Genomic DNA, 72,089 nt, shown 5'->3' with positions numbered 1-72,089 from the left:
TCGGCATGATCGGGTCATCTGTTCCTGAGCCGGACATCTCCCCCGACATCGTCGAGCCGGCCAGGTACGTTCATCCAGTCATAACATGGAATCTGACCCACCCGGTCTTTGTGGGGTTCACGCAGGGGTCGGAGGAGCCAGAGCACGCGGCAGCTCAGGAGGTTACCCCCATCAACTCTGACGACGAATCATCCATGGGCGATTCAGACTCCATCCAGTCCCTCCACGGAGACGGTCTCGGAGGCTTGTCATTGGCCATGGATCCGGAAATCCTCGATCGAACCCGCCGCCAGATCGCCATCTACATGGCCGGGGCGACTCAACCCGCACAGAACCCCGCCGGAGGCGATGGGACCGGCGGGACATCTAGAAGTGCGTCAGCAGTCCTGGTGGATTTAGCGGCGGAAATCACGAGACTAATGTCAACCCCCCTCACGCCAGAGAACCAAGAAGAGATAAACGCGGAGTTAGCAAAGCTGAGGGAGGCGATGGCAAAGGCCCATCAGGATGCTGAGACGGAGTCCGCCAGGATGGAAACTCGACAAGCCCAGATTACGGCCGAAAGGATGCGATTGAACACCGACAACTGGCGGCTTGAAAGACAGCAGCGCGCGTCCGACGCCGTCCATCAGAGGAGACACCAGGGTCGCCTGCCCCATGATCTCAATCCGACTCGCCTGTTCGACACTCCCCAAACACCCGGGATGGGAGCCGCCCCAGCAGGAGGACCGGGCCGCCCTCCTAACCCGCCGATTCAGCCGACTGAGGGTCAAATTCCTCGTTTCCGGACCCCTCGAGGCCACTTCTCTAACCCGGTGGATAACGTGCTTGCCGCAACTCGCCATCTGGAGTCTCTTCCGATCCACGGCAACAGCCCAGCTGAGATCGAAGCAAGGAACGCCATCGAGATGTTGAAAACGGCGGTGGTCCAAAATGCGCAGTTCTCGCACAGCCCTGAGCGATTGCACTCCACCCCCCAGGCGAGCTATACCAGGAGTAGGCCGGAGGATCAGCCAGCCGTAAACAGTGCCCCGCGACACTTCCCGCAGGACAACCCGCCCGAGCGGAACCCGCCGGGTAGAGGTCCACCCAACATTCAAGAGGCTCAGACTCCTCCCGCGGGGACCGGAGGGCGAGTTGGGGTGCCCTGCTTGTCCCTGGCCCTTCGAAACGAAAGAATGCCCAAGGATTTCAAAGGACCGAGAAAGGTGCCTAATTACACACCAGATCTCGAACCAACATCTTTGATCGAGGGCTATGAGATCGCCATGGACATGCTCGACGTAAACGAGGCGGTTTGCGCCAGATATTTCACAATGATGCTCGAGGGATCAGCGCGCACTTGGTTGAAAAACTTACCCCCCAATTCTATCCAGTCCTGGGCCGAGCTGAAGGAGCGTTTCATCAAAAACTTCCGGGGAACCTGTAAACGGCTGATGACGATCGTCGACTTGCAACACTGCGTAGAACTCCCGGATGAGTCGGCGCACCATTGGTCGCGGCGAGTCGCGGAAATTATCCATTCATCGGATGGCATCACGGCAGCGCAAGCTGTGCTTATCCTCGAGCACAACTGCCACTATGAACCGCTGGTCCAGAAATTGGGGTGACTCAAACGGAAAGTTCAGGATATGGGCGAGCTGATGGATACCCTCACTAGGTACGCCGAGGCCGTTGATACCAAGGATCCCGGCGAGGATGGTAAGGGTAACTCGCCCAAGAAGGGCGATTCAACCAAAAACCACACCCGCCTCCAAGGCCGCAACCGTCACAACCAGGGGACCAACGGCAAGCGTAGGCCACAGGAGGAGCCCTCGGATCTGGTTGCCAATACCAACGCCAATGACGGAAAAAAGAAGAATCGAGGCTTCAGTGGGAAAAGGCCGCGTAATTACGAAGAGCTACTCAAAGGCCCTTGCCCGCACCACGCCACGGCCGACGGCCCGGCGAGCCACTCTTGGGAGAACTGTTTCGTGATGCGAGAATTTCGGGCCGAGGCAATCAAGAAGAGCCAAAGCGAAGATCCGAACCGTCGCCAGGACCAACTCGCCGCGCCCAACCAAAGGCACAACCCCTTCGGCGGTTTTCCCGAACAAGAGGCATAGGGGGGCCCGCAGCCAGGCGGCGGCCAGTACCCGGTGCACCACCAACGGCGGTACAACCCGCCGGGAGTTTTCCAGCAGCCACCCCCACAGGGGGCTCCGCAGGACCAGGATGACCACGGGGGCTTCCGCAACAATCCTAAACAGCTAAGTAATGGGCAGTACCATGTTTTCACCACTAATGCTTGCAGGCGTGATAAAAAGGTAAATCACCGGGCGTACAGCGTAATTGAGCCGGCAATTCCCAGATATCTCCACTGGTCCGAACAGACCATAACATGGAGCAGAGAGGATCACCCGCCGAGAATAGATAACCCGGGCGACCTGGCATTAGTCGTGGCTCCCCAAGTGGGGGGCTACACTCTGTCGAAAGTACTAATGGATGGCGGCAGCAGCATTAATATCCTATACTTCGACACCTTCCGGAGGATGAATCTATTGGAGAAAGACTTGATGCCTTCAACCACGGTCTTCCACGGCATCGTCCCGGGCAAATCGGCTTATCTCAGTAGCGTTTGGAACTGCGCAGTATTACAGGTCGGAGTCTCTGGTCTTCGAGGTGGTCAAACTGAAAAGCCCGTACCATGCGTTGTTCGAGCGACCTGCTTACGCTCGCTTCATGGCCCGCCCGTGCTACGTCTACCCCAAGCTCAAAATGCCTGGCCCTAAAGGACCCATCACGATTGACGGAGATAGAAGAATCGCAAAGGAGTGTGAGGAAGGAGACGCGGCCTATGCGGAAGTCGCCTGCGCGGCGGAAGAGCTCAAAAACCATCGGGCAAATGTTGACCCGGCAGACATGTCACCACTAAAGAAGCCGACTACAGATTTCGAGTCGCCCCTCAAGTTCAAACCAACGGATGACACGAAGACAGTCGACTTCATCCCTGGCGATTCATCCAAGCAGTTTACCATTGGGACGGGTCTGGACCCCAAATAGGAAAGCGCGCTCATCGAATTCATCCGTGAGAATCGGGACATCTTCGCATGGAAGCCCTCTGACATGCCGGGTGTACCGAGAGAATTCGCTGAGCACCATCTTAATATTGACCCAAAATGCAAACCTGTCCAACAATACCTTCGCAGGTTTAACGAGGAGCGACGGAAGGCGGTTGGAGAGGAAGTCGCCCGTCTTTTAGCCGCCGGGTTCATCGTGGAAGTCTTTCACCCCAAATGGCTAGCTAACCCGGTGTTAGTGCTCAAGAAGAATGGCACGTTCCGTATGTGTATTGACTATACGGACCTCAATAGAGCTTGTCCCAAGGATCCTTTCGCTCTTCCTCGCATCGACCAAATCATTGACTCGGTGGTGGGATGCGAACGATTGTGCTTTTTGGACGCCTATTCAGGTTATCATCAGATCAAAATGGCTGTGGAAGACCAGGAGAAGACGGCCTTCATAACCCCCTTCGGGGCCTTTTGCTATGTGTCCATGCCGTTCGGGCTCAAGAGCGCAGGGGCGACTTACCAACGCTGCATCCAGAATTGTCTTCATAACCAAATTGGCCGCAACGTCCATGCCTATGTTGACGACATTGTGATCAAGACCCGCCAGGAGGAGACCCTTCTGGAAGACCTTAAGGAAACCTTTGATAATTTACGGGTATATCAGATGAAGCTAAATCCTACCAAGTGCGTTTTCAGCGTACCTGCGGGAAAACTACTAGGTTTCTTGGTATCGGAGCGCGGCATCGAGGCTAACCCAGAGAAAATTGAAGCGGTTACTTCCCTCGGCAAGCCGATGAACGTTAATCAAGTTCAGCGATTGGCGGGTCGCATTGCGGCTCTCAGTCGTTTCGTGAGCCGCCTCGGAGAAAAGGCGATTCCTCTTTATCAATTGTTGAGAAAGTCCGACCGATTCGTATGGACAGAGGAGGCAGACGAGGCATTTCAGGCCTTCAAACATCAATTGGTTAACCCGCCGGTCCTGGCGGCCCCGACTGAAAAGGAGCCTATGCTCATGTATATCGCCGCGAATTCCAAAGCGATCAATGTGGCTGTGGTCGTCGAAAGAAAGGAGGAAGGAAAGGAATACCCGGTGCAACGCCGGTGTACTTTATCAGTGAGGTGTTAACTCTTTCCAAACAGCGATACCCACATTGGCAGAAACTGGTCTATGGGGTGTTCATGGCGAGTCGAAAGCTTAAACATTATTTCCAGGAACACCCGATCACCGTAGTCAGTTCCGCGCCCCTTGGTGACGTCATCCAAAACCGGGAGGCAACAGGGCGAATCGCCAAATGGGCAATAGAGCTTGGGTCGCATCACATACAATATACCCCCCTCACGGCCATCAAGTCCCAAGCACTAGTTGATTTCGTTAATGATTGGACGGAGCTTCAGGCTCCGGAAGATTGGCCTGACCTTACCTATTGGACTATTTATTTTGATGGATCCAGGCACTTGGAGGGCTCGGGGGCAGGTGTGGTGTTGATATCCCCTCAAGGAGATAAGTTCTGCTACGTTCTCCGGCTCATGTTCCCTTGCACAAATAATGCGGCAGAATATGAAGCTCTGCTTCACGGTTTGCGACTGGCAAAAGAGATGAACCTAACCCGAGTCAGATGCTTTGGGGATTCAGATTTGGTGGCGCAACAGGTTTCGGGCACCTGGGACTCTCGAGATCCTATGATGGCGGCTTACAGGCGAGCTGTATCTGACGTGGCGGGCTATTTTCATGGGTACCAGGTTGATCATGTTGATCGGCGACTCAACGAAGCAGCTGATGCCCTCTCGCGACTCGGCTCACAGAGAAAACCGGTCCCCCCTAATGTTTTCTTGGATGTCTTGCATAAACCGTCTGTGACTGTACCCACGGAGGAGGAATTGGCGATACCAGATCCCGAGTCTCAGCTTGTGGCGGCTCTCCATGTCACTCCGGATTGGGCTCTTCCTTATCTGGCTTATCTCGCTCGTGGCGAGTTACCCACTGACGAAGTTTTGGCTTGCCAGATCGTTCGACGTAGCAAGTCCATGGTCATCATTAATGGCGAGCTATATAAACGAAGTGCTTCAGGGGTCTTTCAGCGGTGCGTTTCTTCCGAGGAAGGATGCGTAATCCTAAATGACATCCATTCTGGAGACTGCGGGCATCACGCCGGGTCACGTTCTTTGGTATCAAAAGCTTTTCGACATGGTTTCTTCTGGTTGACGGCTCACACAGATGCAGAAGATATAGTACGACGGTGTGAGGGGTGCCAACGATATGGGAGACAGGCTCATGTGCCGGCTCAAGAATTGAGGATGATTCCCATTACTTGGCCTTTCGCGGTCTGGGGGCTGGACATGGTCGGTCCCTTTAAGATGTCCTCCAACAAGAAAACTCACTTATTGGTGGCGGTTGATAAGTTCACTAAATGGGTTGAGGCGGAACCTGTTGGGGCTTGCGATGCGGAGACTGCGGTCGAATTTCTGAAAAAGCTGATTTTTCGTTTTGGATATCCACACAGTATTATCACGGACAATGGTACTAACTTGTCCCAAGGAGCGATGCTGGATTTCTGTCGCCGTGAACATATCCGGCTTGATATTTCTGCAGTTGCTCACCCGCAGTCAAACGGGCAAGCAGAGCGGGCGAATCAGGAAGTCCTACGAGGGATTAAACCTCGCCTCATGGTTCCCCTGGAAAGAACTCCAGGGTGTTGGATTGAGGAACTACCTTCGGTATTATGGAGCATCCGGACCACCCCGAATCGATCCACGGGGTTCACCCCTTTCTTTTTGGTCTATGGAGCAGAAGCTGTCCTTCCTACCGACATAAGACATGATTCTCTTAGAGTCGCCGCATATGTGGAGCAAGATAATGAGTTGGCGCGTCAGGATTCCTTGGATGCCTTGGAAGAGGCGCGTGACTTAGCGGCGGCTCGTTCAGCTATCTATCAGCAAGATCTGCGGCGTTATCATAGTCGCCGGGTTAAGAGTCGAGCTTTCCAGGAGGGCGACTTGGTACTTCGTCTGATACAAGATCGGGCAGGCATGCACAAGCTCTCGCCCCCTTGGGAAGGGCCTTTCGTCGTCAGCAAGAACCTCCGCAATGGCTCTTACTACTTGATGGATCTTCGGCCTGATCGACCGACTACGGAGGCTGAGTCAACTCGCCCTTGGAATATTGCCCATTTGCGACCTTACTACACTTGAGTTCTTGAAAACTCCATGCTTTGTAAGTTTTTAAGCTTCATTATGAAGTAATAAAATGTTCCCCGACTTGGGGGCTTCTTCCTTAAAAAGAGCAATTTGTGTCATCCTGTTGCGACCTTATGAGCCGACAGAACCTGCATTTAGGGTGGGTGCACGAGCTTTCTGACTCGCCTCCCCCTGTCGCGACCGTATGAGCCGGCGAAACCTGCATTTAGGGTGGGTGCATGAGCTTTCTGACTCGCCTCCCCCTGTCGCGACCGTATGAGCCGACGAAACCTGCATTTAGGGTGGGTGCACGAGCTTTCTGACTCGCCTCCCCCTGTCGCGACCGTATGAGCCGACGAAACCTGCATTTAGGGTGGGTGCACGAGCTTTCTGACTCGCCTCCCCCTGTCGCGACCGTATGAGCCGACAAAACCTACATTTAGGGTGGGTGCACGAGCTTTCTGACTCGCCTCCCCTTGTCGCGACCGTATGAGCCGACGAAACTTGCATTTAGGGTGGGTGCACGAGCTTTCTGACTCGCCTCCCCCTGTCGCGACCGTATGAGCCGACGAAACCTGCATTTAGGGTGGGTGCACGAGCTTTCTGACTCGGCTCCCCCTGTCGCGACCGTATGAGCCGACGAAACCTGCATTTAGGGTGGGTGCACGAGCCTTCTGACTCGCCTCCCCCTGTCGCGACCGTATGAGCCGACGAAACTTGCATTTAGGGCGGGTGCACGAGCTTTCTGACTCGCCTCCCCCTGTCGCGACCGTATGAGCCGACAAAATTACTCGTGTTATGATTTAATCTTGGAGATTTTTATCCTTACTGCATGTTCGCTGAAACTATTTGTAGTTCTTTTGTTTTCACAGATAATGTGTTCAAGGTTTCATCCTTGGCGGATTAAGCATTGCAGAAGATTCTTATAAGGACTAACAAAATATTTCAAACCGCCTCAAAAGCGGTATAAGGGTTTTTTCTTGCAGAAGATGTCATCGAAAGATAGTACTGACTATTACATGGCTCTTGGGCCAAACTCAAGAAAAGTCTACTCCGCTAAGTCCTCGCGTGAGCTCTGACCAACTTCGATTTGTAAATCGCCCAAGACCCAATTGCACCTGGACAAAGAAGCAAAATCGTCTTCATCGGTCAAGATTGATGCCAGGTCTGTTTCCCAGTCGAAGGGATTCTTGGGTCGCCGAGGAATTAGGTTGGTCACCACGAAGGTTGGCGGGCTGATTTTCTTATTCTTACTATCATAAGCCGCCTGATACTTCGTTAAATCAAGACTGGCGGCGAGTTGAGTTGCAGCCAACCGAGAATCCTTGACAACTTTCTGGTAATCCTCTTCCACGAATTCCGAGCCATCGTCTTTGAGCTGAGGGAAGCCGGCGGCTACTTCTTCCAAATTAATATCCGGAGCATACGCTAAGCAGCGACTCAGGGCCGTCAGGACGCCTTTCCGGGCGGCTGACCGAGTTAACTCGCCAATTTGGGGAGGAAGTGTGGACAGACATCCAAGTACTTTCTTGATGGAAGTAATCGGCTCTTTTGCGCCCATTACAGCTTTGACGGTCAACACACTGCCTGTGTACAGTTGCTCTGTCAGTGTATAGATCGCCTTCAGCATCAACACACAGTCTTCTTGCAGGTTGGCGACTCTTGGACCTGGAATTTGATAAACCGGTAACTTAACGTCAGAAATTTGGCCCAAAGGAGGGGATAAGGTTGGAGATTTAGGTAAGGCTTAGCGAAGATGGCTTGCGTCATGTTAGTGATATGACGCTTTAAGCCGGACAACTCCCGTTGGATAGTCACCAGCTTTGCTTCAGCTTTTTCTGCTCTCTTCAAAGCTGCGTTTTGGTCAGCTTGAGTTTTTTCTAACTCGACTTTGAGCTTTTCCAGTTCAACCAGAGCCAATTTGTATTTATCTTCCAATTGAGTTCGGGCATCTTGTTGATCAGCCAAATTTTTCCTTAAGTCACCCAGCGCTAGTTCGGTCTGGGCAAGGTTTTCCTATTTAAAAAATAAAGTTTAAAACAATGACAAGTCTCAGAATTATTGCAAGGCAATACCCCTGACACTTGGGGGCTAATGTATAATTTCTCAAGGGAAATTATACAGAAATCGAGACCCGGCTCATCATTTTACTAATGACCCGGCCCTTGGGGGTTACTGGTCGCGAAGCTTTTTAAAGACCCGGCTCATCTTTTACTGATGACCCGGCCCTTGGGGTTACTGGGAATAATATAGAGTATAAAGTTTACCTCATGTTTGTCGTTTAACATCTTCAACAGATTTTTCTCCATCTCATAGCTCGCTTCCAGGCGACTTGCGAAGCCAGAACAGAGTTCTTTAAACTCCAGATTTGCATAGTCAGAAAGCTTCGCCTTGGAGAGCCCAGACTCGGGGATTTCTTGAGAGGAGGATGCTACGTGTTTGGACAGAACTATCGCCGCCGGCTTGGAAAAGCCAGAACCAGTAATGACTACAGCATCTGGGTCATCCGCTGTTGCCAATATGTTTGGCGATTCAGGGGCGTCCGTTGTTCCTTTCGGCGACTCAGGAAGATCCACTTGAATTGCCGGCTCAGCGTGACCCGGATCCTCCTGAGTCGGAGTTGATTTCCTTGGAAGTTCGGAAGTTGCGTCAGGGATTGATCCACTGGTTTTCCTTTTTTTGGCTTGTGCCCTAACCAAAGGAGATAAACGTGTTAAGGAATTGAAAAAGATCATTACTCTCAAAAATTCAAGGCAAAAGACTTACCCCGGAACTCGAATCATTGGTGGAAGTGTTGACATTGCTGAGTCGCCGGAAGAAGGGGGAGAGTTCTGCAGGAATTATACATTAATAATGCAGGCGGGTTGCAGATGTAATCCAAAGCAGCACGAACAAGGTTGCTCTTATATAAAGAAGGTACCTCGCTTATTTTTCTTTTGTTTGTTGCTGGCAAGCCAGATATTAGATCGCCGGAGTGACTTCGTGTCTTCCGGTTTGAGGCGTGTTGTGTTCTCTTCAATAAGAAATTTGGGTCCAAATGGGCATCTGGATGTGAGAAGGGGACTTTCCCACATATTCGTCGGGCCGGCTTAGGCGGGGAAGGAGATGAATCGGAGGAAACGGAAATTACCTCAACGGAGTCCTCTTGGCTTTCGTTATCTTCATTCTGTTACAAGAAGAATGGGAGATATGAATAATAGGTCAAAAGTAATAGGTGGCGAGTGAAAAGGGGACGGATTTGTACCTCTGAAAGTGCGTCGCCGGCTTGAGATTCGTCGACTTCAGATGGCTCGGCTGCAGCAGATTTACCTTTGCCCTTGTTTTTCTTGGAGGGCGGCTTAGCAGTCTTCATGGCTTGCTTTTTAGGTCTCCTAGACCAGAACTTGTCGCCTTTCTGAAAAGATATATGGCATGAAGTTATAATGACAATAAAACAGAAGGAATAAAGATCAAGGGCGGCTCAGCTTTGGTTACCTTGGGCGCCGGGTTGATCTTGCCGAAGGGCTTAAGGCCGACCTGGCCGCACTTTCCTGCGGGCTCGCCGGTCAGTTTTTTGATGATGGCGACGATGTCTTTCTCCGTTAATGCTGTGTGAAAGTAGCATTGGGGATGATCCAGAGTGCCGTCAAATTCACACATTAGACCATCTCGGCGGCTCAGAGGAAGAATCCGCCATTCGACCCAGCAGCGGATCAGGTCAACCCCGGTAAGACCATTGTTCGTCAAGGATCTCAGTTCAGACAAAATTGGGATGAACTCCGACTCTTCTTCCTCGGTGAGCTTGTCGGCGAGCTTGAAGTTAACCGGAAGGCGGGTTGGCCTGTAGCCCAGAAGTTTGTTTTCACCAGCAGGGGACGTTTCTTTACAATAAAACCAAGATTCACCCCAGCCCTTGGGATGGCTAGGCATGGTGAGTGAAGGAAACGGACTGTCCCTACGGCGCTGGACGTTGACACCGCCGAGTTCCAAACTGGGGCCGTTGTGGAATTCCGTCTGGCGATTCAGATGGAAAAAGTGCAAGAATAGGGGAACGGAAGGCTCGATCCGCAGATAAGCTTCACAAAGGACTTGGAACTGACTCAAGTTGCTTATGGAATTGGGTCCCAAATCCTGGAGTCGGACATTCATGAAGGTCAAAGCGTCCCTAAGAAATTTGGATCCGGGCGGCTTAAAACCCCGTTCCAAGTGTTCCACAAAGACTACTATTTCCCCTTCTTTGGGGTTGGGGAGGTCTTCTCCCAACCCGGTGCGCCATCCAATGACATCTTGAGGCAAACAGCCGGCTTTCACGTAATTAGCTAGAACAACATCATCAACTTTGGTAGGAAGCCAATCGCTCTTGAAAACGGCACCCATGCTACAAGTAGGTAGAAGTATGGTATTACATGTCTCGAACATCTACTATGTGAATCGGGATCAGTTCATATTAACCCGCCAGACTAAGAGGCCGGGTTAGGTTGATGTGGCGACTTATCGAAGCAGGGCTATTTCCAAAGGCAATATTACAGTGGGTGGTAAGGTCTATTCGTTCCGAAGCACTAAGGGGGGGATGAAGGTTACAAACAGTTTTTTACAAATAGTGAATGAGGAATGGATCTGCCGAACAGATATAAGACCTACGAATATGGCTGAGCATGAACAATATATTATCAGGTAATGCCCCTCGTTTGGAGAAGGTATTGTATTCGGAAAATCGCAAGAACAGCGAATGGTTAAAATTATTCGAAGCACTGGTTACCCTAGCGGCGCTCGGACTCATGGATTCGAGGGAGATAAACGACTACGAGCGGAAAGCTTCTAAGCTACGGCAATGGCGAAGATGCGAGCAAAGAATAAACCTACTCCTAAGAGGGGGAACGAGGACCTAACCTGATGCTCTCGGTCGAAGAAGACCGGCGGTGACGAAGATTGCCGGGGAAGCGTGGGGGTCCCGACGAACGAAGAGGCCTTCGGGCGGCGGAGCTCGGGGCAAACGGCGAGGTTGTCGATGATGGTGCGATGGACAATAACGGCAGACGGATTGACCAAGGTGCGAAGCCTGACGATGGCGATGGCTTGCAGGCGGCACTGGAGCTCCTCGAACGGGGGCGGAGGTTGCGGCCGGCGGCGAAACCCTCGGGAAGCGGTGCGGTTTTCTGTCGCGATAATGGGGGGGGGACTGACGAGACTGGTAGGTGGCCAGTGTCAGCCCTGTCCCTTCCGCCTATTTATCAGGACGGGCGTTGGGATCGAGGCGCCGTGAGCGGGAACCGTTTGGGAATAAAAGATTCGCCATGATGACGTCCGAAAATTTTGGGATAATGATGCGCTAAAAGATCCGTTGGGATTGTGTTAAATTTCCCGAAAATCGAGGGCTAAGGAAGGTGCTGACGGGAAATGCGTTGGCGGCTCAAAGATTTTTCCGGTACCGGTTGGCGAGTTAAAATTTCTAGCGTATGAAGGAACACGAAGGAGTGAATCACCTTCAACTAAAACAGAAGCATTGGCATGAAGATTCAAGTCAATTTGGGGCCTAATGTTGGGGATATTGCTTATTAAGTGACCCGCCCAATATGGGCCGGGTTACTAGTAAGGCGATTCATCCTTTGGGGGGAGTTGCGCCTCAGCCTGGGTGGTTCAAGGCCGCAGGATGGTTATGATTTATGGAAGGTCTCTGGGTTTTGCAAGATGGCGACTTAGAGACCGCGGTGGTCACGATTTGTAAAGAGGAAGGGACTCTTGTAAAACCCTAAAGCCTCGACCTCTATATAAAGGCGAGTTTGGAGGGGCATAGATAGGTTAGAAATCATCGAGTGCTAGGTAAGGCGAGTTACTCCTTTCTTGTAATCGAATCCACATCAATACACGCCAAGCAGGACGTAGGCTATTACCTCCACGCGAGGGGCCGAACCTGGGTAACCCGCCGCGTTCCTCCTGTTCAACCCCTTTGAGTCGCCACCAAAGTGCGATGGTTCCCATACTAAGTCCTTTCACGAGGACATCTGTCGTGACAAAACCACGACAGGCGCCCCTCTAGCAGTTCTTCGACCCAGTATTTTTTATAAATCCCAAAAAAAATCCACGTTGATTTTCACGGATTTTGGAGTTGCGCAGAATAGGCATCTCAAACTTGCTCCTTTTTCATGCCAGAATTCCAACTGCCGGCATTCTCCCTCATCATGTAAACCTTGCAAAATAAGAGAGAAAAGGCATAAGTATTGTACCGTGAAGTGAAATAACTGCCCAAGAAGCGATAAATATCAACATGAAAGCATGATGCAAGATGGACGTATCAACTCCCCCAAGCTTAGACCTCGCTAAAGTGACAATTCCTTCACAAACTAAAGTATGGATCAAGAACCTTACCGAGAATTAACAACCGATAGCCTTTAGTCATTGAAGTAATTGCAATTTATCACAACATCAGAAAGAGTCAAATAAGAGCTTGTAAAGCAAATCCACATACTCAATCATCTTTTCGTTCTCTACAATTGCTACAACTCACGTGGTACTCATGAGATCAAAGTTTCAATCGGACACAGAGAAAGATAGGGGCTTATAGTTTTGCCTCAAGGGTAATGTCGGGACCCCGATCCTAAGCCATAGGAATCCAGCCTGTAACACATCGCATCCCTTTGCGGTCTCACGCACGGTTAACTCCACGGCTGCAGCCTTACCTTAGCCGGGACCGTTTGCGTCTTTTGACTCACGTATGCAATAGTGTCGCTAGCATTCCAATGTCAAAGAACCCGGATCGACATGTTTAGTCATAAACTAAAGTGGCAGTACCGCACAAGGACAGGCATACATGACCCAACAAAGCAGGTGTCGGTTACCAGCGAGTGTAGACGAGTGGTAGTAAGCTACAAGGACTCCATTACATCGCGAGACATTTCCCCAAAGGGGACAGACACAGCAGCTAAGAAGGACACATGCCGGTCAACCAATGTGTGCGGAGCAGTAGCGAGCTACCAGGGCTCGTTGGATCACAAAGGGGCATTTCCTTGTAAGGAGTGCTACTAAAGTTCACGACTAGGTAATCAAACCCCATACATATCAAGTACGACACACGTACGCATGGCATACCGATATGTATAGATACATCGATGGCATCACAACATAACCATAAACATACAAGCTTTATTTAAGAGGCTCGGAAGAGCCACACACATAATATTACACATTAAAGATCTCACGACCCATAATAGCAGTCATTCAGTTACAAGCCAGCTGAAGAGTTTAAAACTGTCTGAGTACAGACAGGTGCAACTAGAAGGCACATGGCCTGACTATACTACAGATCCAAACCTAGGGCCAGATCGTAGCTGGGACACCAGCTACTCGTCGTCGTCGATGTCTACGAAGAACCCTCCATTAGGGTCATTAGCAACCTCTGCAACATTTATTAAGCAAACATGAGTACGAAGGTACTCAGCAAGACTTTAGGATATCTAACTACTCATGCAAGGTATCAAAAGGGGTATTGTGGGGTTTCATGCGGAAAGCCAGCATCTGACTCGTGGCTAGACAACTTGCATTTTTAAATAATTTTGACAACTTGATTTCTCGCACACGAGTCCACTAACACCACAACAATACACTATCGTGGAATCATTCCGTCTCCATACGGAAATGCCGTCCACGACACTCACGCTTATCTTGGCAATTTTATGAGTAGCCGTTGAAGTTATCTATGAACGACATATGTTTCCAAGTAGTCCATATCCGCAGACGCGGCTATTCGAATAGATCATAACCCTGCAGGGGTGTACTTCGTCACACACGCTCTCGCCACTTATCGCCATGTGCACGTCATGCACCTCGGCAACCTTCGAGCGGGAGCCCAGCGAGGGAGTCGGCCACGACCGTTAACCACACTAGTACCTAGTCCAGGTTTATCGCCTATCTGAGAGTAACCCGTACGGAAGTCCGGCTGAGGTTTCCGCCACGGCCTCAAACGATGTGCGCAGGTTTCCCAAGCCCACCATCCGGGTGCCACTTGGTACACCGTGCCACTGCCTACCGCATCACGGCCCACCTCTCGGGTTAGCACCATGCACGGCCTCCAGCATTACTATAAACACCAGAAACTACTTGCAACTCCTGGACCGAGTACTAAGCGATTAATAAGTCGAGAGGGTCAATTAAGTATCCCAACGTGTGGTAGTATCTAGTCTTGGATTACATACACGGAACTCAGTTCCTATGGACGGTTCCAATGAAACAACCCGCCATGTACTCCTACACAGCCTTTCACCGGTACCTTTACCAAGTCAGGTTAAACACACAACCTTTGCTTACCGAACACATTCTCACAATTCTGTTCATCTCCCAGATGACAGACCATACACAACTCTAAGCATAGCATGCATAGCAGGATAAGGCACAACATAGCTCAAGCAACTACCAGGTATGCTAGGTTGCAAGGTTCGGCTATTTACTGTGACAACGTTAGTTCATGCAAAGGAAGTGGGTTCAACTAACGTGGCAAAAGCAGTTGAAGCATTTGATCCTAATGCAATAAATAAGTGCAGGAGCAAGAACATGGGAATTATCGGGATGATCAAAAGGGTTGCTTGCCTTGTTGCTCAGAGGAGGGACAATATCCGTCAGACGGATATTCGGTGGAATCCGGGGGTGTGGAGCCCACCGAAATGAATGGCAACAATCAATAACAATCATATGCAAACAAGATGATGCACGAGCATGGCATGAGAATGCAAGGTGATAAGCTATTATAATCAACATGTATTAGGTTTAGAGTTGAGTTGAATCACATTCGAATATCAATTCAAACGAGGTATTCTTGGATACCGATTTAATTGATTCGACCTGATGCTCAGATCAACTTGATGTTAGCATGCATGAGATGTCATGTTAAGGTACTGATTTGTAATTAGGATAGTGTGTGATCATGTCATTCATAATGAAATTTGAATATTTTCCAAATTCCATTTATAAAGTAATTATAAGAACTGACTTATTCATTAATCTACATGTTTGGGTTCTGTAACTTTTTCAAACATGCATGAAAGTGCCATAATCAGATTTCTTGGATTTTTCTGATACTTCTTCATATATAAATTATTTTCATCCGAGTTATATTTTAATTTCTATGATTTTTACAAGTTTTATCAATTTCCTGGATTTATTTTATAAACAGAAATACTAATATTGCATCACTACTGACGTCAGCAGGTCAACTGCTCCTGGGCCAGGTCAAACCTGACCAGTGGGGTCCACTGGTCAGTGACCCAGGGGCTAACCCCGCGCTGACCAGCCCCTAATTGGGGTTTGACCAGGCATGGGGCCCTCTGGCAGTGACTGAGGGAAGGATAATTACGCCCTAATGGTCGGCCACGTCGACGCCCACCGGAGGGTGGTCGCCGGCGACCAAGCCCGCGGCGGAGGGCTCGCCGGAGACGACCTAAACGGCGCTACACGGCACCGAAACGAGCGCGGTTTGTAGCTACGGGACGCTGGCGAAGCAGCCGATCTGGCAGGGGCATCAGGAGAAGCTAGGGTCGCCAGGAGAGGCGCCGGCGACGAGCGGAAGCGGCGGCCGAAGCTCGGCCTTCCGCGGGTGATGGCTCCAGGGCACGGGGAGGGCAGCTGATGGGCTCATCACATTCCTGGCAGCTCCAGGAGCTCGATCCCTAGCTCGAGCGCGTGGAAGAGACACCACAGCGATGGCGACGACATGACCGGCGGCGAGGAGCTCTCGGCCTTGGTGGGGAAAGGGTCTACGGTGCGCGGAAGAGCGTGGGGTGAGAGGGGAAATGATGACGAGCTCACGACGGTTCCGATGGTGTTGTTGTAGGGCTCGGGGGTGCGCCGGAGGGAGCGAATCGACGGAAGAGGTCCGGCGGCCGGAGGTGGAGAAGATGGCGGCGAGGCGATGACAGGGGGCCTCCGGGCTTGATTCCTTCTTCCAGGGGACGAGGAGGAGCACGGCGGGGCTTTGGGGCACAGCAGCTGGGCTGGAAGGGGCTCGTGGCCACGGCTACGACGATCGGCGGCGACAAGCAGGCTCGGCCATGGTGGGAGAGGGCGAGAGAGAGATGGAGGGGAGCCAGAGATGGGTGGAGAAGGAAGAGACGTGCACGGGGTACTCATCCCCGCCGTCTGCGTGGTTCGGGCAAGCAGGAGGTGGCCAGGGGACGTGGTCGCGCTCGCCGGTGCGTCGGCACGCAGCTGCTTCTCCTCCTGGCGGGAGGAAGACGACAGCCGTGCCCCTGGTGGGCTGGGCCTGCACGGGCGACAGGTAAGAGTTTTCCATTTTTTTCTGTTTTTGTTTCTGTTTTAGCTACTTCATTAATTTTCTATTTATTTCAGCTCCCAAATAATTTGTAAAATTTATTTGAGGCACCCTAGAATATTTGTTGGAATATTTCCAACCATTCCTAAAGTTTTCAACATTTTTGAAAGTTTAAAGTTTCTGATTTCAAATTTAAAATTTGAAACCAGTTGCTTTTTGTATTAATTTAAAAGCTTGAAGTGTCAAGAAAAATGTTTTCTTCATTGCTCATTTACTTTCATGATTTATCAGAAAGTTTGAACTTTTCTTGAGGCCATTTTGGATTCATTGATTTTAATTAGTTTGAGATTTCCTTTATTTAAAGTAGTGGCTAGGGTTCTGAGTTTTTCCTTTGCCACTTTCTTGTTCTTGTTGGAGAATTTCTTAGATGCAATGCAAAGAAGACATGAGCACAAGACTAACTTGCTTAAGGTTTCAGGGATGTGACAGGTAATGTCAACAATAATAATTCATGAATACTTATTTCCAAGTTGACATAAGAATATAGATCTTTCCCTAGCATATGACGTTAGCCAAGATAAAGGCGAAACAAGGAATTAGTGAAGATCACCATGACTCTTTCAAGGGAAAAAGGTAAAGGTACAAGATAGGCCCTTCGCAGAGGGAAGCAGAGGTTGTCATGCACTTTCGAGGTTTGGATGCGTGTCCTCTTAGTGCGGAGGAACGTCACTTTATATTGCCTCTTGTGACAAAAAAACTTTATTATGCAGTCTGTCGCTTTTATGTCTTCCTCATCACAGGTTCGTACAAAGCTTATTTTCCCCACACTAATAGATCATACATATTAGGGAGCAATTTTTATTGCTTGAACCGATGACAACTTACTTGAGGTATCTTATTCAATCGATAGGTAGGTATGGTGGACTCTCATGGCAAAACTGGGTTGAAGGTTTGTGGATGCACAAGTAGTATCTCTACTTAGTGCGGGAGGTTTTGGCTAATATGAGGTGGAAGCAATCGTCACATGTTAAGGGATCTCTAATCATATAACATTGTTCGGAACCAAGCAAACACAATTCATTGTGTTGTCTTCGTTGTCCAACATCCACTTCTAAGCATGCAATAGTTTAGTGAGTGTTCACAATCATAGATGGTGTCAAAGATGATATATTTATATGTGAACCACTCCTTCTTTATCACTTCCTATTAATTGCAACAATTACCAAGGTCTACGTTTGTCTACCCTCAACAAGTTTCAATCATCAATCTTTTTATATGTGAAGCCATCAATTCCCATAAGATCATTACATGATCTTTCATGCTTTCGTTCTTTCTCAATCTTTTGATCATGGCGTGAGGCAAAGCCCTTCAACTAAGACACTCTTTATTATATGGGTCACGAGCTCGAATACATCGAGGGTGACACAAAGCAAAACTCAATCCTAAAACACTAAGACCTTTATTCTACTAGAGAAAGAGAAAACTGAAAACGAACAAACTAAAACAAAGGTAAAGGCAAAAGATGTGATGGTGATACGATACCGGGGCAACTCCCCCAAGCTTGGCACAAGCCAAGGGGATTGCCCATACCCATGCTCACGTGTCTTCCTTTGGAGTTGATGGTGGTGGAGTTGTTGCAACATGGGTTTGATCCTCCGTCTTCCAAGGCATAGGTGCTCCATCATGGAAAGATGAACAAGTCTCCGGAATCCTCAAATCTGCAGCCAACTGTATTGATTTAAATCTATACTCATACTCACAGTTTTGGTTCTGCAAGTCATAGATATGGGCCTGGAGGTGATCAATCCTATCATAGAGCCTAGAGAGGTGCTTTCCAATGTTATTGGCATCTATCCTGTGCTTGCTGGTGAACTCCGTGATCATCATGTGGTTGGTGTTGAGTCTGCGCTCCACTGCTTGAAGACTTGTTGCTCCATTGCTTCGAGCCTTGCCTCAACGCTTCCGGTCTTCTTGGGCCCCTCAACATCACGGATGTGCAACATCCCCTCACACATCTCGATAGATTGAGGGTGTTACAGCACTCCCGAGAGGTAGGGATTTATGACCTTCTCGAAGATCTTGTCCTTCGGGGCTTTTGGGGACGTCATAGTGATCTAGATCTGCAACAGAAACAGGCTTGAAACGAAAACATAGAAAATTTGCGTGATACAAGGGTCAGACCTTTTACGAGAATATATAATGATTTTTCCAGACCAGAAGGAGTACTCCGCACGAAAACGGAGTCCGGGAGGCACACGAGGTGGCCACAAGCACCCGAGGCGCGGCCAGGGGGTGGGCCCGCGCCTGGCAGGCTTGTCGCCTCCTCGCGCGCTCTCCGGACTACTTTCAATTTTTTTATTTTTTCAAATATTCCAAAACGGAGAAAAATCCCTACTGGAAAAGTATTGGAGTCTGTTTTCTTATCCAATCACATACCTTTTTGTTTTCGGAGTCTGAAACAGGCTGATAAATTTTCCTTGGGTATTCTTCCGGAGTTATGGTATTGATAATATTGCTTTCAACATTTATGGGAGTACCTGATCTATAATTCTTGATTCTCTGCCCATTTACCACTCTCGGACAATTACCTTCCGTGTTGTTGATCTTGATAGCACCGGAACGATATACTTCCTCAACAATATAGGGACCATCCCATTTAGAGAGAAGCTTGCCTCCAAAAAATCTTAAACGGGAATTATATAGCAAGACATAATCACGTACATTGAACTCAAGCTTTTTTATCCTCTTATCATGCCACCTCTTAACCTTTTCTTTGAACAACTTGGCATTCTCATATGCTTGAGTTCTCCATTCATCAAGCGAGCTAATATCAAATAACCTCTTCTCACCAGCAAGTTTGAAATCAAAGTTGAGCTCTTTGATTGCTCAATAAGCTTTATGCTCTAGCTCAAGAGGTAAATGACACTCTTTACCGTACACCATTTTGTATGGAGACATGCCCATGGGATTCTTATAGGAAGTTCTATAAGCCCACAGTGCATCATCGAGCTTCTTAGACCAATTATTTCTAGACTTGTTGACAGTCTTTTGCAGAATCAGTTTAATCTCTCTATTGCTTAGCTCTACTTGACCACTGGACTGAGGGTGATAGGGAGACGCAATTCTATGGTTGACATCGTACTTAGCAAGCGTTTTACGGAAAGCACCATGAATGAAATGTGAACCACCATCGGTCATTAGATATCTAGGGACTCCAAATCTAGGGAAAATAACTTCTTTAAGCATCCTGATAGAGGTGTTGTGATCAGCACTACTAGTGGGGATAGCTTCTACCCACTTAGTGATGTAATCAACAGCAACTAGGATATGAGTATACCCGTTGGATTTTGGAAAGGGTCCCATATAATCAAAGCCCGGACATCAAATGGTTCAATGACAAGTGAATAGTTCATAGGCATTTCCTGACGTTTACTGATATTACCTATTCTTCGATATGCATCACAAGACAAGAAAAACTTACGGTCATCCTTGAAGAGAGTGGGCCAATAGAAACCTGATTGCAATACCTTGTGTGCAGTTCTGTCTCCCGCATGGTGTCCTCCGTAGGCCTCGGAGTGACACTTTTGTAGGATTTGTCCCTATTCATGTTCAGGTACACAACGACTAATAACACCATCTACTCTTTCCTTATAAAGGCGAGGATCATCCCAAAAGTAATGTCTCAAGTCAAAGAAGAATTTCTTCTTTTGCTGGTATGTGAAACTAGGTGGTATATATTTGGCAACGATATAGTTTGCATAATCAGCATACCACGGTGTACTACGAGAAGCATTGATGACATTCAATTGCTCATCAGGAAAGCTATCATCAATAAGTTGTGGGTCATCAAGAACGTTCTCCAACCTAGACAAGTTATCTGCTACGGGGTTATCAGCACCCTTCCTGTCGACAACGTGCAAATGAAATTCTTGTAGCAAGAGAACTCATCTGATAAGTCTAGGTCTAGCGTCTTTCTTCTCCATGAGGTACTTAATAGCAGCGTGATCAGTGTGAATAGTGACTTTGGAATCAACTATGTAAGACCTGAACTTTTCACATGCAAACACGACTGCTAAAAATTCCTTTTCCATAGTAGCATAGTTTATTTGGGCACTGTCTAGAGTTTTACTAGCATAGTGAATAACATTCAACTTCTTATAAACTCTTTGCCCTAGGACAACACCAACAGCATAATCACTAGCATCACACATGATTTCAAAAGGTAAGTTCCAATTAGGTGGTTGAACAATAGGTGCAGTTATCAAAGCCTTCTTAAGTATTTCGAAGGCTTCCTCACAATCATCGTCAAAAACAAAAGGAATATCCTTTTACAAGAGATTGGTAAGAGGCCTAGAAATCTTAGAGAAGTCTTTAGTGAACCTTCTATAGAAACCAACATGACCAAGGAAACTTCTTATACCTTTGATATCCGTGGGGAATGGCATTTTCTCGATTGCATGAACCTTAGCCTTATCGACTTCAATACCTCTTTCAGAAATTTTATGTCCTAAGATGATGCCTTCATTAACCATAAAGTGGCACTTCTCCCAATTCAAGACAAGATTGGTGTCTTTACATCTCTGGAAGACCCGATCAAGGTTGCTTAGGAAATCATCAAAAGAAGACCGGTAAACGGAGAAGTCACCCATGAAAACCTCAACAATCTTTTCACGATAGTCAGAGAATATAGCCATCATACATCTATGAAAGGTGGCAGGTGCATTACATAAGCCAAAAGGCATATGCCTATTAGCAAAGGTTCCGAAAGGGCAGGTGAAAGTGGTTTTCTCCTGATCTGATTGTGCAACTGGTATTTGGGAGAAACCAGAATAACCGTCTAGAAATCAGAAGTGTGTGTGTTTAGACAGTCTTTCTAGCATTTGGTCTATAAAAGGCAAAGGGTAATGATCTTTCCTAGTGGCTTTATCAATTTCCTAAAATCAATCACCATCCTATAGCCAGTGATAATTCTTTGTGGGATCAATTCATCTTTATCATTAGGGACAACGGTAATACCTCCCTTCTTAGGGACGCAATGCACCAGACTCACCCAATCACAATGAGCAACAGGATAGATAATACCCGTTTCCAGGAGCTTTAGTATTTCTTTTCTTACTACCTATTTCATCTTAGGATTTAATCTCCTTTGATGATCAGCAACTGGTTTGGAATCAGGATCAGTTTTAATCTTGTGCTGGTATAGAGTCGGACTAATGCCTTTAAGATCATCAAGAGTATATCCAATAGGAGCACGGTGCTTCCTCGGAATTTTTAGTAACTTCTTTTCTTCATGCTCTGAGAGGCTAGCACTAATTATAATAGGATATATCTCTTTTTCATCAAGATAAGCATACTTAAGAGTATCTGGCAACTGTTTAAGCTCGAACACAGGATCACCCTTTGTTTAAGCTCGAACAGGAAAATTATTCTTAAGGATAGGATATTGTTCTAAAACAACTCTATCTATTTCATCCCTTTCATCCATATGCTTATCATTTTCATGCTCAAGCAAGTATTGCTCTAAGGGATCAGTAGGAGGCATGGCAATAGAAGCTAGGGCAATAGTTTCATCCTTACTAGGCAACTCTTTATCATGAGGTTGTCTACCAAACTTGGAGAAATTGAACTCATGTGACACACCTTCAAAGCCAACAGTGACAGTTTGCTTCTCACAGTCAATATGAGCATTGACGATATTGAGGAAGGGTCTGCCAAATATGATGGAACAAAAGCTATCTTGTGCGGTAGCAAGAATGAGGAAATCAGCATGATACTTCGTTTTACCACACAAGACTTAAACATCCCTAACAATTCCAACAGGGCATATAGTATCTCTATTGGCAATGCTGAATAGTGACATCAATAGGCTCTATCTCAATAGGTGCAATCTCATCTTTGATTTCATCATATAAGGATTCAGGTATTGCACTAACACTAGCACCCACGTCACATAAACCATGATAACAATAATCTCCTATCTTCACAGAAACAACAGGCGTGCCAACAACAGGCCTATGTTTGTCTCTTGCGTGTGGCTTAGCAATTCTAGCAGCATCTTCACAGAAGTGAATATCATGGCCATCAACATTGTCGGACAGGAGAACTTTGATAATAGCAATGCTAGGTTCAACTCTAATTTTCTCAGGGGGTGTAGGTGTTCTAATGTAGCCTCTACGTATCACAGTTGAAGCTTTAGAATGATCCTTTATCCTAACAGGGAAAGGTGGTTTCTCAATGTAAGCACTGGGAACAATAGGATCATTATAGGCAATGACTTTCTTTTCAACTGGATTGGGTTTAAATACATTGACTTCTAAGGGACGATGATATTTAAACCACTTCTCTTTGGGGAGATCAATATGAGCAGCAAATGATTCACACAATGAAGCTACTATCTCAGAGTCAAGTCCATACTTAGCGCTAAAATCACAAAAAGTATTTGTTTCAACAAAGAATTTAACGCAATCAAACTTGAAATTCATACCTGACTCCTTACCTTCATCAAGCTCCCAATCTTCAGAGTTGCATTTAATTCTTTCCAATAAATTCCATCTGAATTCAATATCTCTCTTCATAAAAGAACCGGTACAAGAAGTGTCAAGCATGGTGCGATCATCATGAGAAAGCCGAGCATAGAAGTTCTGAATGACAATTTCTCTCGAGAGCTCATGATTGGGGCATGAATATAACATTGATTTAAGCCTCCCCCAAGCTTGAGCGATGCTTTCTCTGTCACGAGGCCAAAAATTATAAATATAATTCCGATCACGATGTACTAGATGCATAGGGTAAAACTTTTGATGAAATTCCAATTTCAACCGATTGTAGTTCCATGATCCAGTATCATCACATAGCCTATACCATGTCAACGCGTTATCCCTCAAAGATAAGGGAAAGACCTTCTTCTTGACCTCATCCTCGGGCAAACCTGCAAGCTTAGATAAACCATACACTTCATCTACATAGATTAGATGAAAGTCTGGATGTAATGTTCCATCTCCTGTAAAAGGATTAGCCAGCAGTTTCTCAAGCATACCCGAAGGAAATTCAAAGCAAATATTTGCAGTAGGTGCAGCAGATTGAGGAGCAACTCTTTGTGCTTCCGTTCGAGGTAAAGATACCCCGAACAAGCCCCTCAAAGGATTAGTTTCCATAGTGACAAGTGACAATAAATTTCAGCACACTATATGAATGTTTCCTTACCAAAGGCGCTTCAGTCCCCAGCAACGGCGCCAGAAAAGAGTCTTGATGACCCACAAGTATAGGGGATCTATCATAATCCTTTCGGTAAGTAAGAGTATCGAACCCAACGAGGAGCAGAAGGATCTGACAACTGGTTTTAAGCAAGGTAATATCTGCAAGCACTGAAGTTATCGGTAACAAGTAGTTGTGTGGTGAGAAGATTCGTAGCAAGTAGCAAGTAACAAAAGTAAAAACGGTGCAGAAAAGTGGCCCAATCCCTTTTGTAGCAAGGGACAAGACTGGACAAAGTCTTATAGGAGGAAAAACGCTCCCGAGGACACACGGGAATTTCTGTCATGCTAGTTTTCATCATGTTCATATGATTCGCGTTCGTTACTTTGATAGTTTGATATGTGGGTGGACCGGTGCTTGGGTACTTCCCTTACTTGGACAAGCATCCGACTTACGATTAACCCCTCTCGTAAGCATCCACAACTACGAAAGAAGAATTAAGACAAGGTCTAACCATAGCATTAAACTAGTGGATCCAAATCAGCCTCTTACGAAGCAACGCATAAACTAGGGTTTAAGCTTATGTCACTCTAGCAACCCATCATCTACTTACTACTTCCCAATGACTTCCTCTAGGACCAAATAATGGTGAAGTGTTATGTAGTCGACGTTCACATAACACCACTAGAGGAAAAACAACATACAACACATCGAAATATCGAACGAATACCAAATTCACATGACTACTTATAGCATGACTTATCCCATGTCCTCGGGAACAAAAGTAACTACTCACAAAGCATAATCATATTCATGACCAGAGAGGTAATGAATAGCATCCAAGATCTGAACATAAACTCTTCCACCAAGTAATCCAACTAGCATCAACTACAAAGAGTAATTAACACTACTAGCAACCTTACAAGTACCAATCAGAGTCGCGAGACGGAGATTGGTTACAAGTGATGAACTAGGGCTTGGAGATGAGATGGTGCTGATGAAGATGTTGATGGTGATGAGTCCCCTCCGATGAGAGGAGTGTTGGTGATGACGATGGCGAGATTTCCCCCTCCGGGAGGGAAGTTTCCCCGACATGATCGTCTTGCCGGAGCTCTAGATTGGTTCTGCTCAAGTTCCGCCTCGTGGCGGCGGCAAATCCTCCGAAAAGCCTCATCTTGATTTTTTCCAGACCGAAACCCTTCTTGTAGCAAAAGAGGGGGGCCAGTGGGCCAGCAGGGAGCCCACAAGCCCCCCAGGCGCGGCCAGGGGGGTTGCCGTGCCTAGCAGGCTTGTGGCCACCTGCTGGCGCCCCTCTGGACCTTCTTCGGCCCAGTATTTTTTAAAAATCCCAAAAAAAATCCACATTGATTTTCACGGCTTTTGGAGTTGCGCAGAATAGGCATCTCAAACTTGCTCCTTTTTCAGGCCAGAATTCCAGTTTCCGACATTCTCCCTCTTCATGTAAACCTTGCAAAATAAGAGAGAAAAGGCACAAATATCAACATGAAAGCATGATGCAAAATGGATGTATCAATCTGCATGATAGAGAGTCTCCTATGATGTCACTTTCATATACTAGCGGGAAATTTTCATTATAGAACTTGGCTTGTATATTCCAATGATGGGCTTCCTCAAATTGCCCTAGGTCTTCGTTAGCAAGCGAGTTGGATGCACACCCACTAGTTTCTATTTGAACTTTCATACACTTATAGCTCTTGTGCATCTGTTGCATGGCAATCCCTACTCACTCACATTGATATCTATTGATGGGCATCTCCATAGCCTATTGATATGCATAGTTGATGTGAGACTATCTCCTCCTTTTTGCCTTCTCCACAACCACCATCTTCTATTCCACCTATAGTGCTATGTCCATGGCTCACGCTCATGTATTGCGTGAAAGTTGAAAAAGTTTGAGAACACTAAAGTATGAAACAATTTCTTGGCAAATTCTGGGGTTGTGCATGATTTACATTAGTTGTGTGATGATGATGGAGCATAGCCAGACTATATGATTTTGTAGGGATAACTTTCTTTGGCCACGATATTTTGAGAAGACATGATTGCTTTGATATATGCTTGAAATATTATTGTGTTTATGTCAAATGATAGACTATTGCTTCGAATCACTCGTGTTTTAGTATTCATGCCATGATTAGATTATACGATCAAGATTATGCTAGGTAGCATTCCACATCAAAAATTATCTTTTTTATCATTTACCTACTCGACGACGAGCAGGAATTAAGCTTGGGGATGCTGATAAGTCCCCATCGTATCTATAATTTTTGATTGTTTCTTGCCAATATTCTACACTTTCATATACTTTTGGCAACTTTTTATACTATTTTTGGGACTAACCTATTGATCCAGTACCCAGTGCCAGTTCCTGTTTGTTGCAAGTTTTTTGTTTCGTAGAATATCAAACGAAACGAAGTCCAAACGCAATAAAAAAAACTACAGTGATTTTTTATGGAATATTTATGATTTTTGGGAAGAAGAATCAATGCAAAACGATGCCCGAGGGGGTCACAAGCCCAGGAGGCGCGACCCCCACCCTAGGGCTCGGCTAGCAGGCTTGTGACCAAACCCTAAGGCTATTCGGGCCCTTCTTTCGCTGCAAGAAATATAATATCCAGAGTAAAATCGTGTTAAATTTTAAGCCCAATCGGAGTTACGGATCTCCGGGAATTTAAGAAACGGTGAAAGCCATAATCTGGGAGCGCAGAAACAGAAGGACACAGAGAGAGAGATCCAATCTCGGAGGGGCTCTCGCCCCTCCGCCGCCATGGAGACCATGGACCAGAGGGGAAACCCTTCTCCCATCTAGGAGGAGGTCAAGTAATAAGAAGAAGAAGAAGAAGAAGGGGGGCTCTCTCCCCCTCTCTCCCGGTGGCGCCGGAACGCCGCCCGGGACATCATCGTGTGACGGCGATCTACACTAACACCTTCGTCATCTTCACCAACACCTCCATCCCCTTCCCCCATCTATATTCAGCGGTCCACTCTCCCGCAACCCGCTGTACCCTCTACTTGAACATGGTGCTTTATGCTTCATATTATTATCCAATGATGTGTTGCCATCCTATGATGTCCGAGTAGATTTTCGTTGTCCTATCGGTGATTGATGAATTGCTATGATTGGTTTAATTTGCTTGTGGTTATGTTGCTGTCCTTTGGTGCCGATCATATGAGCACGCGTGTGGATCACACCATAGGGTTAGTAGTATGTTGATAGGACTATGTATTGGAGGGCAAGGGTGACAGAAGCTTTAGCCTAGCATAGAAATTGATGCATACGGGATTGAAAGGGGACCAATATATCTTATTGCTATGGTTGGGTTTTACCTTAATGAACGTTAGTAGTTGCGGATGCTTGCTAATAGTTCCAATCCAAAGTGCATAGAATTCCAAGTAAGGGATGACATGCTAGAAGTGGCCTCTCCCACATAAAACTTGCTATCGGTCGAGTAACGTAGTCAATTTCTTAGGGACAATTCCGCAACTCCTACCACCACTTTTCCACACTCGTCAAACTAACATAATTGTTTATTTATCTAACCAGCCCCTAATTTTTATCACTCCTACAAAGTACTTCCAGTTTCATACTTGTTCTAGGTAAATCAAACATAAAGTATGCGTAGAGTTGTATCGGTGGTCGATAGAACTTGAGGGAATATTTGTCCTACCTTTAGCTCCTCGTTGGGTTCGACACTCTTACTTATCGAGAAAGGCTACAATTGATCCCCTATACTTGTGGGTTATCAGTCCTCCTATTTCGGTAACCCTTACAGTTCTTGTGTGAGGGAAAACTTGCTGCTTACTACATCTCAACCTTCCACTTGGGGTAACCAACGGGGTGCGAGAAGTATATACATCATCTCATCATCAAGCAAAGTTTTCTGGCGCCGTTGTCGGGGACTCCAGTCTTCAAGATAGGGGAGTTGCACACTATCATTTACCTTTTCTTTTTAGTCTTGTTAGTTTGCTTTCTAGTTTTTTATTTAGAGTCTTATACCAAAAACCACAAAAAAATTAGTTGCTTTGTTCTTGCTCGTTGCCGTTGCTACGGGTTCCACTGAGAACACCATGTTGGGTGAATCCACTAGTCACAAGAACAATGATTATACCTTCTCCTCTATTGCTCCAGTTACCACTAAGGGTCTTTTTACAAGTAAACCATGTGACTATACTAGTCATTATGGAGAATTGTGCCCTTTGCATGGTTGCGTCGGGAAGCCACAAGATCTTTGGTTTGAAGTTTCTCCTAAACGTCCCCAAACTTGGGAAGACATCCAAACTCTTATAATATAGAGGAAATCAAATGAAGAGGATGACACTACAATTTTACTTGATAGCAACATTATTGATTTTGACAATTGTAGTCTCTTTAAGATATCACCTTTTTGCAAAGAATGGCTAGAGACCCCCACACTAGTGCACTCAATATTACCTTCACCGAGCATATTACCAATGCTCTTATCAAAGCTATGGAGGAGAAGCTCAAGCTAGAGACTTCTATTCCTAGAAAACTAGAAGATGGTTGGGATTCTGTGGTGAAAATTAGATTGAATAATATCTCTTGCTTTGAATTGTGTGATGTTGGAGGTAGTGCTTCCGTTATGCCCAAAAGAATGTATGATATGCTTGATTGGAAACCTTATGATCCATGTTCTTTTGGTGTTCATCTTGTTGATTCTTCCATAAAGAAACCTTTAGGGAGAATTGATGATGTGCTTATTATTGTCATTGATAATTGTGTGCCCGTTGATTTTCTTATTATGGACATTGAATGTGACCCTTCATGTGCAATTATTTTGGGACGTCCTTTTCTCCGCATCGTTGGTGCTATCATTGACATGAAAGGGGGAATTATTAAATTCCAATTTCCTCTTAAAAAGGGAATGGAACACTTCCCTAGAAAGAAGATTAAGTTACCTTATGAGTCCATTACTCGGGCAAGTTATTCTTTTGGAGTTGATAACACTTGATCTTCTTGCATTATACCTAGCTTAAAGGTACAAAAGAAAGCGCTTGTTAGGAGGAAACCCAATTTGTTTTTACTTTCTACTTTAGTGGTCTTGATGCTTCTTACTAGTGTAGCAACATCATTGTATATTTATTTTTAAGCTTTGTGCCAAGTTATAGCTTCCGATTGCAAGAAAGTTAAAAAATTGTGACATGTTGTCCAGAATCATATTCTTTCTGCTTGACGGAAAAATTCGCCAAAAATCACCAGATCATCTTTTTGATCTAATTTGTTTTGATAGGATTCTCTATATAATTGCCTTTCTCGCATCTGTTCTGAGTTTTTTGATTTGAGTTGCAGAAGTACCGTGAATAAATTATTTACTACCTGCTATTCTGTTTTTCACATATTCTCCCATGTTTTGCGTTTTCATTTTTTTGTGAATCCAAACTTACTTTTTATTTGTACAAACCTTTTGGAAATCATGAGAAGCAGTAGCTTTTCATGAAAATCTTTATTTCCAGTAGGTAATGAATTATTTTATTAAGGGTACTAACCACTCTAATCAGCTTATGATGAGTTTCGTATGAAGGGAGTTTTCAAGTATGTGATGGGAGATGATGAAATAAGATACATGAGTGTTAAGCGCTCAAGCTTGGGGATGCCCCCATGCACCCCAAAAATATTCGAGGAGACTCAAGCGTCTAAGCTTGGGGATGCCCAAGTGCATCCCCTTCTCTATCAAGAATCATCAGTTCGTCCATCTCCATGCTATATTTTTATCACTTCATATGATATGTGCTATGCTTGGAGCATCCCACTCTTTGCTTTTTAGTATGTTTTAGTTTTTGTTGCTGGTCATAACAAGTCGGAACTTAGCCTACCTTGTTTGGGAGAGAAACACGCTCCATTCCACTCTAGAACACAACATAGGTTTTCATGCTTATCTTTTTGTGTGTTCTCTATCTTTTCGTAGCTACAGTCATGCTTAGCTCTTAGTTTTCATGCTTATATTTTTAAGAGCTTTTATTTAGGTTGCTTTTGGAACTCTCTTGAGTTATCATGATTATCTTGTTTAGAGAGTTGGCTCGTTGCACTGAGTTTTGTGTCTTGCATGAGTAGGTAATTGAGGTTTCTATTTAAGTATAGTAGTAACTTGCAATAGTTTTGAGGTATTGATTTTAGTAATGTTTGGAGTATTGGTGCCAAGAGCTTGAGCCTATTAGTGATTGGTGTCGTATTTTGGGAAATCCGTGTGTTTTTCAAAAACTAAAAATTAGTTGAGAACTCTAGCTACTAAATTGATTGCTAACCTCTGGATGGGTTGGAATATATAGAGTACCCTCACGTTACCATGAGTCGAGGATGTGCAAGGATAACCAAACCCCCAAACACTCCTCCTTGGGGTACTTGTCTCTTAGTGAATTTCCTAACTAGATAGAGAGTTACCGATAATAAATGTATGAGTTCTTCGGACTAATGTGAGTATTCGATTGTTGGCACTTCCACCATCCATATTTTGCTAGCGTCTTCGGTACCGTGCATTGCCCTTTCTCACAGTGAGAGTTGGTGCAAACTTCGCTGGTGCATCCAAACCCATGACATGATACACTCTGTCATACATAAGCCTCATTATATCTTTCCTCAAAACAGCCACCATACCTACCTATTAAGGCATTTCCATAGCCTTTCTGATATACATTGCCATGCAACATCCACCATCTCATGACTTGATCTTCATGTCATACATGCTTTTGCTTGATCATAGTGCCGCATGATAGTTGAGCCTAGCTCCAATTATTGCTACATGACGCGCTAGTATCATTGCATATCCTGCTACACTGGCACAGGCATACATTTTCATACATCATGATAGTTTTCACTTGTCTTTATGTTGAGTACTTCTTATAAAGTGTGATGATTTTTCTTTTTATTCATGTAAAACATAGAGTGTTGCCCTTAAGAGAGGAAAAGATCCCAACGAGGACAAAACAAAAGATCATGAAGAGGACAAATGAGGGATAAAAAGAAAGATCCAAAGAGGCCACACAAAAAAAAAGAGAGAAGGGGGAAAACTACTATTCCTTTTGAAAGATCCACACTCGTACTCCATTGCTATATTGGTAGTACATAGAGATTAACATTCATGCATAACTATATGGGGACCCTTACACTATAGAACTTGGTTTGCATATTCCAATGATGAGCCTCCTCAAATGAGCTATAGGTCTTAATGAACAAACAAGTTGGATGCACCCCCACTAGTTCCATTGGAGAACTTACCTTAGCCATATCTGCATCCTTTACATGGCAATCCCTACTCCTCACATCATATCTATCATTTGGCTTTCTCTTGCCTATGGTTGTCCTCATTGATGTGAGCCCTTCACACCTTTTTGTCTTCCTTCCCCATCATTATTCTATTTGACATCCTAAGTGCCAACATAGCTTGCTTACGCTCATCCATTGCATGAGTGCTCAAGTCAAAAGGGAGAGGATCATTTTGATTTGTGCCTTACTAGTGGTGTGGGGATGAGTCAAAATAAGATCCCAAAGGAGACCAAGTGTGAAATTTTAGTAGATTGAGTTCTCAATTAAAAATATATATATTCTATGATCTCAACCCACCTCCCAATTCTTGCATGCAAACACCATTAGGAGACATTCGAGTCACGGACAGCGAGAGCTCTTGCACCTTTATGTTCTTACCTTGGTAAACTCAATACTAGATATAGACTCTTGCTTGTTATTGTCTTGACTTGAAATGCATATCTCACTTGCTTTACTTTGAAGTTCTTATATGTGTGTTAGCTTGTAACCACATAAACTATTGTGTTATCATTTATCTACTTGAGGACGAGCAGAAATTAAGATTGGGGATGTTGATACGTCCCAAATGTATCTACAATTTCTGCTTGTTCCATGATCTTTTGGGTGACATTGTTATATGTTTTGCTACACTTTTATATCATTTTACACATATTTGGACTAACCTACTAACTCAGTGCACCCAGTACCAGTTTCTGTCTCCTGATGTGTATTTTGCAGGGGCTTTTACCCAATTTTCTGAAGCCCGAAAAATTCCAGAAAAATATAAAAAAAATCAGCGAAACAGAAGCTTCCGGATCACCAAAGATGGGCTAGAGGGGGGCCAGGGGCTGCCCAGGCGACCTGGTGGCGCGGCCACGCCCTAGGCCACGCCAAGAGACCGCCTGGGTGGGCCACACCTACTCTGGTGCCCTCCTTTGGCCTATATTAAGAATCCCGAGAGGAAACACTTCCAGAATTTACAGAATCGCGAATTTCTCCATCGTTCCTCCGCCGCAGCGCTTCCGAGATTGGGAGCGTCAGGAGACCTCTTCCCCGCACCCTGCCGGAGGGAGGATTGACCTCCGGGAGCTTCTCCACCGCCATGGGCGCTTCCCAGACGTGTCGTGAGCAGTCCTCCTTGGACCATGAGTCCATGACCAGAAGCTATGTGATGTCTTCTCTCCAATCTTGTGTTTCAATGGTTAGTCCTTGTGACCTGCCCTACATGATCAAAGCCATCTATGTAATTCTCTTGCTATTACTATGCTTGGTTTGTTGGGATCCGATGGATTATGAGATTATGTTCAGATTGTTATGAGTTATATATTTTATTATACTTTTATATTATGTTCCTTAGTGATTCATGCATGTTCTCCCTTGCTATGTATTGCTTTGGCCGAGTAGTAGATTGTAACTCCAAGAGGGAGCGTTATGCATGATTGTGGGTTCATGCCCCTCGATGTCTAGCTTGAGTGACAGAAACATGAGACTAGGGGATGTTCTTGTTGCCACCAGGGAGAAAACAACGGTGCTTGTGACCATGGTTGCAAGGATTGTTTACCTTACGCATAGTTCGTTAATGCAGTTGTCCGTTGCTTTGAGTTTACACTTTGGGTGGGGCTCGCAACTTAATACTGGCGAGATGTTCTGGATAGATATCTCAAGGTGGATGGTTAGTAAGTAGATGCCGATGAATAAACGATGTACTTGTCTTGGCGTACTGCCCATCACTCTTGAACCTCTAGCTATCAAGTAGCTTAATTAGCATTGCGGTGCGTTCATAATTCTATCAATTACCCAACTGTGATTTGTTTACCCAAGCATAGTTTTTTATCATCTTTTGGGAGAGACATCACTAGTGAACATCATCTGACTCCGGTCCATATCACCATCATTGTTTACAGCTCCATCATTTACCGCTTTCATTTACTTTTCCGTTGCTATCACCGTTACTATTCCCGCTTGTGTTTTGATACTTTGCAAACTACAAAGCTAGAGAGATTGACAACCTATCTGTACTCACTGGGAGCAAAGTTATTTGTTGTGTGTGCAGGTCCACGTATTCTGCTAGCGCCAGGGTGGGAGACACCTACTTGTTGATCTTAGGAGTCCTCCTGGTTCGATAAACCTTACAGTTCCCGTGTGAGGGAAAACTTGCTGCTGACTACATCTCAACCTTCCACTTGGGGTAACCAACGGGGTGCGAGAAGTATATACATCATGTCGTCATCAGGGACCAAGAAAAATAAATACCTCCTGGTTATGGTGGACAAATTTACCAAACGGATTGAAGCAAATCATGTTAGCTCCGCCAAAGCCGGGCCAGTAGTCGAATTCATCTCCGGTGTCGTACATCGTTATGGTGTCCCGCATAGCATAATAACAGACAACAGATCCAATTTCACTGCCCAGGAAATAAAATATTTGTGTGCAAACTTGGGCATCAAGCTCGACTATGCCTCCGTATACCACTCATAGACCAATGGACAAGTCGAAAGAGCCAATGGGCTCAACATGTGTGGTATTAAACCTCGGTTGGTCCGATCTCTTCAAGAATCCGACAGCCAATGGGTTGAGCAGCTCGACTCCATACTATAGGGCTCGCGCACCACCCCAAATCGTTCCACAGGGAACACACCATTTTTATGGTGTACAGGGCTGAAGCGGTCCTCCCCAGCGACATTATACACGACGCACCTCGGGTGCGTTTGTACGAGGAAAAAGAGGTCGAGTTGGATCGGCAAGACGACTTAGATGTACTGAAAGGCGAGCGTGACATAGATCTGGCCTGATCTGCTTTCTATCAATAGCAAGCTCGGTGCTATCAGAGTAGGGAAGTTCGGTCAAAGGCATACAACATGGGAGAAGTCGTCCGACGCCTCCTCTAGAAGCAGAAGCATAAACTTCACCCAAAGTGGGAGGGCCCTTTTATTATTGATGAAGTCTTAACACGAGGAGCTTATCGGTTGTGCAACTCCGAGGACAACCGCCTCGAGCCGAATCCATAGAATGCAGCTCGTCTTCAGCGTTTTTACGGCTAGACCAACATCATTACCTTTTTTCCATCATTGTTTTTTCCTTCTTTGCCCAAAAATTTTCATTTTCCTTTGTGGGGCTTAGTAGTTTGTCCCTGGGCGTGTTCGACTTAACCAAACTGCCTCGAGCATTTATCAACACATATGTGTTAAATGGAATGATCCAATAGCACCTGGGGGCTTCGTTAAGCAGTCGTTCAATGTATTCGATATACCTACTTGATTATATATACACTTCGATTCAAACATCGATTACTGCCATTTTATGTGTCAATTGGACATCAGAGTTTTACAATCACTACTGGAATCCAGTTCTTTGTCGTCAGCCAGTTCTTTGCCGTCTGCTGGCTGATGGCAAAGAACCTCTTTGCCATCAGTTGACACAAGGCAGACGGCAAAGGGCTGACACATGGCAAAAATAGTATTTTCCATGTGTCGGCCCTTTGCCGTCTGCCAGCGGACGGCAAAGAGACCCAGGGCAGACGACAAAGAGGATGGGTGGGTCCCATGCGTGCTGTGTCCGACATCCGGGGGCCTTTGCCGTCCGGGGGCCTTTGTCGTCTGCCATGGGGCCCATTGCCGTCGGGGGCGGACGGCAAAGGGGCCGCCCTATAACGGCCGTTAACCCCCTCCTCGCCACTGTCTCTCTCCCCCTGGCCACTGTCTCTGTCCCCTCACCCCACGGCAACCCCCTCCCCACGAGAGCCCCTCCCCGCGGCGAGCCCCCCCTCCCGCGGCGAGCCCCTCCCCGCGGCGACCCACCCCCGCGGCGACCCCCTAACCGCGAGAGCCCCTCCCCGCGGCGACCCCCTCCCCGCGCCGACCCCTCCTCGCGGACCTCCCGTCAAGGCGGCCCTCCTCCCCCACCACCACACAGTGAGTTCATTTTCTTTCATTTTTTTCTTTTTCTCATTTCATTGCATCTGTTAGTTTAGGTTACTGTCGGTGTTAATTAGGTTAATGTTAGTTTAGATTAATTAGTTTAGGTTAATTAGTTTACGTTAATTAGGTTAATGTTAGTTTAGGTTAATTAGGAGGAGAAAAAAATAATAAGTATTTTAGGTTAATTAGTTTAGGTTAATTAGGTTAACGTTAGTTTAGATTAATTAGGTTAGGTTAAATAGTTTAGGTTAATTAGGTTAATGTTAGTTTACGTTAATTAGGAGGAGAAAAAAGAATAATAATGATAATAGTAATAAGATGATAAAGAAGTAGAAGAAGAAGAAGAAAAAAAAAGAGAGGAGAAGAAGAAAGAAGAGGACCCCGACCCCCCGCCACGACCCCCGACGCCCGACGCCGCCAACCCCCCACCCTCGACCCCCGACCCCCGACGCCACTGACACCCGACTCCCGACCCCCGACGCCCGACACCACTGACCCTCGACCGCCGACACCCGACTCCCGACCCCTGACGCCCGACGCCACCATCCCCCGACGGCCGACACCACCAACCCCCGACCATCGACCCCCTACTCCCGACGCCACTGACACCCGACTCCCGACCCCCGATGCCCGACACCACTGACCCCCGACCCCCGACTCCCGGCGCCCGACCCCCAACCCCCGACTCCCGACCCCCGACACCCGACACCACTAACCCCCGACCCCCGAAGCCACTGACCCTCGACCCCTGACCCCCGACCCCCGACCCCCGACGCCACTAACCTCCAACCCCGGGCCCTAGACACCTCTTTGGCCTCTTGTTGATCGAAAAGACCCCAAGCCCCGACGCTAGTGACCCTTGACCCCCGACGACACTGACCCCCGACCATCGACTCATTTAACCCGACTCCCGACCACCGACACCCGACACCACCGACCCTCGACGCCAATAAGCCCCGACCCTCGACACCTCTTCTACTTACTATTGAACGAGAAGGTGCTTTTCGGCCTTCTAGAGGCCCACGGGGTCATAGTTTTGTAAATTATTAGTTAGGTCACATATTTTCCGATTATGTTAATTATAAAAACATCATATTTGTGTTGATCGTGTGAATTTCAATGTGCGGTTGTTCGACGACCTCCACGTGCGTTGGACGAGCTCTGCCCTTGCGTTTGTTGGTGAGCACAAATGACTTCTCCTCCTACCCCCTTAATTTGCTCTGTCCCGGTCTTCATGCCGATGAAACTTGCTAGTTATAGGTTTCTTCAATCATGAGTATGCGTGACCAGTATGCGTCTCCCGTTCGAAAGGGCGACATCTATAAATATGCATTTCTTTGCATATTTATAACCGCCATCCTTTCGAATTGTCCAACATTATCCATGTACAGCCCGAGTATGTGTAGATTGGGTTTTTTTCCCATATGCTGTGCTTCGGATCCAATGCGGAATTTCGTCAGTGCCTCCCCTGTTGTTCTCCGGGTACACATCCTCTCTGCTTATTGCCGAGACGTGTATCAGGAGAACAGCGGGGAGGTGCTGCCGAAATTCTGCGTCGCATCTAGAGCAGAGCATGGGAAAATGAACCCAATCTACACATACTCGGGTGGGATTAGGACCTATCTTTACCTATTAGCGTGTAGGTTGCATGGACGTAATAAAACTGACAAACTTGATTAGCGTATGAATATAGATGATGAATTATATATTTATTTCTTGTGCCCCCATAGGTAGCTAGGCAACATGAGTGATCGTGCTTGGATGTACACTGGTCACCCTAGTCAGAAAGACATGACCCATGAGTGGTTAACAAAAACCAGGGGATTTGTGAAAGCCGCATTTGCAAATGGCCAGCAAAAAACATGGTGCCCCTGTCCCAACTGCGACAACTGGAAAAAGAAGACAGAGTTTGAAATGGGTAAACACCTGCAGAAGTGGGGTTTTACGCCTAATTATACGGTGTGGACTTTTCATGATGAGTCTGACCAACGTGCCAGAGCTGAGGTGATTCGTCGTCGCACCGACGAGCATGGTACCGGGATTGAAGACATGGTGCAAGACTTTGATGATGCTCGGGATTCGGACGATGAGATGGAGGAATCTGCAAAGGCCTTCTATGAAATGTTGGAGTCTTCAAAACGTCCTCTCCACGAGCAGACTGAGCTTTGTCAGCTGGATACCATCGCGCAAGTAATGGCTCTGAAGGCTCAAGTCAACCTAGGCAGAGAATGCTACGACGCGATGATGACGATATTTGGACGCTTTCTACCCAAAGGCCATGTATTGCCTGCAAACCTGTACCAGTCATAGAAAATCCTCCGTGTACTTAAGATGCCCTATGAGAAGATACATGCCTGTGAGAATGGATGTGCCTTATTTAGGCTTGAGTATGCGGCCTTGAACTATTGCCCCATTTGCAATTCTTCCAGGTATATTGTGGTAGACAACGGTATGGGTGAGAAGAATCAGACCAAAATCCCCATTAGTGTTCTTCGGTATCTGCCAATCGTACCAAGACTTCAACGTCTTTTCATGTTCGAAGAGATGGCCACACAGATGACATGGCACAAATTGGGTAATAGAACCGAACTAGATGCGGATGGGAACAAGATGCTGGTACACACTTCAGATGGTTTTGCGTGGAGGCACTTCGATGCATTATATAAGGATAAATCGGAAGATCCAAGGCAACCTAGAGTTGCCATCTGCACGGATGGGTTCAATGTGTATGGTATGACGGCAGCACAATACAGTTGTTGTCCTGTATTTGTCATTCCACTAAATTTCCCACCCGGAGAGATTATGAAAAGAAAGAACATTTTCCTGACGTTGATAATTCCAAGGCCCAACTATCCGGGGAAGAATATGAATGTGTACATGCAGCCGCTTAAGGATGAGTTGCAAGAAGCCTGGGATAATGGGATCAAGATCTATGACGCGGCTACCAAAACAAATTACAAAATGCATGTGTGGTACATGTACTCGACGCAGATTATCCGGCGTTTGCGCTATTCGCTGGCTGGTGTGTGCATGGAAGGTTCCCGTGCACCACATGCAAGGCAGCTCTTCAGTTCTGTTGGCTGCAGGCTGGTCGCAAGTATTCTTGCTTTGACATGCATAGACAATTCCTGGATCCTGACCATAAGTTCAGAAAAGACAAGAAGAATTTCATCAAAGGTAGAGTTGTAAAAAACACTGCACCAGCTGCGTTGACAGGCCAATAGACCCTTGATTAGTTAAACGCTCTCGAGCCTGATCCTTTGCGTCCAGGATACTTCAAAGGGTATAATACAGAACACGCCTGGACTCACAGGTCATGCTTATGGGATCTGACTTACTTCAAAGACCTCCTTTACCCACACAACATTCACGTGATGCAACGGGAGGCCCCATGGCTCGATCGCCATTGGAGACGGCCTTATACGTTCTCCTAGCACTCTCCGGCAGATAAAAGCACGCCAAACGATCTCTTGTCCAGAGATACACGTCGTCCACGGCCAGTCGAGCCGCCATCGAGGTTAGTTTAATGGACTCAACTATCTTTCCGCATTATGTTATGCGTTGGAACCAATATGATTACATTGCTAACAATGAGTTGTGTTGCAGGCTCCTATTCACAAAGAGAGAGAGGCAATGCAGGCGGCTATGGCGGAGAACGATAAGGAGATTAGGGAGCTGGAGGAGAGGACGACTGCATTGGTGGAGGCGGAGAGGGCACGGAATGATGCGTCTAACAGGGCCATATACAAGCTCTTCATGGTAACTTTCTTCTTCATGTTATTTCAAATCTTGCATTTGAATGTCCGTTTCATTAACAAATAAAAAGTTTGACTTGTCGAAACCAAATGTACAGTCTATGTGCGAGAAGAGCGGCCAAGTCCCTCCGCCGATGCTAATCATTAACGTGGCGGGGACGGTGAGTTTCATTTCAGTGAAGTGATCTTAAGAGTGTACTCATGCTAACGACACAATGAAAACGATGTTTGGTGCAGAATATCTCCCGAAACGCATCGCACGACCCTTCTATAGTGGAGCCTTCTCCAGGGCAGCCTTGTCTAGGTGAAACAAGCCACAACCACCGTGCTTCACCGCCGTGATGACGATAATGGTATGTTATTAATAGTGTTTTAATAAATTACATAATTATCTTAGTTAGCTCCAAAATGGCTAAATTGGCTAATTATCCTACAAAATGACATATAGTTAGCTAGGGTTCCACCTAAATGACATAATTAGCTTAGTTAGCTCCAAAATGGTCTATTTAATAAAACATGACCTATACGTAGAAGAAGAAGAAGAGAAGGAGGAGGATAAGAAGAAGGAGAAGAAGGAGGAGAAGAAGGAGAAGGAGCTCCTCCTTCTCCATCTTCTTCCTCCTTCTTCCTCCTTCTCCTTCTCCTTCTTTTCTTCTTCTTCTCCTCTTCCTTCTCCTTCTCCTCCTCCTCCTCCTCCTTTTACTTCTTCTTCTCTTTCTCTTCTTCTACGTAGCTTAGACTCATCTAAGAAAGGCTAAATTGGCTAATGATACTACAAAATGACGTAATTAGCTTAGTTAGCTCCAAAATGACCTATTTAATAAAAAATGACCTATAGTTAGCTAAGTTCTCTCCTAAATGACATAATAAGGCTTACGTAGCTGCAAGATGACCTATTCCCCCTAACTTAGGTATTAAATGGCCTATAATTAGCCTAGCTAGATCCAATATGGCTTAATAAGCATATTTTGCTCCGGAATGACCTATTTTACCCAAGTTAGCTCCGAAACGACCTATAGTTAGCTAGGGTTCCACCTAATGATATAATTAGCTTAGTTAGCTCCAAAATGGTCTATTTAATAAAACATGACCTATACTTAGCTAATTATCCTTGAAATGACATAATTAGCTCCAAAAAGGCATTCTTAGCTAATTTAGCCCGAACAAGGGGACAAGAGGAGAAGAAACAGGAAAATGAAAGGAAGGAAGAAGAAGAAGAAGAGAAGAACAAGAAGGAGGAGGATAAGAAGAAGGAGAAGAAGGAGGAGAAGAAGGAGAAGGAGCTCCTCCTTCTCCTTATACTTCCTCCTTCTTCCTCCTTCTCCTTCTCCTTCTTCTTTTCTTCTTCTTCTCCTCTTCCTTCTCCTTCTCCTCCTCCTCCTCTTTCTTCTTTTACTTCTTCTTCTCTTTCTCTTATTCTACATAGCTTAGATTCATCCAAGAAAGGCTAAATTGGCTAATTATCCTACAAAATGACATAATTAGCTTAGTTAGATCGAAAATGACCTATTTAATAAAAAATGACCTATAGTTAGCTAAGTTCTCTCCTAAATGCCATAAGAAGGCTTATGTAGCTGCAAGATCACCTATTCCCCCTAACTTAGGTATTAAATGGCCTATAATTAGCCTACCTAGATCCAAAATGGCTTAATAAGCATAGTTTGCTCCGGAATGACCTATTTTAACCAAGTTAGCTCCGAATCGACCTATAGTTAGCTAGGGTTCCACCTAAATGACATAATTAGCTTAGTGAGCTCCAAAATGGTCTATTTAATAAAACATGACCTATACTTAGCTAATTATCCTCGAAATGACATAATTAGCACCAAAAATGCATTCTTAGCTAATTTAGCCCGAAGAAAGGAACAAGAGGAGAAGAAAGAGGAAAATGAAAGGAAGGATGAAGAAGAAGAAGAGAAGAAGAAGAAGGAGAAGGAGGAGGATAAGAAGAAGGAGAAGGAGGAGAAGAATGAGAAGGAGCTCCTCCTTCTCTATATTCTTCCTCCTTCTTCCTCCTTCTCCTTCTCCTTCTTCTTTTCTTCTTCTCCTCTTCCTTCTCCTTCTCCTCCTCCTCCTCCTCATCCTCCTTCTTTTACTTCTTCTTCTCTTTCTCTTCTTCTACGTAGCTAAGACTCATCCAAGAAAGGCTAAATTGGGTAATTATCCTACAAAATGACAAAATTAGCTTAGTTAGCTCCAAAATGACATATTTAATAAAAAATGACCTATAGTTAGCTAAGTTCTCTCCTAAATGCCATAATAAGGCTTATGTAGCTGCAAGATGACCTATCTATACTTATACTAATTTGTGGCTCTCTAAAAAATCCCACGTTAATTAGATTTTATGAACCGTTAATTTGGTGGGACCGAATTATTACGGTGTAGATCGATTCTTGATCTGTTAGATAATAATGATTTAAATAATAACAATATACTAATTAGGCACTCCCTACAAATTCACACATTAATTAGAAATTACCGGCCGTTAATTTGGTGGGATCCACCCAAGTAATTGTTGCAATCCATAGCTTAAAAAAACCAACCCAGGTCCTATTAGTCATTAAGAGTTATCTGAATATGACAAAAAACAATATCTCACATAAAAACCCTAGCACTGTTAAGAAACAACCGTCCTCACCATGCCATCCTATAGTATGAAGATCTACAGCCTTGAGTAGATGGCCTCCCATATGCAAGACTGCATGATGTCTCTCCCATCATGAGCTAGAGCGGCTAGATAATGTTGTTGTCTGATTTGAAGGCCTGCGATTGGGACTACATGCACGGCAGCGCTGCCGGTGCAATGGTAGGTACATGCTTGACTCGATTTGTTTGGACACAGAAGTATAAGATCTGGTTTTCTGGCAGGATGTACATGCTTGACTTGATTTGTTGGGACACACACGTAGTATACACTTTGACGCAGGTCGGTTGATCTATTCTACGAACAGCTCGACCTTTGATTTTGTCCAGACGCAAATTAAACAGAAGCCATCATGCGGGAAGTATACACTTTGACGCAAGTCGGTTGATCGATTCTATGGGACAACTCGCATTTGATTTTGTCCGGCCGCAAACTAAACATATGCCATCACGCGGGACGACGTACGAAATCGTCAGGCTGCGTACCTTCATTAGCCAGGACCATATGCACTATAGAATATCTCCCATAGAAATCTTCCACCGATGAGATGCGAAGTCTGTTGCGGACGTGTTCATGGTGCACAGCAATCAGCCGAGAAAATTTAAGATACGGTCTATATTATCTCATGTTCTATTCCTTTGTTTCGTGCGCATTGCCACGTATATTGCTAATTGCACATATACGCTAGATATCTACAATATGATGGAAAATAATTACTAATAGACTTCCAAATAGGTAAGATGTTAATGATGTGGTCATGTTATCATCTATCTGTAGTAGTTTTACTTTTTCCCAGATGCTTGCGAAGTACTGTTCATCATTTAGGATTAGAACAAAATTTTTTTTTTTTTGTGGCTGCTTGATTTCTTCATTATAAAAAAGGAATAATACATGTCTTTTACACTTTATATGGTAGACGAATAAACTCGCATAATATAAATGAAATTACACAATAAAGTGCTTCATCACCACATACCTTATCTGCTTTTTGTTGTTTGTATATTAGTTATGTGGAAGATCTTTTGTTCTGATAGAATAGAAAAAAGGATAAGTGACTACAACATCAAATTCGGCCAACCATGTCACATATTCATGTGTTTTGTTTCGAAAACATTAAGTTTGATGAGAACTATCAGCCATATTAATTCGGTGCCTACTCTTTGTTTTATCACTTAACAACTTAGGTCCATTGTGATTCTTTGTTATTCTTCTTTAATTTCAGGAAGCAATTGCGGAGGTTTTTGTGTCACATCTGCCTCGGAAACGGGGAACAATACAATATGTAAAATCCCTTAGATGTGCTCATGGTGCACTACAAGCAGCCGAGCAAATTCAAGATATGGTCTTTATTTTATCATGTTCTACTCCTTTGTTTCACCTGCATTGCCAAATATAATTGCAACTGCATGTATAGGATAGATATCATGCATTATGATGCAAAAGAATTACAAATAATCTTCCAAATGGGAAGACGTTAATGATGTGGTTTTGTTATCATGGATTTGTCGTAGCTACTACATTTTTCAAAACCATTCTAAGTATCTTTTGTGGCAGCTTGATTTCTTCGTCGTAAGAAAAAGGAAGCATACACGTTTTTACATAAATGGAATTACACAATAAAGTGTTTCTTGACCATGTACCTTATCTGCATTTTTTGTTTGTGCATTGATCATGCGGAAGATCTTTTGTTCAAATAGAATAGAAAAAGGTATAAGTGACTACAATATCAAATTCGGCTAACCATGTCACACATTCATGTGTTTGGTTTCAGACACGTAAAGTTTCATCAGAAGCATCAACCATTAATCCGGTCATTACTCTTTGTTTTATCATGGAACAACTTCAGTACATTTTGATGCTTGACTCTTCTTCTTTAATATCAGGGAGGAATTTTGGTTTCGTGTCAACTCCGCCTTGGAAACGGGGAAGTATACTATATGTAAAATCTTTCAATATGATGTTGATGTGTTCTACTTTTACAATTATGTATTTCTATAATTAGTTTGTGTGACAATGCAACTATGTAATTCGATCTTCTATAGATAGTGTATGTTGTCAATTCAATTTCTAAATTACATTTATGTTTTCCCATAAACTGTTACATATGAATCGTAGTTATGTATAATGCTAGCCCGTGCTGATGCACGGGTTGACGACTAGTTCCCCCTAACTTAGGTATTAAATGGCCTATAATTAGCCTAGGTAGATCCAAAATGGCTTAATAAGCATAGTTTGCTCCGGAATGACCTATTTTACCCAAGTTAGCTCCGAAACGACCTATATTTAGCTAGGGTTCCACCTAAATGACATAATTAGCTTAGTTAGCTCCAAAATGGTCTATTTAATAAAACATGTCCTATACTTAGCTAATTATCCTCGAAATGACATAATTAGCTCCAAAAAGGCATTCTTAGCTAATTTAGCCCGAAGAAGGGGACACGAGGAGAAGAAAGAGGAAAAATTAAAGGAAGGAAGAAGAAGAAGAAGAGAAGAAGAAGAAGAGAAGGAGGAGGATAATAAGAAGGAGAAGAAGGAGGAGAAGGAGCTCCTCGTTCTCCTTCTTCTTCCTGCTTCTTCCTCCTTCTCCTTCTTCTTTTCTTCTTCTTCTCCTCTTTCGTCTCCTTCTCCTCCTCCTCCTCCTTCTTCTTCTTCTTCTTTTACTTCTTCTCTTTCTCTTCTTCTACGTAGCTTAGAGTCATCCAAGAAAGGCTAAATTGGCTAATTATCCTACAAAATGACATAATTAGCTTTGTTAGCTCCAAAATGACCTATTTAATAAAAAATGACCAATAGTTAGCTAAGTTCTCTCCTAAATTACATAATAAGGCTTACGTAGCTGCAAGATGACCTATTCCCCCTAACTTAGGAATTAAATGGCCTATAATTAGCCTAGTTAGATCCAAAATGGCTTAATAAGCATAGTTTGCTCCGGAATGACCTATTTAACCCAGGTTAGCTTCGAAACGACCTATAGTTAGCTAGGTTTCCACCTAAATGACATAATTAGCTTAGTTACCTCCAAAATGGTCTATTTAATAAAACATGACCTATACTTAGCTATTTATCCTCGAAATGACATAATTAGCTCCAAAAAGGCATTCTTAGCTAATTTAGCCCGAAGAAGGGGACAAGAGGAGAAGAAAGAGGAAAAATGAAAGGAAGGAAGAAGAAGAAGAAGAGAAGAAGAAGAAGGAGAAGGAGGAGGATAAGAAGAAGGAGAAGAAGGAGGAGAAGAAGGAGAAGGAGCTCCTCCTTCTCCTTCTTCTTCCTCCTTCTTCCTCCTTCTCCTTCTCCTTCTTCTTTTCTTCTTCTTATCCTCTTCCTTCTCCTTCTCCTCCTCCTCCTCCTCCTTCTTTTACTTCTTCTTCTCTTTCTATTCTTCTATGTAGCTTAGACTCATCCAAGAAAGGCTAAATTGGCTAATTATCCTACAAAATGACATAATTAGCTTAGTTAGCTCCAAAATGACCTATTTAATAAAAAATGACCTATAGTTAGCTAAGTTCTCTCCTAAATGACATAATAAGGCTTATGTAGCTGCAAGATGACCTATCTATACTTATACTAATTTGTGGCTCTCTAAAAAATCCCACGTTAATTAGATTTTATGAACCGTTAATCTGGTGGGACCGAATTATTACGGTGTAGATCGATTCTTGATCTGTTAGATAAAATGATTTAAATAATAATAATATACTAATTAGGCACTCCCTACAAATTCACTCATTAATTAGAAATTACCGGCCGTTAATTTGGTGGGATCCACCCAAGTAATTGTTGCAATCCATAGATAAAAAAATCAACCCACGTCCTATTAGTCATTAAGAGTTACCGGAATATGACAAAAAATAATATCTCACATAAAAATCCTAGCACTGTCAAGAAACAACCGTCCTCACCATGCCATCCTATAGTATGAAGATCTACAGCCTTGAGTAGATGGGCTCCCAAATGCAAGACTGCATGCTGTCTCTCCCATCGTGAGCTAGAGCGGCTAGATAATGTTGTCGTCTGATTTGAAGGCCTGCGATTGGGACTACATGAACGGCAGCCCTGCCGGTGCAATGGTAGGTACATGCTTGACTTGATTTGTTTGGACACAGAAGTATAAGATCTGATTTTCAGGCAGGATGTACATGCTTGACTTGATTTGTTGGGACACACACGTAGTATACACTTTGACGTAGGTTGGTTGATCTATTCTACGAACAGCTCGACCTTTGATTTTGTCCGGCCGCAAATTAAACAGAAGCCATCATGCGGGAAGTATACACTTTGACGCAAGTCGGTTGATCGATTCTATGGGACAGCTCGCCTTTGATTTTGTTCGGCCGCAAGCTAAACATATGCCATCATGCGGGACGACGTACGAAATCGTCAGGCTGCGTACCTTCATTAGCCAGGACCATATGCACTGTAGAATATCTCCCATAGAAATCTTCCACCGATGAGATGCGAAGTCTGTCATGGACGTGTTCATGGTGCACAGCAATCAGCCGAGAAAATTTAAGATACGGTCTATATTATCTCATGTTCTATTCCTTTGTTTCGTGCGCATTGCCACGTATATTGCTAATTGCACGTATACGCTAGATATCTACAATATGATGGAAAATAATTACTAATAGAGTTCCATATAGGTAAGACGTTAATGATGTGGTCATGTTCTCATCTATCTGTAGTAGTTTTACTTTTTTCCAGATGCTTGCGAAGTACTGTTCATCATTTAGGATTAGAACAAAATTTATTTGTTTTTGTGGCTTCTTGATTTCTTCATCATAAAAAAGGAATAATACATGTCTTTTACACTTTAGATGGTAGACGAATAAACTCGCATAATATAAATGAAATTACACAATAAAGTGCTTCATCACCACATACCTTATCTGCTTTTTTTTGTCTGTATATTAGTTATGTGGAAGATCTTTTGTTCTGATAGAATAGAAAAAAGGATAAGTGACTACAACATCAAATTCGGCCAACCATGTCACATATTCATGTGTTTTGTTTCGAAAACATTAAGTTTGATGAGAACTATCAGCCATATTAATTCGGTGCCTACTCTTTGTTTTATCACTTAACAACTTAGGTCCATTGTGATTTTTTGTTATTCTTCTTTAATTTCAGGAAGCAATTGCGGAGGTTTTTGTGTCACATCTGCCTCGGAAACGGGGAACAATACAATATGTAAAATCCCTTAGATGTGCTCATGGTGCACTACAAGCAGCCGAGCAAATTCAAGATATGGTCTTTATTTTATCATGTTCTACTCCTTTGTTTCACCTGCATTGCCAAATATAATTGCAACTGCATGTATAGGATATATATCATGCATTATGATGCAAAAGAATTACAAATAATCTTCCAAATGGGAAGACGTTAATGATGTGGTTTTGTTATCATGGATTTGTCGTAGCTACTACATTTTTCAAAACCATTCTAAGTAGCTTTTGTGACAGCTTGATTTCTTCGTCGTAAGAAAAAGGAAGCATGCACGTTTTTACATAAATGGAATTACACAATAAAGTGTTTCGTGACCATGTACCTTATCTGCATTTTTTGTTTGTACATTGATCATGCGGAAGATCTTTTGTTCAAATAGAATAGAAAAAGGTATAAGTGACTACAATATCAAATTCGGCTAACCATGTCACACATTCATGTGATTGGTTTCGGACACGTAAAGTTTCATCAGAAGCATCAACCATTAATCCGATCATTACTCTTTGTTTTATCATGGAACAACTTCAGTACATTTTGATGCTTGACTCTTCTTCTTTAATATCAGGGAGGATTTGTGGTTTCGTGTCAACTCCGCCTTGGAAACGGGGAAGTATATTATATGTAAAATCTTTCAATATGATGTTGATGTGTTCTACTTTTAGAATTATGTATTTTTATAATTAGTTTGTGTGACAATGCAACTATGTAATTCGATCTTCTATAGATAGTGTATGTTGTCAATTCAATTTCTAAATTATATTTATGTTTTCCCATAAACTGTTACATATGAATCGTAGTTATGTATAATGCTAGCCCGTGCTGATGCACGGGTTGACGACTAGTTCCCCCTAACTTAGGTATTAAATGGCCTATAATTAGCCTAGGTAGATCCAAAATGGCTTAATAAGCATAGTTTGCTCCGGAATGACCTATTTTACCCAAGTTATCTATGAAACGACCTATAGTTAACTAGGGTTCCACCTAAATGACATAATTAGCTTAGTTAGCTCCAAAATGGTCTATTTAATAAAACATGACCTATACTTAGCTAATTATCCTCGAAATGACATAATTAGCTCGAAAAAGGCATTCTTAGCTAATTTAGCCCGAAGAAGGGAACAAGAGGAGAAGAAAGAGGAAAAATGAAAGGAAGGAAGAAGAAGAAGAAGAGAAGAAGAAGAAGGAGAAGGAGGAGGATAAGAAGAAGGAGAAGGAGGAGAAGAAAGAGAAGGAGCTCCTCCTTCTCCTTCTTCTTCCACCTTCTTCCTCCTTCTCCTTCTCCTTCTTCTTTTCTTCTTCTTCTCCTCTTCCTTCTCCTTCTCCTCCTCCTCCTCTTCCTTCGTTTACTTCTTCTTCTCTTTCTCTTCTTCTACCTAGCTTAGACTCATCCAAGAAAGGCTAAATTGGCTAATTATCCTACAAAATGACATAATTAGCTTAGTTAGCTCCAAAATGACCTATTTCATAAAAAATGACCAATAGTTAGCTAAGTTCTCTCCTAAATGACATAATAAGGCTTACGTAGCTGCAAGATGACCTATTCCCCCTAACTTAGGTATTAAATGGCCTATAATTAGCATAGCTAGATCCAAAATGGCTTAATAAGCATAGTTTGCACCGGAATGACCTATTTTACCCAAGTTAGCTCCGAAACGACCTATAGTTAGCTAGGGGTCCACCTAAATGACATAATTAGCTTAGTTTGCTCCAAAATGTTCTATTTAATAAAACATGACCTATACTTAGCTAATTATCCTCGAAACAACATAATTAGCTCCAAAAAGGCATGCTTGGCTAATTTAGCCCGAAGAAGGGAACAAGAGGAGAAGAAAGAGGAAAAATGAAAGGGAGGAAGAAGAAGAAGAGAAGAAGAATAAGGAGAAGGAGGAGGATAAGAAGAAGGAGAAGAAGGAGGAGGAGAATGAGAAGGAGCTCCTCCTTCTCCTTCTTCTTCCTCCTTGTTCCTCCTTCTTCCTCCTTCTCCTTCTCCTTCTTCTGTTCTTCTTCTCCTCCTCTTCCTTCTCCTTCTCCTCCTCCTCCTCCCCCTCCTCCTTATTTTAGTTCTTCTTCTCTTTCTCTTCTTCTACGTAGCTTAGACTCATCCAAGAAAGGCTAAATTGGCTAATTATCCTACAAAATGACAAAATTAGCTTAGTTAGCTCCAAAGTGACCTATTTAATAAAAAATGGCCTATAGTTAGCTAAGTTCTCTCCTAAATGCCATAATAAGGCTTATGTAGCTGCAAGATTAACTATTCCCCCTAACTTAGGTATTAAATGGCCTATAATTAGCCTAGCTAGATCCAAAATGGCTTAATAAGCATAGTTTGCTCCGGAATGACCTATTTTACCCAAGTTAGCTCCGAAACGACCTATAATTAGCTAGGGTTCCACCTAAATGACATAATTAGCTTAGTTAGCTCCCAAATGGTCTATTTAATAAAACATGACCTATACTTAGCTAATTATCCTCGAAATGACATAATTAGCTCCAAAAAGGCATTCTTAGCTAATTTAGCCCGAAGAAGGGGACAAAAGGAGAAGAAAGAGGAAAAATGAAAGGAAGGAAGAAGAAGAAGAAGAGAAGGAGGAGGATAAGAAGAAGGAGAAGAAGGAGGAGAAGGAGCTCCTCGTTCTCCTTCTTCTTCCTCCTTCTTCCTCCTTCTCCTTCTCCTTCTTCTTTTCTTCTTCTTCTCCTCTTCCGTCTCCTTCTCCTCCTCCTCCTCCTCCTCCTCCTTCTTCTTATTTTACTTCTTCTTCTCTTTCTCTTCTTCTACATAGCTTACATTCATCCAAGAAAGGCTAAATTGGCTAATTATCCTACAAAATGACATAATTAGATTAGTTAGCTCCAAAATGACCTACTTAATAAAAAATGACCAATAGTTAGCTAAGTTCTCTCCTAAATGACATAATAAGGCTTACGTAGCTGCAAGATGACCTATTCCCCCTAACTTAGGTATTAAATGGCCTATAATTAGCCTAGCTAGATCCAAAATGGCTTAATAAGCATAGTTTGCTCCGGAATGACCTATTTTACCCAAGTTAGCTCCGAAACGACCTATAGTTAGCTAGGGTTCCACCTAAATGACATAATTAGCTTAGTTAGCTCCAACATGGCCTATACTTAGCTAATTTCTCTCCGAAATAACCTATATATACTTCTTCATCTAGTATTATTCTTCTAACTTTCTTATTTCTCATTTTGTAGATTACATTCACTTCACGGGAAGCTTGGATTATATTAATGGAATGCTTGAAGATGATTTCTTGTACCATGGCTTCACGGAAGCTTGTATTTAAACTATTGTAGTATATGGATATATATGAAACTTTGTACGCATGTGGATGAAACTGCTGTAATATATGGTTTGGTACGGATGCAACTTGCATAATATGTATGCACTATGGATGAAAGTTATTTTAATATGGTTATGAGTACGGAAAGAAATTTATTTATGTCAAATATATATATATATATATATATATATATATATATATCCTGATTATTGTTAAAAATGCTGGATATAATAAGAAATAAATTAAAAAGGGGCTGGTTCCCCTCTTTGCCGTCTGCCCCCCATGGCAAAGGAGGGATGGCAGACGGCAAAGAGGGGAGAGAGAGGGGGCTGGTTCCCCCCTTTGCCGTCTATCCCCACATGGCAAAGGGGGGAATCAGCCACCTCTCTCTCCCCTCTTTGCCGTCTGCCCCTACATGGCAAAGGGGAGATGGCAGACGACAAAGAGGGGAGATAGAGGGGGCTGGTTCCCCCCTTTGCCGCCTGCACCCACATGGCAAAGGAGGGTTGGCAGACGGAAAAGAGAGGAGGCCTTGCGTTAACACTTAACGGGGCCATTGGAGTATGTGTCGTCCCATTTAATTTGTCGTCTGCCCCCTCATGGCAAAGATTCTTTGTTGTACGCTTTTAAAAAGCAGACGGCAAAGAACGTCTTCACCAGATTTTTTTTGTTGTCTACTTTGCCGTGTGCTGACCGACGGCAAAGCCTTTGCCGTCAGTGGTTGCCCCCTTTGCCGTCCTCCATGGCAGATGGAAAATTTCTGAATTTCAGTAGTGAATGCTGGGTTGACTAGATCCTGTGCTTACTCTCTACGTTCCCGATATGTTCGACTAGAGGGTAAAGGGAGCACCACTGCGATTGTTACGACCAGTTTGCCCGAATACGTACCTCGGGCGGGTAAAGCCAAAAGCTAGCATTTCTTAAGGTACAACTTGGTCGGCTAGAATGATGCCCATCTAATCGGCACTTTTCATCATGTATAACAGTTGTCCATACTACACGGAGAAACAGCTACTCTGACTACAGCTTATGTAACAGCCTGGAAAGAAGAACCCATCACGGAACTATTTTTTCTGGAAGATGTTTCTTACGTCTCGTCATAGTATAACATAATCCCCCGTGTACGCTTTGTCTGTTAGCACCACATGACCGGATTACCTGGTTATCGGAAATTAATTCCTATTATCATAGGATACAAAGTACAAAACACTTCCTACTTGTTAACACGAGAGGTGGAAGCTGATGGCCGATTAAAGACAAGATTTCCAAAACATGAAGGGAAGTGCCTAGGCACACAAATATAACATTACATATGGTCACACGTTTGGTCGCTGGTCGAGATGATATATTATAACATCTAAAGTGCAGTCCTCTTCCGACAGGCGTCCGACGGGCATCATTTGATCATACACCAGATGTAGAGGAATTTCTTTCCCATCTAGCCCCGTCGTGCCAACCCGGGCAATGTGCTCTGGATCAAGATGGACAAAGCGGGTCTTCACCATAGCCCACGCCTCTTGGGCTCCTTCTCGACAGGCCGAAGTCTTCCACACTTCAAAGCGGCTTCGGGCTCCTTTAAACACCTCGGCAAGCTCGGCCATCCCTTGCGGAGGGTTTTGGTTTGGCCATAAAGCTGAGACCATACTCCGCATAGCCTTTCGAGCCCGCTCATGCACAATGGAAAGTTCCTTCAACAGCCCCCCAAATGAACTGGCCTCTTCTTTAGGACGCCCAGTAAGAGACTTAATCAAAATAGGCACACATTTTCACAATTAACACAATAAAACTATGATCACTTAGAGGTTGGAGCTTTACTTACAAAATAGGCCGCCCTTCAATTTCTGATTCTCCTCTCGAGTTTGCGCCAATTGAGTTTTCAAACTCTAAATTTCCCTAGCTTGTTTTTATTCTCTTCTTTGAGATTGTTGTTTTCCTTGCAGCATCGCTTCATTACGCAATGACCGGCATCAAGCTGGGATTCGACATACTGCTGAGATTCTCGAGACGCATCAAAATCTTTTTGCATTTGGCCTATTGATTCGCGTGTTGTAGCAAATTTCTTGGCTATTATAAAAAAATAGAAATTTAGCATATCGCAAATAGATCCCCACGATACGTCTCCAATATATCTATTATTTTCGCTTGTTCCATGCGATGATATTATTATTCTTGAATTTTTTTTATTATCATTGTATACCTTTTTATATCATTTTTGGGGACTAACCTATTAACTTAGTGCCAAGTGCGAGTTCCTGTTTTCTGCCCTCTTTTGTTTCACACAAAATCAATATCATATAAGATGAAATCATCATGAAATTTTTTGAGGATTTTTAATGAAGATAAGGATCACCTGGAACTTGGAGGCCAAGGAAGATCTTGTTGAAGGGCCCCACACAACACTAGGGCATGCCCTCAAAGGAGTCCATGAAATACTGTTTCCATCGCCGCAAGCCTGTGTTCTCGGAACATCCCATCTGGAGGCCTTCACCGGTAATCCATTCTAGGGGGAACTCATCACAAAGGGGCTCTACATCAATCTTGGTGCCTCTCCAATGATGCGTGAGTAGTTCATCACATACCTACGGGTACATAGGTAGTAGCTAGATGGCTAACTCTCTCTCTCTCTCTCTTTGTATCTCAGTACAACAGTCTCCATGATCTTCATGGAGTTCCATTCGATGTAATGACTTTGTGCGGTGTGTTTGTCGGGATCTGATGAATTGTGAGTTTATGATCAGATATGTCCTTGTTTTATTTGAGTTCTTTTCCGATCTCTTTTATGCATGATTTAGTATAGCGTGGTATTTCTTCTCCGAGCTTTTGGTTTGGTTTCGCCAACTAGATTAGATCTTCTTGCAATGGTAAGTGGTGCCTGGTAATGGGTTTGATCTTGCGGTGTTCAGTCCTAGTGACAGAAGGGGAATTGATAAGCATGTGTTTTTTTCATTAAGGATAACAAGTTGGGATGAATTCTTATATGCTTTTGTCTTGACTACATCATGTCATTGTTCTTAATGCATTACTTCGTTCTTATGAGCTTAATACACTAGATGCATGTTGGATAGCGGTCGAAGTTTGAAGTAATAATAGTAGATGAAGGCAGGAGTCGGTTTACTTGATTTGGATGTGATGCCTATATCATGATCATGGCCTTGGATAGCGTCATAATTATTTGCTTTTCTATCAATTGCCCAATAGTAATTTTTTTACCCACTGTATGCTATTTTCTTGAGAGAGATGCCACTAGTGAATCCTACGGCCCTCGGGTCTACTTTTATTATAAGATCAATCTCGTTTACTTATACAAAAATACCAAAAATAATTGCTACACTTTTTTATCTTTTATTTATTTATCAATCTATCATATATGATTTAATCTCGCTTCTTGACCGTCAAGAGATTGACAACCTGTCGTCTGCGTTGGATGTGAAGGTTTGCGTTGTGTGTGGAGGTGGCAGTGTTGCTTGGTTCTCCTACTGGATCGATAACCTTGGTTTCTTAACTGAGGGAAATACTTACTCTATTGTGCTGCATCATACTCTTCTCTTCGGGGATAAAAATCTAACGCAATTTACAAGTAGCAGGAATAATTTCTTGCACCGTTGTTGGGGAGGATCAAGCCAACATCATCAACTTGCCAATCTCTGGCGCAACTACCAAGTACCTACACTATCAACTCTTATCTTTGCATTTACTTTATTTTCTATTTGCCTCTCGTTTTCCTCTCCCCCACTTCTAAAAAAAATTACAAAAATATTTGGCTTTTTTGTTGCTACTTTTATTTGCCTCTTTTTCTTTGTTGTGTTCTTGTTCGCTTGTCTTCATTTGCTCTCTTTTCGCATAAACATCATGTCTCAAGAAAACACCAAGTTGTGTGATTTTTCCAATACCAACAACAATGATTTTATTAGCACTCCTATTGCTCCTCCCGCCACTAGTCCAGAGTCTTTTGATATAATGCTGCTTTACTGAATCTTGTTATGAAAGATCAATTTTTGGCAGTCCTAATGAGGACACACCATCACATCTCAACACTTCTGTTCAGTTGTGTGACTGATACATCTCCAACGTATCTATAATTTTTGATTGTTCCATGCTATTATATTATCATTCTTGGATGTTTTACAATTATTTTATAGTCATTATATATCATTTTTTGGTACTAACCTATTGACATAGTGCCCAGTACCAGTTGTTGTTTTCTACATGTTTTTATATCGCAGGAAATCAATAACAAATGGAGTCCAAACGCAGTGCAACTTTTTGTGAATTTTTTTTGGTCGAGAAGACATCCAGTGGGCTAGGAGCGCACCTAAGGGGAGCTTTGATGGGAGCACAACCCACCAGGGTGCGCCTGGGCGCCCTCCTCGTTGGCCTCCCGCACCACCTCTTTGCTCTATAAATACCCCCAATATTCTATAAATCTTAAAGAGGGGGCAGAAAGTCAATTACAGTCGTCGTAGAGTCAAGAAACACCAGATCCAATCTAGACACCATCACGGAGGGGTTCATCATGTCCATTGGTGTCTGTCCGATGATGTGTGAGTAGTTCTTTGTAGACCTATGGGTCCGTAGTTAGTATATAGAAGGCTTCCTCTCTCTCTCTCTTGATTATCAATACAATGGTCTCTTGCAGATCCATATGATGTTAGTCTTTTTGCGGTGTGTTTGTTGGGATCCGATGAACTTTGAGTTTATGATCAGATCTATGTTTTTATCCATGAAAGTTATTTGAGTCTTCTTTGATATCTTATTTGCGTGATTGATTATATACTCGTATTTATTCTCTGATATTTGGGTTTTGTTTGGCCAACTTGATCTATTTATCTTGCAATGGGAAGAGTTGCTTTATGATGGGTTCGATCTTACGGTGCTTGATCCCAGTGACAGAAAGGGAAACGACACGTATGTATCGTTGCTATTAAGGATAACAAGATGGGGTCTATTTATACATAAATAGATCTTGTCTACATCATGTCATCTTTCTTATTGCATTAATGCGTTTTTCCATGAACTTAATACACTAGATGCATGCTGGATAGCGGTCGATGTGTGGAGTAATAGTAGTAGATGCAGGCATGAGTCGGTCTACTAATCTTGGATGTGATGCCTATATAATGATCATTGCGTGGATATCATCATGATTATTTGAAGTTCTATCAATTTCCCAACAGTAATTGTTTTCCCACCGTTTGCTATTTTTCTCGAGAGAAGCCACTAGTGAAACCTACGGCCCCCGGGTCTCTTTTCATCATTATTGCCTTTGCGATCTATTTTCCTTTGCTTTTATTTTCAGATCTATTAAACCAAAAATACAAAAATACCTTGCTGCAATTTATTTTTTCTGCGATCTATTTATCCTATCTACCACTTTTCCCTCACGTTATTTGCCTATCTTGAGGCGCCGTACCCGAAAGGGATTGACAACCCCTTTAACATGTTGGGTTGAGAGTATTTGTTATTTGTGTGCAGGTGATGTTTACGTGGTGTGAGGAGGTTCTCGTATTGGTTCGATAACCTTGGTCTCATCACTGAGGGAAATACCTACCATCTCTATACTGCATCATCCCTTCCTCTTTGGGGAAATACCGACGTAGTTCTAGCAGACTTCAGTGACATGCAAAAGAAAAAAGATGTGTACAATGATATTGTCAAGTTGGAATTATTTCCGTTTTTTTTGCGAGATCATGCAAAAATTTGGTTCTCTTATTTGCCTCCCAATAGCATCGATTCTTGGTATAGATGCAAACATGATTTTATTGCTAAGTACTTTCCTCGAGAAAAATAATCTCTCTTCGTAACCAGATTATGAATTTTAAGCAACTTTATCATGAACACGTTATACAATCTTGGGAGAGAATGAAATTGATGTTGAGAAATTGCCCTACTCATGGTTTAAACTTGTGGATGATTATCCAAAAAAATATGTTGGCTTGAATTTTGGTTCTGAAATCTTTTGGATTCCGCCACGGTTGGAACTTTTATGGAGATTACTTTGGGTGATGCTACTAATATTACATCTAACTACACCCAATGGCATACCGAATGGGCACCTACAACCAAAAAGCTGAATGTCAGTGAGGAGATTTGCCTGTTGTGTGAAAAAGTTCATGCTCTTGTGAAATTGGTTTCTAGTAAGAATGCTTCTATTGATCCCAATGATTTGCCTTTGTCTACTTTGATTGAACAAAATAGTGATCCTATTGATGTAAATTTTGTCTCTCGTAGCAATTTCAATAATAATGCTTATAGAGGAAATTTTAATCCTTGGACTTATCCTAGAAATTCCTCTAATGATTTTGGCAATCCTAATAGTAATTGTTCCCATAATAACCAAAGGATGCCCTCTGATTTTGAGAATAGTATTAAGGCATTTATCAATGCTCAAAAGGCTTTCAACACTTCTATGGAAGAAAAGTTGAATAAGATTGGTGATTTGACTAACACTGTTGATAGGCTTTCTCTTGATGTTGAAAATCTTAAGGCAAAGTCATTTCCTCCTAGAGTTGATATTAATGAATCTATTAAGGCTATGTATGTTTCTATTGATGAAATTAAGAAGATAACCGCTAAGTTAAACGCTAAGCGGGAATTGCTTGAAAAAATCTCGCTGACAAATTTTAGAAGCAAAATAGATGAGCATCTTAAGATGATTGGTGTGTCCTTTACTGATTCTTTGCTTAGTAATGTTAATCTTGTTGAAAAGGAGACTCAAGAAGAGTCAACTTTAGATAGAGGGCGTCTCCATGATTCGGAGGGTCAAAATCTTGATGCAAAAAATTGTTAAACCTGGTTTGAAGAGGTTAAAACTTTATCTAGTGATGCACCCAATATTTTGGATTACAAGGACATTAATTATGTTAGTTTCTCTTTGTTTGAATGTATTTATATGTTGCAATCTATGTTGAACTCACCAAATGCTTATGAACAAAATAAGGCTTTTATTAAACATATCGTGGATGCCTTAATGAAAACTTTGGAAGAAAAACTTGAGTTGGAGATTTCTATTCCTATAAAGTTATATGACGAGTGGGAATGTCACACCCCAGTTTTTGGCTTCCCTGACTAATTAACTTATTTCAAAATTTAGGACTAACTAAATTTTTTGTGAATGCTTGTGATGCTTGGAGTGACTATTGTCTGCCTGTTTGTTTAATTGCATGTGATTGATCCCCATTAATTCTTGCCATCCTCCTAATCACCTCCTCACCCCATGATCTCCTGCCTAATGATCATGCCATGTGTTTAGGACAAATATCTATTTTTACCAAATATTGTTTTCACCAAAAAGCTTTTCTTTGAATTAAACTTTCAAACCCCTCAGATGAGGTTTGTACTACAAGTCCTCAAATTAGGGAGTTTCTTTTGCACCAATTGTTTTATTTAAAACCATTATCAAAATGACTTTCAAAAACCACCATATTATTATTTTAAAATTTATTTTATTATTTTATTTAAAAGCCTTTCTGTGAGGCCAGAAATGGTCTCCTATGAAGGAAAGTTATTTTTATTGCCTTCAAATATTTAAGAAAATTTAGGGAAACTCACTGGATATATTTATTCCATATTTATGAGTTTCAACACATGGTCATGTTCAAAATATTGGGCAAACCCCTCCAAAACCATTCCTGCCTATTTCAAGCTTTTGGAATATTTCTATAAGAAATATTCCCAATAAATTCCAGTAAACTTCTATCATGTCATCTATGATATTCTTGTTGATCTTGCCAAGTTTCATTTCAATCCAAGTTGATTTGACTGCCCTAATCACTGTAAAACCTTATTTGTCCAGAATCAAATTTTAGCAACTCTACATTGTGAAGTGTCTCCAATTGTGCTCAAATTTGGTAGACATGTTCCAGTACTCCAATGAGGCATCCACAGCAAGTGGTACACCAAGGAGAATAGAGGAACTTGTCCTAAGACCCTCAAAACCCTCTCTATTGATTTCTGACTTTGGTAAACTTTACATTATAAAGTGTCTCCAATTATCCTCAAACTTTTTGTGCATGCATCAATTCTCAAATAATGCCCCTACACCAAATATAGGATTTGTGGGAATTTTTTTGTATAGGGTTCTAAGCAGAAACCCATTTCTGCCCCTTTCTAGGGTTTTTCAAGTCTACATTGGAAAACTCCTCTAGCAAATCCCAAATTTGGTGTGCAAGCCTATTTTCATATATTATTTGACCCTCTAAGTTTCATAGCCATTGGAATCCATCTCATAGCCTAACCACAGATCAAACACCTTGTGTGCACTCACTAATTTGGCTTCTATTGCCCCTTCCACTTTATTCCTTGAGCTCAACTTTCTACCACAGCCTCACATAGTTACATTTCACCTCCAGTAAGATTCCCATGGCCACTGGTCAATTATTGGAGAAGGTCCCTTTGTAACTTTCTCTCATTTTCACCCTTGGCAACACTGTTTTACCCTTCTTTCCATTCTTCCGCTTAAGCTATCACTCCCAACTCTTTCCAGAGCATCTAATATATGGCAAGGCTTCATTTAGAACCAAGATATGGCATGCTCATGTGTTGAAAATGAGCAGCACCTCCTCAAGTTCATTTCTGACACAAAAGTAGCTTTGTACAACAAGTGCTAGCTACACTTCTTTTCTTGAGCTGAATTTTTGCAGATATGTAGTCCTTCCATACCAGATGCTCCTGGACATGGTTTCACCTCCCCTCTCTGCGTGTGAAAACCATTTGTATCAGCCCCTAGTTTCCTGCTGAAATGTTCACAGCAGTCAAACCCCATTCAAACCTTCTTCTCTTGGCTCCAAATTTCACCAATACATCGTGGCAAGCATGCCTTGCATGTTTGACACCTTGGCCTGGCCAAGGTGTGGCGCAGGACACCAGGTGGGGTGGTGACCACCTCCATGGCATGCTGAAACGGTGCTCTGCACCATTGGACTCTAGCTGCAGCTTGGGTCCAGCGAGGGGAGCGTGTCCCAGAGCGCCGCAGAGCTTCCTTGACCCCCTCCACGACGCTAGCTAGCCTCCAAGACCCCTCAGGCATGCGTGGCGACCATGCACCGAGAGCTCCAGAGAGCTCTCGAGCTCTCTCGGCCCTTCCCTCTCCTATCTCCTTACCCTTGAGCCCTCACTTGCTCTCCCTCATTCTCCCTCTCTCCCTGGAGCCCCTCGAGCTCCCCTTTCCTCTCGTAAGCCCTCCTGTGGTGCGTGGCATCCACGCACAGGGAGCTCCAAAGAGCTTCTGAGCTTTCCCTCTCTCTCTCCCCTCTTATTCCCTCTTCTCCGAGCCCCTATGGCTCTGGTCTCTCTTCCCTGCTCCCTTGGGCATCTCCTGAGCATCTCTTCTCCTCCCTGCTCTCTCCCCAAGCCTCCCCCTCCTGCCATAGCCATGGCCGAAGGGGTAGAGCTTCGGCCTCTGCGGGATGGCCTGCGCAGGGCCTCCCTTCGCCTCACTCCTCCAGGCTGGTGGTTTCCAGGCCACCACATCTCCTCCCTCGAGCCAGTCCGAGCCCCTCCTCCTTGCTGCTGCTGCCGAGGGGCGAGGGCAGTGGAGTCGTCGGCCGCAGATGCGCGCCGGCTCCCCTATGGCAGCCCTCCGCGGGTGCTGTGTGTGGGAATGGAGGCGGCGCAGCTTCCTGAGCTCGCCCACACTCTCGCCCGAGAAGGGGGTCGCCCGAGACGCGGTGCCCACGCAGCCACCTTCCCCTGCTGCTCTCTCGTGCCGGCTGGGGGTTAGGGACGAAGCTGACGGACGGGGCCCACCGTCAGCCTCTCCTCATGAGGCCGCTCCTTTCAGAAGGAAAGCGCACCTCGGGACTCCGTTTCCCCAAGGCCGAAGACGGCTTTCCTCCACTGCGCCATCGGCGTGGCAACTTAGCTGGCCAGCTAGCGCAGCTGGGCCGGCCTGGAGGCCTACCAAGCGCCCAGTGCGCAAGATAGCCTCCCCCCAGAGGCTGAGCCCTTCTCCTTTTCATTTTCTCCTTGACTTGCAAATTCCATATTAAATCCATTCTAACTCCAAATCTGTTGGTTCAAATTTCTGCAGGTCCCAAAAATCAGGGCCTATCCATATATGTGCCTTGCACATTTTTCCAAGCACTTTTCCTGTTGTATTATTTTTCAAATGTCAATGTGGACATTCAAAACTCCATCTTGCAAAATTCCTAGCAGATTCAAATCAACTCCAAATGGAGTGATTCAAACTCCCAGAGCCTTCTAAAATCCTTCTCCATTTTTAGAACCCTGGTCAACATTTTTTTGTGACTTACTTCTGTTGCAATAAATAAATAGCTCCTATTGCTATTTATTCCTCATTGTAAAATCTCTAGAATATTCATACCATCTCCACATCCAGTGAAATCACTTCCTAAATATTTCTAAAATCATTCTCTGTTAAATGGGTGCCTCCACTCATTTTTAACGGAATGATTTCTGTTGGCTTATTCAATGGCCACCTATTGCTCCTTTCACCTATTCAAAAATCCTTGATGATCCAAATCTCCTGTGAGAAGCTTCAGGTATTTTTCTTATGACCAGAGAGGTCCAAGAAAAATAAAACTTCTATTTATAGAACAATTTTATTCTGCTTACTATATGGCTTACTATAATTGTTTCCGACGATAGTTGACGGTAGACGGAGTATTCGGGGACGGAGCGGAAGACCTCGAAGACCCCGAGGACTTACGTGAGCAAGGCAAGCAGCCCCTTTGACCATGACTTGAGCACAAACATTGTTGCATGCTAGTATAGTTGGTATTCTCCCGTTGCATGTGATCACGATGCCGGTTCGTCATTGTGGTGATGGTACCGAAGGCTTCTTTGAAGCACTTGCATGATAGTAATGTTATTCATATGGCTCCTCGGGGCACAAGCATGATGAGCTTGACCCTACCACTTACGAGGATCATGCTACTGTCATGCTGACTAGTAGAATTATAGAATCATTGCATTGAGCTTGACCCTACCCCGTGAGGGTCATGTTATTACCATGTTGACAAATAAAGATAGAGAATATTATGATAAGCATGATGATGAGTTAAATAAAGAGTTTATGAAAACCCCGTCGGGTGCCACTAATGCCCGAGGGTGATGATGAGTTGGTGATCACTTTTGGTGAAGTGATGCACCGATGTTTTGTGTGAGTATGGTTTCGGAAATGGGATTAGATTTATGATGTGTCGACCGTCCCAACCTTACCAGTACGACTATGATACCCCTTTATGGGACGGGGTTTTGTTGATTACTCTGGTCGGTACTAGCAAAGAGCCACATTACTAGTGGCAGGAGTGATCGGTGTCACACTCGTGATGGGGTCGTGCCACGTCGGACAACTATGCCATTATTATGAGTTCCACGCACACCGTTGGTCCCCGCATGGTTGATACTGTCCAGAGTCGGTGCTCGTAAGACGTACAACATGTGGGCTGGGTACCAATCGAGTGGACCTCTTTGTCTAGTATCGTCAGGGGAAAGATGATGATCGGGTACTTACCTCGGGTATATGTGATATACTGCGAGTCGTGGATGACACGGAAGTTTCCCGTTTCTCGTGGGTCCAGCGTACTACCTCTGCAGAGTATAAACTATTCGAATAGCCGTGTCCACGGTCAAGGACAGTTGGGTGGTGCTGCTTAAACTACGTCCAGCGTTTCCGCATAAACCAAGTGTGTGTGTGTGTGGTGTTAAAAAGGTGTTGTTATGAGAGTAATAACATGACCAAGTTCGGTGACTTGGCATATAGGGTAAACCCGGATGGTTTAGCCCTCATTAATACATTGAGGTTATGACAAGTCCGATGACTTGGCATATAGGGTGAACCCAGATGGTTCAACCCTTAGCAGATATGTTGATATCTGTAACCTGTTCTTCAAGAGTAGTTCTTTAACTTGTTGCATATACATGATCATTCCACCCAGATGAGTTACACTAAATACGCATGATACTGTTATCCTTCACTTTCATTGTTCGTATCATGGCCTGTTTGCGAGTACATTCAAAGTACTCATTGGCTTGCCACTAGTTATTTCATTGACCAGGTGTGAAAGACAGGATATGGTGAAGATTAACTCGGTGACGTTCTTGCGAGCTAGCATGCTTCCCAGTCAGAATGCCTGTAGGTTAAGGCGGATGGCATGGGTTCACGCTTTCAACCAATAATTCCGCTATTCGTTCAGTTTCAAGTGTAGGCCTTTAAGGCCCTATGTATGTAAGACTTGACCGAAGTGGTCATTTATTGTATCAAACGGTATGTATGGATGTAAGACTCTATTATTTAGTATCTGTGTTCAGTGAGCATTGATCCTTGGAATCACTGGGCACGGGGATCTAGACTTGCCAGTCGGGGTCCCCACAGAGCTGGTATCAGAGCCATCCTGACTGTAGGAAGCCCTTAGTTAGCACGGACGTTAGTTAGGATAAAACAGCTTTCCAGATCCTTCAAAATACTTACAAAACTTATATATTTTCTCAACTCTCCTAAAACTTCAAAGAAATTGAAGGTTATGCTCTAGCCTTCCACTCTTGTTTTCTTGACACTCCTCGTCTACTTTTTCAAAACTTGCTAATGGTCGCTAGAACCTTATGCCCTTCTGACCACGGGATAAATTGAAATCCTCGTGGGCAGCCCGGAAGGAAGTAACCTTTCCAGGCAAACACCTGTGCTGAAGGACAGAGAAGACAACTCTACGACCAGACGACACCAACAGAAGTACCTCTAAGAGGAACGAGGACATCGAGGCTTAGAAGATGGTGAAACCCCGGGCACTGTTCCAGAGTGATGCCACTTTCGCCTACGATAATATGGGCATAATATATGCAAACCTTGATCTGCATCACTAGTAGAGCGACCCTGTCACTTATAAGAAATTGTGTCGACCACCACCGGTGGATGAGAACCTCGCCATTTGGTCCGCCTCACCTTAGTGAGCAGGAAAACGGTTCTTCTCATCCCCCGCTCTAGGTGTCGATATCGCAATTATTATGATTGACAGATCAGAACTCTATCATGTCTTGCAAATATCGGTGCATGAAGGTGTCCCCTTGAGACCCTTGAAGCCTCAGAAGACAAGAAGACGCTGACAAGATCATGTAGACAACAGAAGACCCTGTCAGTGACAGCTATGAAGAACCACCTTCGTCAGCAATTTCCCAGACGAGAAGACAACCAGAGTTCCTTACAACTCAAGCGAATTGCTTCAGCAAGCGACAACAAGAGGCGTGACAACACCCTGAGAAGGTCCAGAAGACTTAGCGGACTCCTCTCCGGAGCAAGAAGCAAGCACGATTGTCGAGTCCCAGAACCTAGGATAGGATGAGTCATGAATTCCCTATGCGAAGTCGAGTCCGTGAAATGGTTCAGATGGACCATGTTGTGTGTTGTTTGTTTTTGTTGTTTGTGCTTTGATACAAGTCGCACTTTTGCTTAGGCAACAAGCCTGCGGTTGTATCACTTGTCTTATTTTGATGTTCAAAATAATTTTTGCACTTGTTTGAGTTAATTTTTCAACGCTTATTTGATTGCACTGAAAACCTTAGACACTCCTCTCTGTGCTCTCTCTCTCTCACCCCTCTCGACAACTGAAGACAGCAAGGCAGATGCGCCAAGGATCCGCATAGAAGGACGGCTAACGTTGAAGACACTGACTGTGCTACGCTTAACCACACGCAACCCGTAGGAGTGTGTTTTCCCCTCGAGATTGGAAAACCACACTAGACCATACTAACCTCCACAAGCCCTTCTGGCTCAAATTTTCTGGTCACGTGTCTAGTACACGGACTTGCCAGAACTCATGTAGGTCCCCGATAAACCCTGCTAAGCACCAGGTTATCAATGGAACAAGTGATCACCATGAACAAGTATCCTTCCATCTCAAGCTAGCACTGTAACATTGATGCCTTAAGAGGACCGATCTCCGATATGAGAGCATTAGACTAAGATTGTTGTGATGATAATAGATGTCTTGACGATATAGCTAGACTATTTTGGTGGATCATGAGACCCTTATAAAGGTAGGTGGACTTGGTGGAACGAGTTGATACAGTAGTATAACCTGCATAATCTGGAGTAAGATTGGATTTAGTAGGATGATTATGATCGTGAACTTTATTCTTGGTGGTATACATAACTTTAGCTAGTAGTTGGCATGGTTTGGAGATAATTACCATAATGACTTGGAGTATCAAGTAGACTTCTTATTTGATTTGAGTCTTGGATTTAAATAGGTAATCTTAATAGAGTATTGAGGATGACAAAGACCACATGGTTCGGAGTAAATTGGATTTAGCTCGTTAATCTCGATCATGATACCATGTTTCTCGGTGGATATAGAGTACGTATACTTGGAGTTGTCAAATAGATTTACAACCTATGTAGTTTGGCCTTGGAGATTAGACGGCCATGATTATTGAAGTTGGTGGATATACTACGACGTAAGTCTTGCAGTAATATGTGAGTTATGAGGACTCTAAGAGATTATGTAGAACCCCATCCGTGTTGGATTTGTAAGAGTGATAGGTCTAGTAATGATTGATCAGATTTATGGATCACTTGATCGGATTCATAGAAGGGGAACAAGATATTAGATTGATGTACTACGTGTTTCCTTAATATAGTAATGCAGTACCCTGTTCATTATACGATCTAGGTGGACATTGGATTTGTAGCATCCCAGTGCAACCTTAGCAGCTTATATGCCTCCCGAGGTTCTTGCATAGCGATGATGTGCATCGTTGCTACATCAAACTTGTAGTGTTTGGGTTTAGTTCTTCCCTCAACCCGGGGTTGACTAGCTTGAGTGGTGTGGAGTTGACCCACGTAGGATGATACCCTTGATGAGATGAGGTGATGTTGTCTCAAGTTAGCGGTCGAACTATTGGCATCTAAGGAATGTCCTTAGAGATAAGATGATAACTGTTCGCCACATCCTAAGTTCCTTGAGACCCTAAAGCTTTGTTGAGCCACAAGATGGATGGACTACGACCATAGAAGATGACTCTAAGTCGTTAAAATATGGCCAGTACCCGCCCATAGGAAGTCCCCATTCTCCTCGCCTGACCCATGAGCACTGTGCTTATGCCGTGTTTGGGGAAGGTATGATGTCATCCTCACTGATGACGTACTTACTCACCCAGTAAGAGGAAGAACACCTTAGTCCTGTTTGGAAGAACCCAGGAACGCCGATTGTTGTGCCTCTCGAGGGTACCGTGATATCTCGAGAAGGTGGACTTCTTGAAGCAATCTCAAGACAACGGAAGTCTAGCCTACTCAAGTCAAGATGAAGAACCGCCATGACGAGGAAGCCACGACAATGACGATGAAGCAACAGAAGTCAACCACCGACCGCGCAACGACTACATCAACGACGTCAAGAAGCCTCGACGATTCAAGATGAGGAATCCCTTGGACAAGCGAAAGAATCAGACGATGTCTCCTTGGTCCAAATCAAGGACGAGATTACTAGTGAGTCGTGGTGGAAACCTGCTAAAGGTGATTCCCGCTTGCCGAGTCACAGACCTTGGGAATGGATGACTGGTCTATACTCTTGGGTAGCCCGCTTATCCAGAAACCCTCGCAAACTCCCAAGATGGCAGGACCTGCTCGGGACCTGAGCCTCCAAGCTTAGACTCATAGGTGAGACCCAGCCCAGACCCTTTCACGACAAGCCTACGAAGACTATTTGCGACCATAGCTTGACTACCGAAAGGAAGTCAAGGACTTCCTCGTAAGCAGGAAGCCATGTGAAGACTTTGGTAGTGCGTTCTATCACGAGACATCTTGATGTCACTAACCGGCATGCGAAACCCCAGGACCAGATCCAAGACACACCATCTTGCCACATATTCTGACCTTGGAGTACACTTGCAAGCCAAAACCTTGCACGGACTTAGCTCACCAAGCCCTTGACCTCGGTCAAGCCTAACTTATTACCAGATCCCGGTCACGATCAGTCAAGGACTTGTGAACATTCGAAGATGTATCATCAACCACCTCGAGACCACCACAGCAACATGGGGACATGAAGACTACCTCCGACTCAAGATTTTGTATCTCACCAACCCCTAGCCTAGAAATCTCGGGGACGAGATTTTCTTAAGAGGGTAAGGTCTGTCACACCCCAGCTTTTGGCTTCCCTGACTAATGAACTTATTTCAAAATTTAGGACCAATTAAATTTTTTGTGAATGCTTGTGATGCTTGGAGTGACTATTGTGTGCCTGTTTGTTTAATTGCATGTGATTGATCCCCATTAATTCTTGCCATCCTCCTAATCACCTCCTCACCCCATGATCTCCTGCCTAATGATCATGCCATGTGTTTAGGACAAATATCTATTTTTACCAAATATTGTTTTCACCAAAAAGCTTTTCTTTGAATTAAACTTTCAAACCCCTGAGATGAGGTTTGTACTACAAGTCCTCAAATTAGGGAGTTTATTTTGCACCAATTGTTTTATTTAAAACCATTACCAAAATGACTTTCAAAAACCACCATATTATTATTTTAAAAGTTATTTTATTATTTTATTTAAAAGCCTTTCTATGAGGCCAGAAATGGTCTCCTATGAAGGAAAGTTATTTTTATTGCCTTCAAAATATTTAAGAAAATTTAGGGAAACTCAGTGGATATATTTATTCCATATTTATGAGTTTCAACACATGGTCATGTTCAAATATTGGGCAAACCCCTCCAAAACCATTCCTGCCTATTTCAAGCTTTTGGAATATTTCTATAAGAAATATTCGCAATAAATTCCAGTAAACTTCTAGCATGTCATCTATGATATTCTTGATGATCTTGCCAAGTTTCATTTCAATCCAAGTTGATTTGACTCCCCTAATCACTCTAAAACCTTATCTGTCCAGAATCAAATTTTAGCAACTCTACATTGTGAAGTGTCTCCAATTGTGCTCAAATTTGGTAGACATGTTCCAGTACTCCAACGAGGCATCCACACCAAGTGGTACACCAAGGAGAATAGAGGAACTTGTCCTAAGACCCTCAAAACCCTCTCTGTTAATTTCTGACTTTGGTAAACTTTACATTATAAAGTTTCTCCAATTATCCTCAAACTTTTTGTGCATGCCTTAATGCTCAAATAATGCCCCTACACCAAATATTGGATTTGTGGGAATTTTTTTGAATAGGGTTCTAAGCAGAAACCCATTTCTGCCCCTTTCTAGGGTTTTTCAAGTCTACATTGGAAAACTCCTCCAGCGAATCCCAAATTTGGTGTGCAAGCCTATTTTCATATATTACTTGACCCTGCTAAGTTTCATAGACATTGGAATCCATCTGATAGCCTAACCACAGATCAAACACCTTGTGTGCACTCACTAATTTGGCTTCTATTGCCCCTTCCACTTTATTCCTTGAACTCAAATTTCTACCACAGCCTCACATAGTTACATTTCACCTCCAGTAACATTCCCATGGCCGCTGGTAAATTATTGGAGAAGGTCCCTTTGTAACTTTCTCTCATTTTCACCCTTGGCAACACTGTTTTACCCTTCTTTCCATTCTTCTGCTTAGGCTATCACTCCCGTCTCTTTCCAGAGCATCTAATATATGCCAAGGCTTCATTTAGAACCAAGATATGGCATGTTCATGTGGAGAAAATGAGCAGCACCTCCTCAAGTTCATTTCTGGCTGAAAAGTAGCTTTGTACAACAAGTGCTAGCTACACTTCTTTTCTTGAGCTGAATTTTTGCCGATATGTAGTCCTTCCATACCAGATGCTCCAGGACATGGTTTCACCTCCCCTCTCTGCGTGTGAAAACCATTTGTATCAGCCCCTAGTTTCCTGCTGAAATGTTCAAAGCAGTCAAACCCCATTCAAACCTTCTTCTCTTGGCTCCAAACTTCACCAGTACATCGTGGCAAGCATGCCTTGCATGTTTGACACCTTGTCCTGGCCAAGGTGTGGCGCAGGACACCAGGTGGGGTGGTGACCACCTCCCTGGCAAGCTGAAACGGTGCTCTGCACCATTGGACTCTAGCAGCAGCTTGGGTCCAACGAGGGGAGTGTGTCCCAAAGCGCCGCAGAGCATCCTTGACCCCCTCCATGATGCTAGCTAGCCTCCAAGACCCCTCAGGCATGCGTGGCCACCATGCACCGAGAGCTCTAGAGAGCTCTCGAGCTCTCTCGGCCCTTCCCTCTCCTATCTCCTTACCCTTGAGCCCTCACTTGCTCTCCCTCATTCCCCCTCTCTCCCTGGAGCCCCTCGAGCTCCCCTTTCCTCTCGTAAACCCTCCTGTGGTGCGTGGCATCCATGCACAGGGAGCTCCAGAGAGCTCCTGAGCTTTCCCTCTCTCTCTCCCCTCTTATTCCCTCTTCTCCGAGCCCCTATGGCTCTGGTCTCTCTTCCCCGCTCCCTTGGGCATCTCCTGAGCATATCTTCTCCTCCCTGCTCTCTCCCCAAGCCTCCCCCTCCTCCTGCCATAGCCATGGCCGACGGGGTAGAGCTTCGGCCTCTGCGGGATGGCCTGCCCAGGGCCTCCCTTCGCCTCCCTCCTCCCTGCTGGTGGTTTCCAGGCCACCGCATCTCCTCCCTCGAGACACTCCGAGCCCCTCCTCCTTGCTGCTGCTGCCGAGGGGCGAGGGCAGTGGAGTCGTCGGCCGCAGATGCGCGCCGGCTCCCCTATGGTAGCCCTCCGCGGGTGCTGTGTGTAGGAATGCAAGCGGCGCAGCTTCCTGAGCTCGCCAGCGCTCTCGCCCGAGCAGGGGGTGGCCCGAGACGCGGCGCCCAAGCGGCCACCTTCACCTGCTGCTCTCCCGTGCCAGCTGGGGGTTAGGGACGAAGCCGACGGGCGGGGACCACCGTCAGCCTCTCCTCATGAGGCCGCTCCTTTTAGAAGGAAAGCGCACCTCGGGACTCCGTTTCCCCAAGGCCGAAGACGTCTTTCCTCCACTGCGCCATCGGCGTGGCCACTTAGCTGGCCAACAAGCGCAGCTGGGCCGGTCTGGAGGCCTACCAAGCGCCCAGTGTGCAAGATAGCCTCCCCCAGAGGCTGAGCCCTTCTCCTTTTCATTTTCTCCTTGACTTGCAAATTCCATATTAAATCCATTCTAACTCCAAATCTGTTGATTCAAATTTCTGCAGGTCCCAAAAATCAAGGCCTATCCATATCTGTGCCTTGCACATTTTTCCAAGCACTTTTCCTGTTGTCTTATTTTTCAAATGTCAATCTGGACATTGAAAACTCCATCTTGCAAAATTCCTAGCAGATTCAAATCAACTCCAAATGGCTTCTCCAGAGGCTTCTAAAATCCTTCTCCATTTTTAGAACCCTGGTCAACATTTTTGTGTGACCTACTTCTGTTGCAATAAATAAATAGCTCCTATTGCTATTTATTCCTCATTGTAAAATCTCTAGAATATTCATACCATCTCAATATCCAGTGAAACCACTTCCTAAATATTTCTAAAATCATTCTATATTAAATGGGTGCCTCCACTCATTTTGAACAGAATGATTTCTGTTGGCTTATTCAATGGCCACCTATTGCTCCTTTCACCTATTCAAAAATCCTTGATGATCCAAATCTCCTGTGAGAAGCTTCAGGTATTTTTCTTATGACCAGAGAGGTCCAAGAAATATAAAACTTCTATTTATAGAACACTTTTATTCTGCTTGCTATATGGCTTACTATAATTGTTTCCGACGATAGTTGACGGTAGACGGAGTATTCGGGGACGGAGCGGAAGACCTCGAAGACCCCGAGGACTTACGTGAGCAAGGGAAGCAACCCTTTGACCATGACTTGAGCACAAACATTGTTGCATGCTAGTATAGTTGGTATTCTCCGGTTGCATGTGATCACGATGCCGGTTCATCATTGTGGTGATGGTACCGAAGGCTTCTTCGAAGCACTTGCATGATAGTAATGTTATTCATATGGCTCCTCGGAGCACAAGCATGATGAGCTTGACCCTACCACTTACGAGGATCATGCTATTGTCATGCTGACTAGTAGAATTATAGAATCATTGCATTGAGCTTGACCCTACCCCGTGAGGCTCATGTTATTACCATGTTGAAAAATAAAGATAGAGCATATTATCATAAGCATGATGATGAGTTAAATAAAGAGTTTATGAAAACCCCGTCGGGTGCCACTAATGTCCGAGGGTGATGATGAGTTGGTGATCACTTTTGGTGAAGTGATGCACCGGTGTTTTGTGTGAGTATGGTTTCGGAAATGGGATTAGATTTATGATGTGTCGACCGTCCCAACCTTACCAGTACGACCACGATACCCCTTTATGGGACGGGGCTTTGTGGATTACTCTGGCCGATACTAGCAAAGAGCCACATTACTAGTGGCGGGAGTGATCGGTGTCACTCTCGTGATGGGGTCGTGCCAGGTAGGATGACTATGCCATTATTATGAGTTCCAGGCACACCATTGGTCCCCGCAGGGTTGATACTATCCAGAGTCGGTGCTCGTAAGACGTACAACATGTGGGTTGGGTACCAATCGAGTGGACCTCTTTGTCTAGTATCGTCAGGCAAAAGATGATGATCGGGTACTTACCTCGGGTATATGTGATATACCGCGAGTCGTGGATGACACGGAAGTTTCCCGTTTCTCGTGGGTCCAGCGTACTACCTCTGCAGAGTATAAACTATTCGAATAGCCGTGTCCATGGTCAAGGACAGTTGGGTGGTGCTGCTTAAACTACGTCCAGCGTTTTTGCATAAACCAAGTGTGTGTGTGTGGTGTTAAAAAGGTGTTGTTATGAGAGTAATAACATGACCAAGTTTGGTGACTTGGCATATAGGGTAAACCCGGATGGTTTAGCCCTCATTAATACATTGAGGTTAGGACAAGTCCGGTGACTTGGCATATAGGGTGAACCCGGATGGTTCAACCCTTAGCAGATATGTTGATATCTGTAACCTGTTCTTCAAGAGTAGTTCTTTAACTTGTTGCATATACATGATCATTCCACCCAGATGAGTTACACTAGTTACATGATCCTTCAGTTTCATTGTTCGTATCATGGGCTGTTTGCGAGTACATTCAAAGTACTCATTGGCTTACCATTGGTTATTTCATTGACCAGGTGTGTAAGACAGGATATGGTGAAGATTAACTTGGTGACGTTCTTGCAAGCTAGGATGCTTCCCAGTCAGAATGCCTGTAGGTTAAGGCGGATGGCATGGGTTCATGCTTTCAACCAATAATTCCGCTATTGGTTCAGTTTCAAGTGTAGGCCTTTAAGGCCCTATGTATGTAATACTTGACCGAAGTGGTTATTTATTGTATCAAACGGTATGTATGGATGTAAGACTCTATTATTCAGTATCTATGTTCAGTGAGCATTGATCCTTGGGATCACTGGGCACGGCGATCTCGACTTACCAGTCGGGGTCCCCACAGGGAACCTACTATTAAAGTTAAGATTAAAAATTTGAGTGCAATGCTTTGTGTGATTTGGGTGCAAGTGTTTCTACTATTTTGAAGTCTCTTTGTGATGTTCTTGGTTTTTCCAAATTGGATGAGCGTTCTCTTAATTTGCATTTGGCGGATTCCACTGTTAAAAGCCATTGGGGAGGATCAATGATGTTCTTTTTGTTGCAAATAGGAACTATGTACCCGTGGACTTTATTGTTCTTGACATTGACTGCAATCCGTCTTGCCCTTTGATTCTTGGTAGACCGTTTTTACGCACCATTGGTGCGGTGATTGATATGAAGGAGGGAATATAAAGTTTTAGTGTCATTTGGAAAAAGTCATGGAACACTTCCCAAGGACCAAGATTAAACCGCCTTATGAATCCATTATGACGGCTACCTATGGAGTAAAATCTAAGGATGATAATACTTGATGTATTGCTTTATGCCTAGCTAAGGGCGTAAAACGATAGCACTTGTTGGGAGTTAACCCAATGATTAAAATAATTGTTTTCTTTTTGTTTCTGTTATTTCTATTTTACTTTAATTTCTTCTATTTTGAGTTGGTTTTATATATTTTAATTAGTGTTTGTGCCAAGTAAGACCTTTGGGATGATATGGATGCTTGTGAATGCAATTATGTGAAAAACAGAAACTTTGATTCCCAGACTTTTATAAATTCATCACAGCATTGACTGTGTCTGAATTTTTTGCATGTGATTGATATACAAATTATCCATGTTTTCCTAATTGTTCAGAATTTTTGGAGTTTCAATAGTATGTCTTTTCGACAAATTGCTACACATTGTTCTCGTTTTGACTGATTCTGTTTTTCTTGCATTGTTTGCTTATTTTAATGAATCTATGGATTGTATCGTGGATGCAAGTCATGGGAAATTTATAATACAGTACCCATAATGCAATTATAAAATTTTAAGG

Source organism: Hordeum vulgare, chromosome 6H (genome assembly GCF_904849725.1).
Source record: "Hordeum vulgare subsp. vulgare chromosome 6H, MorexV3_pseudomolecules_assembly, whole genome shotgun sequence".
Lineage (NCBI taxonomy): Eukaryota > Viridiplantae > Streptophyta > Magnoliopsida > Poales > Poaceae > Hordeum > Hordeum vulgare.
Note: the sequence above shows the minus strand (reverse complement) of the source record.